Source organism: Ammospiza caudacuta, chromosome 13 (assembly GCF_027887145.1).
Source record: "Ammospiza caudacuta isolate bAmmCau1 chromosome 13, bAmmCau1.pri, whole genome shotgun sequence".
NCBI lineage: Eukaryota > Metazoa > Chordata > Aves > Passeriformes > Passerellidae > Ammospiza > Ammospiza caudacuta.
Window position 1 is genome coordinate 18,929,287 of NC_080605.1, and position 69,745 is coordinate 18,999,031.

General features: G+C 44.9%; 3 protein-coding genes across 6 annotated transcripts in view; 2 read left to right on the forward strand and 1 right to left on the reverse strand.

The window, feature by feature from the left end:
- Nucleotides 1-12,852, forward strand: part of WFDC1 (WAP four-disulfide core domain 1) — a 15,412-nt gene extending 2,560 nt beyond the window's left edge. The window contains exons 2-7 of the mRNA XM_058813539.1: nt 2,770-2,968; nt 4,432-4,515; nt 6,911-7,051; nt 8,594-8,635; nt 9,410-9,484; nt 10,255-12,852. Coding sequence (XP_058669522.1) covers nt 2,770-2,968; nt 4,432-4,515; nt 6,911-7,051; nt 8,594-8,635; nt 9,410-9,468 — 525 coding nt within the window. The 3' untranslated portion in view covers nt 9,469-9,484; nt 10,255-12,852. The remainder of the gene's footprint in view (nt 1-2,769; nt 2,969-4,431; nt 4,516-6,910; nt 7,052-8,593; nt 8,636-9,409; nt 9,485-10,254) is intronic.
- Nucleotides 12,853-18,064: 5,212 nt separating this feature from the next.
- Nucleotides 18,065-45,543, forward strand: ATP2C2 (ATPase secretory pathway Ca2+ transporting 2). 2 transcript variants are annotated; one of them, XM_058813374.1, is made up of 27 exons: nt 18,065-18,223; nt 23,499-23,609; nt 24,236-24,352; nt 27,465-27,554; nt 27,886-27,921; nt 28,011-28,072; nt 29,197-29,305; nt 29,381-29,530; nt 29,884-29,952; nt 30,259-30,334; nt 30,561-30,627; nt 31,771-31,895; nt 33,645-33,742; nt 35,147-35,248; nt 36,086-36,175; nt 37,525-37,626; nt 38,180-38,336; nt 39,918-40,088; nt 40,416-40,513; nt 40,602-40,652; nt 41,331-41,497; nt 42,574-42,642; nt 42,721-42,837; nt 43,423-43,570; nt 44,146-44,241; nt 44,543-44,684; nt 45,322-45,543. In XM_058813374.1, the coding sequence occupies exons 1-27, from the start codon at nt 18,125-18,127 to the stop codon at nt 45,432-45,434; spliced, it is 2,832 nt and encodes a 943-aa protein (XP_058669357.1). In that variant the 5' UTR covers nt 18,065-18,124; the 3' UTR covers nt 45,435-45,543. The 2 variants fall into 2 exon arrangements, with proteins under 2 accessions (XP_058669357.1, XP_058669358.1); XM_058813375.1 differs by lacking the exons at nt 18,065-18,223; nt 23,499-23,609; nt 24,236-24,352; nt 28,011-28,072 and having other exon boundaries at nt 27,529-27,554.
- Nucleotides 45,544-45,807: 264 nt separating this feature from the next.
- Nucleotides 45,808-58,447, reverse strand: MEAK7 (MTOR associated protein, eak-7 homolog). 3 transcript variants are annotated; one of them, XM_058813486.1, is made up of 9 exons: nt 58,293-58,447; nt 57,997-58,106; nt 56,719-56,895; nt 53,872-54,102; nt 53,263-53,407; nt 52,191-52,631; nt 50,891-51,009; nt 49,877-50,056; nt 45,808-48,894 (listed from the first exon to the last, which is right to left on the reverse strand). In XM_058813486.1, exons 3-9 carry the CDS (start codon nt 56,884-56,886, stop codon nt 48,760-48,762), a joined length of 1,419 nt encoding a protein of 472 aa, XP_058669469.1. In that variant the 5' UTR covers nt 56,887-56,895; nt 57,997-58,106; nt 58,293-58,447; the 3' UTR covers nt 45,808-48,759. The 3 variants fall into 3 exon arrangements, with proteins under 3 accessions (XP_058669469.1, XP_058669470.1, XP_058669468.1); XM_058813487.1 differs by having other exon boundaries at nt 45,808-48,891; nt 57,992-58,106; XM_058813485.1 differs by having other exon boundaries at nt 57,992-58,106.
- Nucleotides 58,448-69,745: the final 11,298 nt, after the last annotated feature.

A 69,745-nucleotide genomic window follows, 5' to 3' on the forward strand; every position in this document is an offset into this window, starting at 1 on the left:
AGTCTGGATTTCATTCCACTGACAACTACAGCAAGTGTTGGAGAAAAATCCCAGCCTTCTTCTAAAGTCTTCCAGAAATGAAGAATTCCTCACAGCTGCTGTAATGCTCTTCCAGCAATTTATTTACCCTGCAGCAGCCAGCTGTCATAAATCAGCCCTGGGGTACCCTCCTTGTGTTCTGGCCCCCAAATCCTCAGAGTAACCTGTGAGCAGGGCAGCCTCAGCTCCCCTTTGGAGCCTGCACACACACACAAACCTTTTCCTGCATTTCCTGCTTTCCAGCCTTTTCCTTATTATTGTGCATCTTTTGGAGCTCACCCCAGTTCTGCAGGGTTCTTCCAGCTGCAAAGAGCAGATCCAAAATGACAAATCCTGAGCTGACAACAGGAGAAAATTATTCCTGTAATATTATATTCCTGTCATATTATATTCCCATATTATTACTTTGGTCTTGTCCTTCAGATTAAGCTGCTTTCAGGCTGGTGTTTGCCACTTTGATCATCACTGATGGGTGATTTTCCAGGTCTTTAATGGAAATATTGGAGGATTCAAAATTCCCTTTGACTGTGGTTTTTTATTTTTTCATTTTCTTTTTGTTTTATGGCCAGCGTTTGGGAACACCTGCCAGGGCCAGAGGTGGTGGTGGGAGGCTGAAATAAACTTCATGTGCCACCTCGAGGGGCTCCATGCAGAATGTGAATTAGCAGAGCTGTGCTTTAACACAAGCTCAGGGACCAGTTCCAGACACAAATAACAGAACAGAGCTGGGATTTTTGGGAGGCAGACTGCATCCCTATTGAAATTATGGCTGAGACTGAGTGATTCCATCCAGGTTCTTCCTCATCTTCGTTGACTTCCAGGGCTCCTCAGCTGAACTCTGCACTTTCCCCCTTTGTTTCTATCTCTAAGGCAGATATTGTCATTAAAATATTTAATAAGTCTCCCTGGGAAACAGAAATTTACCTCCTGCACTGAAAAATGGTTTTAAAGAAATTTTCATTGTCATCACAATATGCAGAATTAATAAATCAGAGCCAAACTGTGAATGCTGGGAGAGCTTTTAAAAACCTTATAACCCAGACCTGGAGATGTCCTTAACCAGGTTACTTTGGGGAATGAGGGAATCCTGTTTACACATAAACAAGGACGTTTATTAAACAAAATAAGTAAAAAATCCTTATTTTGAATGCAATGAGATGTGAGCAATAGGTGACCAGAGAAAAATGGGCAGGGAGGTCATGAGGTACAAAGTTATTTGGCCACAACTGTTATATTGTTCCCCAACGGAAATTTCATTCATAGAGCCAGCTGTTCATTGCAATTTTGGCTTCTTGGGTTCTGAATCATCTGTGAAGCAACTGCAGTAATTGTTTGGTGGTTTTTTTCATGTGTCCATTATTTGCCAGTATTATTTTGGTCCCATTTCCGTCTGCAGATGACCTTTCAAATAGAATGGTAAACTGTGACCTTCCAGGATGAGCACTCCCTCCAGCATGGAGACCTGTTCTGTGTTTGGAACTGCACAGATTTATTGCTCAGTGCTCCCTTATATACCAAAATTATGCTTGGTATGAAAATTTTATCTGTTTAAAATCCACCAACCCAAAAAAAAAAAAATAAACCAAGGAAAGTGTATTTTCACTATCTTCCATTTTAAAACATGTTTCAAATTTGGAGTGTTTGCAGCTTTTGAGGAATGGACTAATATGAGAGCTTGCACCTTCAGCATCATCAAAATTGGGTTTTCCAAATCTTTTTAGTGGTTTAAACAGCCTATCACTTAATGGGAAAACAATGTCACAGAAGGGTTTTAGAGGAAAAAGCAGAAGAAATTTGTTTCTTGATATTGGGAATGGGGCAGGAGACTGTCAATAGTGAAAACATCAGCAGTTCTCTGTCTGTCTGATGCTCCATCTCCTGCAATGGCCTCTCCTTGGCCAGCTTTTGGGATAATCCGCGTGGGAAAAGGCTCTTGTCAAAGGACAGATGCACCAAAGGAGTCATTGGGTTACAGAAATAAGGATGGAGCAGGATGCAGAGAGGGATGCTAATCTCACCTCAAATTCTCCATGGTCTGCTGGTGAAATTTCCTAGAAACCCCTGGGGGATTGTTGCACCATGTTTATTCTTGGAATAACAACCCCAGTTTCTCATCGCTGATTTTGTAACACACCAGTGATTTGGCCGAGTGTATCTTTACATTTTTGTGTATTTTTGACTTTACTGCTCTTCAGGCCATGGCAGTGCTCACTTCAAACCCCTGGCTGATCTCTTTTAAAAATGCAAATCCAGAATTTTGATTTTATGAGAGCTTATGAATGGTTATTAATAAATCTGAGACCTGAGTGCCCTGAGCACTTTCTGCAGCCCAGGGGTGAGGGAGTGGTTGAGCCACAGGTGAGAAAGGAGTGGGCTGGGGTGATTCACCTCTGCTGCAGGGATTTGGCTTCTTGCTACAGCAGCCCCAGTGTGAAAAATATCTGAATGGTGCCTCATAAATGTTCCTGGGCCTGTTAATGCACTTTACACTTCTCTTATCCTGTCAGTGAGCAGTGAGCAGCCCAGCTTCTTTCTGCTGCAAATGGGCTCATTTTCTTCGGGACAAAGCTGGCATTACTCACAGATCTCACCAGAATGTCCCGTGGTTTAGAAATGGTCTCTGATTTCACAGCCCAGAGCTCCACCATGGATAAACTTGAAAGGCTCCGGTAGGATGTTCCGTAACTCACCTTACAGCGAACCTGACTTGCTTTTCTTCTCTTTGCAAAGGATTATGAGTACCCTCTTCATTCTCACAGCTCCCAGCAGCAGCAGAAGAGCGACCGGTGCCCGCCGCCGCCGCAGAGCCTGCCGGAGCGCGCCTGCGAGGTGCCCAGCTGCCGCTCCGACGCCGAGTGCCAGCGCCACAAGCGCTGCTGCTACAACGGCTGCATCTACGCCTGCCTCGAGTCCGTGCAGCCCCCGCCAGGTGCAGGGAGCCCCGGGAGGGCTGGGAGAGAGGGGAGCTTGTGGGGATGGGGGTGGTGGTGGGGATGGTCTTCAGGTGTGCTGGGTGCAGCACGGGAGGTTGAAGCGCGTGTTGTGTTCCGCACTTGGGGTTTCTGCGGGTTTGAGGAGTGAAAAGGTGTCCAAGGGAAGCTGGCGTGGGAAAATTTCCACTTGGGTGAGTTGTAGAAGTCACTCAAGGCCACTTGTTTTCCTGGGATGCCATTTCCCATGCCCCATCCCGGGAAGTGTCCAAGGCAAGCTGGTGTGTCAAAATTTCTGCTTGGGTGAATTGCAGAAGTCACTCAAGGGCAATTCTTTTCCTGGGATGGCATTTTCCATGCTCCCTGCCTGGAAGTGTCCAAGGCAAGCTAGTGTGGGAAAATTTCTACTTGGGTGAATTGTAAAAGTCTCTCAAGGCCACTTGTTTTCCTGGGATGGCATTTTCCATGCTCCATCCCTGAAAGTGTCCAAGGCAAGCTGGTGTGGTAAAATTTCTCCTTGGTCCAATTGTAGAAGTCACTCAGGGGCAATTCTTTCCAAGGATGGCATTTTCCATGCTCCATGCCTGGAAGTGTCCAAGGCAAGCTGGTGTGGCAATATTTCTGCTTGGATGAATTGCAGAAGTCACTCAAGGCCAGTTCTTTTCCCAGGATGGCATTTTCCATGCTCCACTGCCCGGAAGTGTCCAAGGCAAACTGGTGTGGCAAAATTTCCACTTGAGTGAATTGTAGAAGTCACTCAAGGCCTGTTCTTTTCCAAGGACAGGCAAATGGTGTGGCAAAATTTCTACTTGGGTGAATTGTAAAAGTCTCTCAAGGCCACTTGTTTTCCTGGGATGGTATTTTTCATGCCCCATCCCGGGAAGTGTCCAAGGCAAGCTGGTGTGTCAAAATTTCTACTTGGGTGAATTGCAGCAGTCACTCAAGGGCAGTTCTTTTCCCGGGATGGCATTTTCCATGCTCCATCCCTAAAAGTGTCCAAGGCAAGCTGGTGTGGTAAAATTTCTCCTTGGTCCAATTGTAGAAGTCACTCAGGGGCAATTCTTTCCAAGGATGGCATTTTCCATGCTCCATGCCTGGAAGTGTCCAAGGCAAGCTGGTGTGGGAAAATTTCTTCTTGGGTGAATTGTAGAAGTCACTCAAGGCCAGTTCTTTTCCAAGGACAAGCAAATGGTATGGCAAAATTTCTACTTGGGTGAATTGTAAAAGTCTCTCAAGGCCACTTGTTTTCCTGGGATGGCATTTTTCATGCTCCATGCCTGGAAGTGTCCAAGGCAAGCTGGTGTGGCAAAATTTCTACTTGGTCAAATATAAGTCCAAATCAGATTAATCCATCAGGCAGCCTCCACACAGGCCCTTAGAGGAAATCCATGACTTTTCCATAACTCTGTGCCCTGTGGCTTCTACATCTTGACACTGTGGTCTCTTGTTTCTGTCTCTGCAGTCCTGGACTGGCTGGTTCAGCCCAAGCCCCGCTGGCTGGGAGGCAATGGGTGGCTTTTGGATGGCCCAGAGGAAGTCTTACAAGGTACAGGACATTTCTTTGTCTTTGCAATATCCATAATCCCACAAAGGCCCTGGAGAATGAATGAATCCCTCATACACAGAGCTTGCCTGGGATGTTGGGCTGCTGGTATTTGTCTGGAGTTTCCACAGGAATAACTCTGTGTGGTGCTGGGAGCTGCTTTCTGCTGCAGTAAATACTTTTTATGGATATGGATTATGCAGCAGAGCACTAGAAATGCTGCAGGGTGCTGGGCTTGTACCCATTCCTCAAATAATGAGAGATATATCTTCCTTTTAGAAAAAGGCTTTGTCATCATACACATAATTTTCTGCCAGCTTCCTGATAGAGTGTGGGTGGACTTGGAATGGGAGATCCTTTAATCCAGAGTGGCCTCCTCACCCAGATGCCTTGGGCTGGGGCTGTGGCTCTTGGATCTGAAGGTGACTTGGACAGGAGCCCTGGCAAACTGCTGCAGAGCTGTGCCAACTGGGGCATCTAAATTTGGAGACTGACAATGAGATTGAGCTTCTCAGGTTCATTCCATAGGAAAAGGGCTTTAATTAATTTTTTAAATACCTAAAATTGAAATAAGAAGGGAGTGGGGAGGTGGGAAGAGAAGTTTTCTTCTGTGAGGCATTCCTAGATTTATGGACACCTGAAGTTTTTGGGTTTTTCATGGAAAAATTAACCCAGCTTTTGATCAGCTTTAGTCAGATCCAGGTAGTGCCAATAAATTCCCCTCTTTGGTCTTACACAGATGGTTTTAGACTCACTAAGCCTCAACTCTCATCTATTATGGAAACTCCAAGTTCTTGAAGAGAAAATTCTGCCTCCAGCTCATTGGAGCTGCACAGCTAGAAACAAGATAAAATAGGTTCCTCCTCATCCATCCTTGTCATGCTTATATTATTTGTTCTTATCTGAACACCTTCATCTCAGCTTGAGGGAGTAATTAGGGAAGCAAGAACCATCAGTCATGGCTTGAGAATTACAGCAGAGGTACTTGAAATTAAAAGTCAGAGGGAGGAGTGGCCCTGCAGAGTCTGTACATGTAATGGCCACAGACACTGCCCAGGTCCTGCTTTGATTTCCCATTCTGAGCTGCACTTGCTGCCTGTCCCAGGTGAGAGTGGTGAAACCTCTGTTTGGGACAGGGGTGGCACTGCCTGACCCCACAGTGAGTCACTGCTGAGGTTTGGATTCAGCAGCAGGCCTGTGGGTGTGGAGCAGAGAGCACAGCAGCACAATGCCAGCTTCCTGCTCATGTTCCCAGCTCCTCACCCAGCCCAGAGCTGGTGGGACACACTTATCCCTGCCTGGTGGGACACACTTATCCCTGCCTGGGGAGAGCAGACCCATGGGGGGATCATCCTGCATGGTGGGCACTGCTGATGCCTCTCTGGGCTACCTAAAAACAGAGGTCAGACAAAATTAAGAGGATAAAAAGCAGTTTGTTTATATTTGTTGAAGGGCCTTCAGGTACATTTAGGGCAGACAAAGCCCCCCAGGGGCTACACCCAAAAATGGACAGTGGGTCAACTTTTATAAGTTTGGTCCATTTGCATACTGGGGGTTAATTGTCCAATTCCAGCTTCAGGTAATGAAGTAATTTACCCCAGTTTTCTCCCCCCAACTCACTTTTGTTTCCATCTCTGGGGCCTGAGGCAGTGAGGTGTCCTTGACTGCCAGGCCTGGAGAGGAATTGTTGTGTCTGCCCAAAATGGGAAAGCAGCAGCTCACACTGTGTGTGGAGTTCAGAGTTATACATTTGGTGCCTAAAGAGGCTGGCCTGGAACAGAGTTAAAGGAATAAAGTAGGGATTTATTAAAAGGCCTTCAAAGGATAACCTTGGGCAGGCAGCACAAGAGCCTGGCCATGGCTACACCCAAGATGGACATGTCATGAGTTTTCACAATTTTATAAGTTTGGTCCATTAGCACATTGGGGTTAATTGTCCAATTACAGCTTCAGTCCCATCCTCCCAGTTTGCTCTCCTCAATTCTCTGTTGTTTGCACTTTCTGGGCCTGAAGTTGCAATGGTGTCCTTGGGCTGGAGAAGGATTGTTTTGTCTGACTGAGCTGTGAGGAGAACTTGCTAACACTGTATATGAAGCTCAGAGTCACACACCAATGAAGTACAGAATCTGAAAGATACAAAAGCTAAAACTTAAGGCACCACATCAAAGAATTGCAGGATTACAAATACATGAAACACACACAAACTAAAACCCTGCAGCATCACTGGTGGGTGGTGCCCACCCCAGAGCTGGCACACAGGCTGTGGGGAGGGTTTGTGCAGGGAATGGGGCTGAGCTGTGCCAGGAGGGGGCAGCCCCCATGGCAAGGAGCCTGAGGTGGGGTGGTGGCCGTGTTGGGGTCCCTGTGGGTGTCACAGCATGACAGGTTTCTCTCGCAGCTGAGGCCTGCAGCACCACGGAGGACGGGGACGAGCCCCTGCACTGCCCCACGGGCTACGAGTGCCACATCATCAACCCGGGCAACACGGCCGAGGGCATCCCCAACAGGGGCCAGTGCATCAAGCTCCGGGGAAACCCAGGTGGGTCAGGCCAGGAAACCTCCCCCTGTGGGATGAGGCCATTTCTCACTCACGGATGGGGCAGCAGGAAACCTCCCCCTGTGGGATGAGGCCATTTCTCACTCACGGATGGGGCAGCTGAAATGCGTTTTAAAAACCTTTATTCCATTTTCGGTCTAAGGTGAAGGGTGAGACAATACAGATCGTATAATGCATGCCATCACAATGAGAAGCTAACTTCTGATTGTGCTAATTTCTTAATTACAATACATTTTAAGCATTTCTTGGCCTATCAGCTGTAGCCACACTATGCTGCAGATGCCTTAAAGCCAATAATCTAAAATTACCCCTCATGGCTCCCACTACAATGCATCTTTCACAGTTCTGTTTCTGCAAAGTATCCAGTCTGATCTGCAAGGCCACCTTTTGAAACTTGTTTCTAGCTCCATTTCTCTCTCAGCAATGCCTGTTCTATTCCATTTCTAAGTCAGCATTTCTTGTCTCAAGGTTTGCATACAGATGCACAATGTGTGAGCTCTCTGTCAGGCTTTGAGAATTCTCTACAAATCCATTTCCCACATTTTCCCCTCTCTCTTGAATGGAAAAAACTTCTCGTACATGCTGATGTTTGCAGGGCAGAAGCAGAAAGGAAGGGACCAGGACACTCGTGCCAGTGTCCTCTTGGGCTGTGTCTGCCTGTGCTGTTACTACACAGCACAAAAATTAGAAATATTTATTAGTTACTGCATGCTTCAATGAGGAATCTGAGTTTTAAATTCCAGATTTATCTTCTGACTTTGCTTTCTGCATACAAAACTTCGTTGCCTTCATTCTGCTGATGCATTTGCCCAAAAAAGAATTTCACACTTGCCAAAATATTTTCCAGGAAAGCTCATAGCATGTGAATGGTAGGATATGTACATTGGCACTGGGCTAAAATCACCTAAGTGCTGAGACATGAGACATCATGTTTTGTCATGTTTTGAGTTTTGCCATTTGGTCACTGTAAAAAACAGGAGAAGCATCAAACCAGGTCTCTCAGCTGCTTCCAAAACAGATTAAGAGTTTTTCCATCATCTCTTTTATAACCTTTTCTTTAATAACATCCACAGTAACCAGTGTAATGCAGAACTGTGGGGATCTTAGACATGAAGTATTTCTAAGGGCTTAAATAATTATATAAATGGCAAACAGAACAACCTCCTGGAACTTGAATTATGTAAAATGCTAAAAGATGGTCTGAAAAGTTACCCAAATTTTATTTCATTTGGGAAAGCCTCTGAATCCTTGACTTGTAGCTATTGAAAAGGTTATAAAATGCTAGTGGCAATTCCCACTCTTATGGCAAATGAGTTGTGTCCACAGAACTCAGTAATCTCAGCAGTTTATAAGAGGTTTATAGCAACCCAAATTACTTCAGCCACAGAGGACTTTTATGTCCCTCATTGTGAGGCTATTATTTCCCTATCTCTAATTTCTCTGTGCTGTACACAGCAGGTCAGAGTTTAACACAAAAAATGGAGGCTGACTGGGTATGTTCTCACCATGAACCTTCTTTTCCAGATGGACACAACCTGAGGCACAAGTATTACAAGGAATATATTGGTAAGCTGCTGGCATGAAGTGGTTGTTGTTGTTGTTGTTGTTGTTATTTAAAGCTTTATCATTCTTGCAATGCTTACAAGGAATTTGCTCCTTATGAAATGAAGGTTTGTACATAGAAAAAAAAATATATTCTTTATCTTCAACTCTCTATGCCTTGGTCAGATGTTATTTTAAGATCTACGATATCCTGAGTGCGGACTCTTGAGAACCAGAATTTTCAGCTGTTACAGAATGAGTTAAACTACCAGGGGAACCACCCAGTCCAATAATCTTTTTTTTTATTATTTTTAAGCATATTTTTGGAAATTTGCTCTTGGCCAAGGACTCCTCTGTGTCGAAGCTGAACACAGAACTCTGTCAAAAGCAGGGTCTTGGGCTGTGGTAAGAGATAAGGGATGGTGGAGCCCAGTGAATTCCCCCAGAGGTTTCAGGTCCCTCTCACAAATCTGGGGCTCAGAGAAAGCAGGAGCATGTCCCATATCTTTCCTCACAGTTCCAAAGCTCCTGGTTCCTCCCTCTTGGATCTGGATCTGATTGGAAGTGACATTCAGGTATAACTAGACAGCAGCTTTGACATAAGATTTCCAAACAGCCCAATTTGGCCACTTTGGCTGATAAAACCAGGAGAGGATTTCTTTTCCTTTCTTCCAGTGTGGGCTAGCCCAGCTATCTGTTAAATAATGATAAAATAAACCTGCACTGCTGAGGGAACCTCGAGAAACCATTTTCCACTGCCCAACCCAAAACCTGACTTTGCTGATGTTTGTTTTACAGGGAGCAATTCCAACAATTTGGTTGGCTATGTGAAAAACCAGCAGAAGCATTTGGGCTAATTGAAGGTGTGCCTGGGTAAGTGCCCTGTGAATAAAAGGAAAGCTGGGTGGAAATAGCTGGTGCTTGGAATGCAATCATTCACAGAAACATTGTCTGAGGGTGGTATTTCCTCTGAGCAAAATGCTGGAGTAAGGACAGCACCTTAAACCCTGTGCAAGTGCATGAAACACTCTCATTCCATCAGACACACCTGATTTCTTTGCAGAACTTTTGCCTTGTAGGCATCTAGAGGATGAAAAATAATTGGTGTTCCTTAAGACTTTAAACTTTGTGTTTAGGGGCTTCTTCTAGCACAGGTGTAACTGGGCCTGCCAGACAAATTTAAAAGCTGTTTATTCTGTTTATTCTGACTGCAGAAAGGGTCAGTCTTGCAAATCATTCAGCACATGGGGGGGTTTTGTGGGATAATTTTCTGTGTGTGAACACTTGTGCTGAGCAGTGGCACCCACTGATGTGAGCAAAGGCACAGTGATCTGTCAGAGCCAACAGCAAAAGCTCTGTATGTTTTATCAGCCTTGCATCAAGCAAGAATGAAAATATTTATTACACCAAAAGTTATGTCCCAAAATGGTTTTCTCTACACTTTCAGCTTCACTTTAAGATTAACTTGGGTTTAGCTGGGAGTTGTGAAAACAAAGCAGTTCAGTGTTGTACCTACGTCAGGCTGGCTGTTAAGACTGCTCAGCTACTTAAGGACAAGTTCTGTGCAAACATCCTAGGAAGGATAAATATTTTAATTCCTCTTCCTCTTTTTTTTTCTCTTTTGTTGTTTGGTTTTCACCCAGCTGGACCACTCTGTCAAGGAATGCTTTACCCAGCAGCTTTCTGGTCCCAGATCTCCACATCTCCAGCACCCCCTGATCCCTGCCCATCACTGACAGAAAAATTCATTATCCAAGGAAAAGTCCAGGTTTTAACCCCACCAGGAAGGGGAGAAATGTGATCCCCTGAAGGAAACCACACTGCTTATCAGCTGCCCTTCTACAAATGAAATGCAAACAGCTCCAAGGGATCCCTGCAAGCCACAGTGCCATGATCAGGCTGCTGACACAGAGCCAGCCCTTCGTGTGCTTGTTGTGTGACCAATTCAGATTTCAGGCCTGTGAACACAACCATGTGACGTCAGAATTCTACCTAAATATCATCTCTAAGTTGCTTTAAAATAGATGAGACTAAAGAGGTTCTCTGGATCAAATCCAGTGCCTGCCTGTCTGGAACAACCCCTTTAAAGAAGCCTTTTCATCAGCTTAAAATTCAAAGAAATCTGCAAAGAAACCTTCTTCCTTTCCTATTTACATCCAGATAAAAACCAGGTTTGACACCCACTCTAAATGGCTAAACCTGAAGTTTTAAAAATTTGAGGAAGTTTAGGCTAGGAGCAAAAGCAGCTTTATAAATGCTTTTAGGTTACTTTCCTCTTCTCAGTCTGGTGAGCTGCAGATTGAGAGTTAATAATGGAACAGATTCCTTCCTACAATATCCAGGCTGACACACAAATGCATGCCAGGTTTTGTAATGTGCTGCTTTTAGCCAGCACAGTTAATACTCACAAAATCTGGGGGTTTGTACCTGCAAAACCTCAGCTAGAGGCCTGAAGTCTGGATAATTGGTTAAATGTGTTAGCAAATCAAACCCAGGATAAATTTGTGTGCTGAAAAGGATTGTCTGGCAGATGGGCCACTGCTCCTCAGGAGTCCTGTACCTTTTGTGTTGATTTCCCTAAATCCTTAAAGTCTGGATATTTGTATTTGGGCCTCACAGCTTCTTTTAGCTGTTTACCATTATACAATGGAAAACACATTTTCTGTTAAGGTTTTTCCTTTCCTTGGCAGTCCTGAAGGGACAGTTGCATTTATTGTGACAAACCAACCAGAATTGTCTGGCAGAAAAGCCACATTTGCTCCATGGTTTAGTCCATGTCCCCATCTGCCTGAATGAAATTAACATTTTCATTTGCACAGTAGTAGCACTGCATATAAATACCCAATTCACAAATGCAAGCCCCTGCTTCCACTCACAAAATACAGGATTGTTTTTTTCCGCTCACTAAATAGTTTAAGCCAAATCCAAGACACCTATAAAACTCTTGATGCTTTGCACATGACATTTGCAGCTGGAGAGAGGGAAGGTGCCAAAGTGCTCTTCTGTTTCCTATTCTAAACACACTCCTGAGAGCAAAGAGCAGCTGAAGGGCTCCACATTTTCCTAAATATCTCCATTTGTTGTACTCACTCTTTTTCAAAGTGCAAGATATTAAATGCAGCACCATGTTTGGACAGAGCTGTTTCTAGAATTTTATCCTATACAGCTTCCTGCAGTGAGATCTTAATTCCTGCTTGGACACAGGGGCCACAGAACCAGAGAATTTTGGAATGGTTTTGGAAGGGACTTTGAAGCTCATCACCTTCCACTAGACCAGGCTGTCCAGGCTCCAATCCATATTTTATAGTTCCAATCTGTGTTCAGACCAGAAACTTGTCACTTATCCTACTGCAGCCTCGCTCCTCAGTGCTGCTCAGTGAAATGCATTGATTTTGTTCAGCATTACTTCCTGCAGATAAAAAAAAATCAAATTCTGATTAAATGAGCAAAGCCCTCCTGTGATCACTGCTGGCGCCAAAGGGTAAATGCCAAAATGTTCAATTTTAAACTAAAAACTTCCTAAAACCTTGTGAGGAGCTAGTTGAAAAACTGGTGGTGTGCATTCACAAATTTGAAAGATTAAAACTTCAAATCTCAGCCTAATCTCTCAAAGCAGCCCAAAATATGCTTGATTTGAGTGGACACATTCACTTCAGTGTCTGTTTTCTTTGTAGCTGCAGAAGCACATACCTGACCACCTGGGTGGGACAGTACAGGTATGTTCTGCTTGCAAAAGAAATTAAATTAAAAAAAAAAAAGAAGAAAATTAATAATTTGATGACGAATTTCTGTTTACTGGGTGTTTCACAGCCATCACCCTTCTATAGTGGTGCTATAATGCTCAGGGGGATTTTTCCAGGTTAATTCAAATTATTAATTGTCAAACTCAGAAACAAAAGCCACAGAAGGGACTTGACCAGTTTTCAGCAGTGAGACACTGGAATGTGAAACTCAGACACTGAAATGAAAACACAGAGCAGGTGAGCTGTCCTCAGCTGCTCTGCTCTCCAGAAACAGATGCTCCATCAGCAGCCTGGTGCAGCACAGTAGGAAATGCCTGGTGTAGGATGTTTTTAACCTTTTCATGACCACTCTGCAGCGTGTTTGGTGCTATGATAACCTTCCTGTGTGCCACTGAGTGCTGCACTGCCCACAGCTCCCACATCCCCGAGGATCTGGGCAGCCCCAGGAGCCCCTCCCTGGTTTGTGCTGCTCAGGTTCTGCTTTGGTGCTCAATAAAAAGTGACCAGTCTATTTTTCAACCCTGCTGAGTTTCTGTTGTGTCTGCCTGATGTACTTGCAGCTTTGGATTAGGGGGGAAAAAATGGAGAAAACTTCTTAATTTTAGTTGTTGGGAGAACATAACACAAGCTTAGGGAGACAAAAGTCATTTTGTCCACTGGGAGGGAGGTGATAGACCCCAAAACACATCCACCACTTCTGTCAGCTTTCAGAGGGGTCCCTGTTTTGGGTCAGACCTTCAGTTTTGGCATTTTCACTGCTCTCAGAGGAGCAGGTGGACAGTGGCACCCCAGCAGAAGTGACCCTTGCACTGGGGCAGTGCTGGGGCTGCCAGCTCAGGCGCTTTGGGCTGCACCAGCACTGCCCAGGCAGCTTGGCAGGAGCCTCAGAGGGTGGAGGAACCAAGCACGGTGAAGGTCAGAGCTGGGCTGTGCCCACTGCAGGACAGAGCTGGCACAGGACAGGGGTTGGGCTGTTCCCAGCCTCCAACACCCTCCTGCCCCACCCAGGATCCTGCTCTACCTGCTCCTCAGCAGGGACAGGAGTGCTCCTGCTCTGCCCTGGCAGCACAGCAGGGACAGGAGCTGCCTGCAGGGACAGCAGGGACAGGAGCTGCCTGCAGCTGAGCCACGGGGGGACAGCAGCAGGGCTGGCACTTGGGAAAGGCTGGGGGGTTCAGGTGAGCCCAGGCAGCTCCAGGTGGCAGGGGAGCTCCTCACTGTGCCAGGGAAGGTGTCCTTGGGATCTCTTGGACCTCTTTTGGTCTTTGGGATACTTGGACCTCTCATGGTCCTTGGGATCATTGGACCTATCATGGTCCTTGGGATCATTGGGATCATTTGGACCACTCTTGGTCCTTAGAATCACTTGGACCTCTCGTGGTCCTCAGGATCCTTGGGATCTCTTGGACCTCTCATGGTCTTTGGGATCCTTGGGATCACTTGGACCTCTTGTGGTCCTTGAGCTTACTTGGGATCACTTGGACCTCTTGTGGTCTTTGGGATCACTTGGGTCTCTCATGGTCTTTAGGATCTTTGGGATCACTTGGGTCTCTCATGGTCTTTGGGATCACTCAGACCTCTCGTGGTCCTTAGGATCATTGGACCTCTCATGGTCCCTAGGATCCTTGAGATCACTTGGACCTCTCGTGGTCCTTGGGATCACTTGGACCTCCCCGTCTGGATGAGGAAGTCACAAAGGGCGTGTACATAACTCCTGTCTTCTGCTGGGAATTGTGACAGCAACCACGAACCTCAGCTTTCAGGAGAATGATTTGTTTGGTGAACACCACAATATCATGGTTTCATTTCAGCTCGTTTCCACGCCAATGCAAGCAAAAATGGTTTCTGCTGCTGTAGCTTGGCAGTGATCTTTGAGGAAAAAGCACAGCATGACCTGAGGCAGTGTCTGGAGTGACACTGAAGTGCTGCCAGGGCATCCCAGGAACCAACAACGGGATCAACAGAAGGAACAACAAAATAGATCTTCAAAGAGTCTACTACCACCAGAATAATATAAAATAAATTCTGATGTACCACTGTGTGGTATTGGAGTGTCTTGGTCACCCTCAGGAACTTTTCATTAATTTGCTGAGCAGTGAAGAAGCCTCTGAGGTTTGGACAACCCATAAAAGAGTTTTTGGAGGCTGGAGGTTTCTCTTTGCCCATGGCACAGCAAGGGTTGGCTCATACAGGGGTTGTTTTCTTCTCCCACCTCACCCTGGCTGCTCAGGCTGGATTTCCCTCTGGAGGTGGGGTTGGGTGAGCATTCATTGTCTCTCTATGGCAAAAGGATTTACTGCATCATCTAGGATCCTTTAAGAGTAAATTAAAAAAAAAAAAAAAAAAAAAAAAAAAAAACTAAACCAAAACCAAACAAAAACAAAACAAAAATAATCAACCAAAAACACCAAACCCAAAAGAAATGAAGAAAACCACCAACACAAACAAACAAAAAAAATGTCAAAAAACCCCCCCAACTTTTCCTGGTGAGTCTGCAGAGATAAATCCTATTTCTTCCCATACTTTCTCCTTGCTATTTTTCCATGCAGACAAAATAGCAAGAACAACAAGAGAGGCTGTGTAAACCAAAAAGGATTTTTAAAGAGTTTCCCAGACAGAGCTGTGGATGGTGGGGATTGTTCCACTCATCCTGAGTCCCCCACCAGGTGAGACTCCCAGTTTAAGCAATGGAAACTGTGCAAAAAGAAACCAAAAGTTTTATTTAAATTCCCTCTTCCTTGCCCATTACAGACCTGGGGACAGACCTATGGATTTGGGATTATTATGGATTTTGGATTTTACTCAACCTTCATGGGACAAGATGTTTTTTTGCTTTAAAAACCAGGAGCAGCAGAAGTTCTGCCCAGGAAAATCCCAACCCAGAAGTGAAGTGTTTGGATTTTTGATTTTTGGGTGGCAGCAAATTCCATTCTACCCATGCAGAAGAGATTTTTTCCCTCAAGGTGGCACAAGAGGAACAAAAGTGCAACAAGTCCTGGTTCTGGCAGGGGAGCAGGTGAAGGAGCAGTGAGTTTTGAGTTCACAGCATCATAATTTTGGGCTCAGGGAGTCTCAGAGAATGGCTCCTTTGCTCTGTGTGTTTTCATAACAGATATCTTCTACTTAAAAGACAAAAAAAAAAAAAAGGTTTCCAAATAATCTCCTTAGAACTGGAGCTTTATTATCCAATTAAATAGGAAATGCTGTAAGGGCACTGCAGTTGGGCTGTGATATGTTTTTAGAGTGTGCAAATGATAGAGTGAAGAAATACAACTTGTATTAGTTTTGTTTTCTTAACATTATAGTCCTGATTCAGTCTATTCCCAGCATATTCTGAGCCATGGGATAGCAAAATACATTAATTTTGCATTCGATTTCCTAAGATGCAGAAATCAACAGCAGCAAGGAAATGAAACTTGAGTCCATTCAGCAATTTCTCAGAGTGAGTGGCAAACAGCAACATTATTTTCCTGCATTTATCCCATCTCATCAAATACAATTTCCCATAACAGAACTGAGGGAACACAAAGATGAGAGAGAAGGACGTGGGTCCTGAGCCCAAACCAGGCTGTTCCTTCCCAGTTTGCTGGATAATAAAACAGCCTGCTCTGATTGTTGTGGTGCATTATTATTATTATTATTATTATTATTATTATTATTATTATTCTCATCAACATGTTTTTCTCCTTTTCTGTGTCCTTTTGGTCTTGAAATTTCTGCCAGTCCCACTCAGGCCATTGTTGCCCCTCCCTAACCCAGGGTGTGGCCATGGTGCAGATTTTGGATTTTGCTCTTGCAGCTCCATGTGTCCCTACAAGCAGCAGGGTTGTGCCAAGGGGATGATGCTAAATAAGGAAAGGACCAGCCTGTTGTTTAATTAGCCATGGTGGCTAATGAGGCCCACACTGGGCACAGCACAGCCCCAGGATGCTCCTCCTGGGCAGCAGCTTCAGGGATTATGGGTGAGGATTTGGGGTGAGAAAAGCAAAACTAAAAGGAAATTTTCTTCCTACCTGCCTAGAAAGGGGGAAGGTATTTCCCACCACTTTTCTGGCAGGAACACAAGGATTTGGAGTGATGTTAAGATTGCGGAGACCACAAACAGGCTGAGGTGGGCAGGGGGAGGGATTCCCTGGCAGGCAGTGCTGCCGTGCCCTGTCAGGAGCTGCCAGAGCCAGCTGGATGTGCTCCAGCTCCTGGGAAGAGCTGCACAAGGAGGGGAAACCAGTTCAAGAGCACAAACGAGCTCAGAGAGGTTTCACCTCCTGATTCTCGTATGATAACGTCCAAATCTCTCTGTATCTGCTCCAAGCCCTGGATAAGCACCTCACCTAAGCCCTGGGCAGGGCCTGGATGTGAGATTCCCGAAAATCGGAGCCCAGCATCACTGCTGGCTCCTTTCCCACGGGAAGGAGCGCTGTTGGGTGATGCAGGAGCTCCCTCCCTCTGCCTGACGCATCCCGCTCGGATGCTTGCGAAAGAATTGCTCAATTCCCGGCAGCCGGGAAGCCCCAGCTGGGTTTTACAAGGTCCTCGCTCCTTGCAGGGTTTCCCAATCGCTGTGTTTGCCTCCCAGGCTGGGAAGAAGCCCCTCCTTCCCTCCACAGCACCTCGGTGGGTGCTCTCTGTAGCTGTGTGGGGTATTCCAGGGGCTCCCCAGTTTTTCCTGGATCTGGGGGACGCAAACAGGACACAGATGCTCTATGAAAAGCAGCATTTTGGTGAGGGGTTTTGGCACCACAGGCTGTCACAGAGGTCCAGGGGCTTGGCCTCATCGTGGTCCAGAGCAAAATAAATGTGCAGTTTTCTGGACATTGCTCTTGGAGGAAACTCTTCTCCTGCAGAAAAGTGCACATGTGTTTTTCTCTGGATGGGAATGACTTTTATTCCCTCGGTGCAGATTTTACTGTCAAGGAGGATCTGATTCTCTCAGGTTACACCTCAGGGACAGTTTAAGGGTAAGTGGATCCTGCAGTCACGGTGCCTGGGGGAGGATGTCGGTCTCCTGGGGCAAACCAGAGTGTGATGCTCCCTGACAGGCAGCCATAAATCTTTGGGAATGATGCAACCAGTGCACTTTATCAATCCTAGAATCACAGAACCAGAGGATGGGGAGCTGGAAGGGACCCACAGGGATTACTGAAGTCCAGTTCTGGACATCGAAGTCCAACCTCCACAGTCCACTGAAGTGTTTGGCTTCACCACGAAAGCACAAATGAAACACTGTGGGTTTGATAAATGATCGTTACAGATCCCCACATCACACCTCCATGATGTAAACACTTCTAAATCCCAGCGTTGTGCTGACTGGAGCATTTCCTAAGGAGAACCATCCCAGTCTGGAAGTTTACAAACAGGCTCGGCCGCGCATATAACCTATCCCTGGCCAAACACCTTCCCTGTCTCCCCGCCGACGCTCCTCCCGCAGCAATCCTTCTGAGGGCGGAGGAATAACCCCAACCTGCTCTTCAGGTGCCCACGGAGGTGTGCCTGGTGTCGCAGCCCGGTGTCACACACAGCCAGCCTTCCCGGCCGGCTTTTATGGGCGCAGCTCGCAGGGCGCGCACCTCCCTGCGGCTCCGGCGGCCCGGGGAAGGAAGGCGTGACTTGGCCGCAGCTCCAGGTGCCTCTGTCTCCCTGCAGGTAACCCCGAGCTGCCGGGGAGACCGAGCCAGCCCTGCCGCTGCTCCCACCCCGCTGATCCCGGCGGTCCCGTCCCGCTGGTGCCGCTGGTCCCGGTGGTGCCGCCCCGCGGGTCGTCCCGGAGAAGATGGGCCAAGGGAGCATCACCAAATTCTTCCAGAAAAAGTCGCTCCTCCGCTTCGTGCAGAAATATCAGCCCCTGGGAAGCGGCGAGCCGGAGGAGGAGGTGAGGATTGCCTCTCGCCCGGACCTGCTGGGGTAGTTTGTGTGTTTGGGGTTCGCTCTGTGCGCTTTGCCGGGTTTGTCCCGCTGTGGCCGCGCTGTCCCCGCTCCGTGCGAGGCTCCCGCAGCACGGGGATGAGGTGGGCGCTGTTTGCCAGGGTCAGAGCCATGGGGAGCCTTGTTTCTATGCAGGAATCCAAGAGCTGAGGCCCGAATCCTGCCCAGCAGCTTTGTTCCCTGCTCTGAGGAGCTTCCAAACTAAGGAAGAGCGTGGGAGAGCCCTGGAGTTCCATGGGAGGCAGGGGAAATGGAGAGCAGGGCTCCCCTGTCACCAGAGTACCCTGCCACCAGTGCTGGTCACTGGCTGAGGGACTGTGACGCTCAGGATGTGACCCTGGGGCTGTGACCCTGGGGCTGTGACCCTCGGGATGTGACCCTCAGGTGTGACCCTGTGGCTGTGACTCTGTGGCTGTGACCCTGGGGATGTTTCCCTGGGGCTATGACGCTCAGGAGGTGACCCTTGGGATGTGACCCTCAGGCTCTGACCCTTGGGCTGTTCCTGCACCCCTCTGTGCTGTTCCTGCAGTCAGGGCTGGTAGCCAGTGGCCAAGGAGAGTTTTGGCTCAGACCTGCAGAATCCACTGGGAAATATTGCTTTCCTACCCTGAAAAATGCTGCATTACTGTGCCCTCCCTGTCCTCAGCACAGATGGAGTGGCCAGTGGGGGTTTGGGTGACATATTTGATGTTCTTCTTGGTTTTTCACCACAAAATCTTCCAGTCTGGGATGATCTGACTATTTGCTCAGCACAAGGCTCCCATGGCTCAAGCCCCAGTTTTCCTGGCACGTGGCAGATGGGTTGGGTGCTGTGCCACGTGAACCCCATTTGTGTAATCCCTTCAGCTTAGCCCTGACTGCCATCCCAATGAATTCTAACCACACACTTGGAGAGATTCATGAGCTTTTCCTGAGTGACTGAAGCCTTTCCCAGCTAATGCCCTTTCTGAGTCTCACCTGTCCAGTGTGGGGTGAGTCAGTGCCACAGGGAGAAGAAAATGAGACACTGAACTCTCACCCTGTGCAGTGCTTGGGGTGATGCTGGTGTGCACTGCTCAGCCAGAGCTCAAAACCCCAGGAAAAGAAGATCTTGATGAGGTTACAGAAAGTCCTGTGCCCTGGCTTGGTGGGCAGCTGAAATTTCTGATTGCACGTAGGCAGGAGGCCACTGGCAATTAGGCTGCCTTGTTCTTAGGCTGCACCATTTATGCTGTGCCAAAATAAATAGTGCCATGTATTTACTTCCAAAGCTAAACCCCTCTTGAATTTTAGCTCTGGTCCTTGCAGAGAGTGGTGTGTGTGTAACAGAGGAGGGAGGTGAGGAGAGCTTTGGCATGGGGTAGGAGGTAGACAGCAGTGTAAAATGAAAATAAGAACAAACTTATTCCCAGAGTATGATTAAGGCTGGTAAATGACTCCTTTTCCTCCTACTTGATGGCATTTTGCTGCTTCGCTTGAAAATAGTTGCAGAGCACTTTCAATCTTATGTGATAAATATAAATATAAATATAAATATAAATATAAATATAAATATAAATATAAATATAAATATAAATATATAAAGTGTATATAATATATATTAAATATATATACTACATATATAATATATAATATATAATATATAATATATAATATATAATATATAATATATAATATATAATATATAATATATAATATATAATATATAATATATAATATATAATATATAATATATAAATGTAAAATATAAATATAAATATTCTGGTCAAAGCACTGTGCTGGGCCATACAGGTGTGATTGCAGGTGATCTGTTGGGACTCCAGGCAGGAGAAATGCCCAATACTCCAAATGGTGACGAAATGCCTTCCCCAACATTTCCTGTGAAGGAAAGCCCCAGAGCTGTCACTGTGGGGTGATGACCAGCTCACCTGTGGCCATGGTGTCACCTGGAGATGGCAGAGCACACACCCAGCCCTGTCCAGGCTCCGCTGGCCATGGTTTAACCCTTTCCTGCAGTGCCCCATTCAGAACCAGGGAATTCAGTCCCCAATGCAGGAGAATTCTTGTGGGGCTGATTTCCACTTTAGGAGAACTGTTTCCTGCAGAAATCTGAAGAACACGCAAAGATTGTTTTCTTCTGAGCATCCCAGAGTGTGTGAAAGTGGGAGGAAAGCCTGTGCACTGCTTCTTTACATCCCCTTTCCCTCTGCCCACGCACCAGGGGCACCTCAGTGGGCACAGCCCAGGGCAGGACTCTCAAGGGGCTGCAGCTGGGTGCTTCAAATCAGCTTTACTGCAAAACCTTTTGCACAATCAAAGGCACTGTTTTGAGGCTTGGATCTGCAAGCAGGGGACCAGGTCTTTGTTTCGTGTAAAAAATTGGAATTCTGTTGAGAGATGTGCAACAGGGAAGTGGGAAATTGTGTGGGAGGTGCAGAAATGGTGGTGGTGGTGGTGGGAGCTTGGAGAGGGACGCCCAGCAAGGCAGCTCCTCACCTGCAGGGTGGATTCTGCATTCTGTCTGCACCCCTGGAACATGGCTCTTTTTGCCTGCCATGTCCACCCAAAAACAGAAACGTAAAAGGCTTTGGAGAGAATGGTTTGATTAATTTATTGGGTTTTTGGCAGGATAAAGTTTAATATTTGGAAGGGCTTCATGTAATCTAAATAACCCAGCCCTCTCTGGATTGCAGTCCATTAGCTGCTCCAAAGTAACCCAAGACAGGGAAAAGAATATGCAAAGCCTCAGCCTCGGCAGAGGTGGGGGAAAATCCCGAGCACTGATATTTTGGGCTGCTTGCCAGAGTACACAAAAAGGGCTGTGTGCTCTGCAGAAAGCCCCATGCTCTCTTTCTTCCACATGGGCTGCTCAGTGGCACAATTGATGGATTGTTTTGGGATGAGGGATGCTCAGGTACCTCCAAGGTGGCTCCCAGCCACACCAGCTGCTCCTTACAGCCCCCAGTATCTCCTGATCTTGCAAAGCAATGGATAAACTGATAATTCCCCTTTTGTTATATATTATATTTGTTATATTTGTCTTCCTACCCTGCTGAGTGGAGTCTGTGCTCTTGTGCAGAGAGGATAAAGGTTATAAATGTAAATGGATATTGTGGATAAGCCACATCTGCTTTGCAGTGTAAATACAGAGCCAGGAGAGGTTTGTTTGGGAAGGGATTTGCACAGGACACTGCCTGGCACCCCACATCCATGGGCTGGGATGGGATTGGGGCACAGAGGCAGCACATGCAGAGGATGAGGAGGGAGATGGGGCCCCTCTGATGCATTTCAGGGCTGTTCTGGTGGGAAAAGCTGTGCCATGCTCATGAGGGAGAAACCCTTTATTGAGAGAACTCACCCCAGTGAAGCTGTTCCTGTCACAGCAGCCCCCGGAGCAGGGAGCTGAGAAACCACAGAGGGCTCAGACACATCCAGGGCCTTTGGCATTTATTTCCTCCACACCTTTTTGAAGGTAAATATTGCTGATAGAGCCGGGCCCTGCTTCCCTTGGGGAGTGCAGGCATGTTATCTTCATGTCCAGGTCCCTTCCTGCCCTCCAGCTGCTTTTATTAAAATTTAAACTCCTCCAGGGCAGAGCTGTACCTTGATACCTGTGTGTGTCACCTGCAGCACAGAGCAGCCACATTAATCAGGCTGGCAGTGAATTCCAGGATGTGTTTATCCATGGCAGCCTTGTGTTTTCTTCCCACCAAACCCTTCCATCTCCATAAGTGGCTTTTTGGGATTTCAGTGTCAGGATGTCAACAAAGTTACAGGGAACTGATGGATTTGTACAAGCAGCACACCCAAACAGGGATATAAGTCAAATAAATCCCCCAAAGAGGGATATAAATCCAATAATTCACGAGTTTTAAAAATGGAATGGATATTTTTGTCCCTTCTCAAGAGGTCTGTTAAGGAGATGTGGAAATAAGGGTGATGTCCAGTGCTAGGATGGCTCAAAAAGGGGAGCAGTGCTGCAGCTTCTCTGGGCAAAATGGGGTCACCAGCTTGAGGAAAATGTCACAAAATGGCCATAAAAAGGGGCTACAACAGATGGATATGGCTAAAGCCTGGTCCAGGAGCAGGGCTTAGTGACACTCTGAGCCCTCCAGAAACCCCAAAACTGAATCCAACTCCATGAGAAAACAGCCAAGGACATTTTCTGCATTTGTTATTTTCTCCATTTATGATTTTCTGCATTTATGGTTTTCTGCATTTATGTCTTTCTGCATTTATCATTTTCTGCATTTATCTCAGGTTTTAGATTGCAAAGCCCTGCATGTTCCTAGAAAGTTCCTGAATATTCAAGTCCCCAAATGCCCCTGCAGGAGGATGAGCCAGACCTGAGTGCATCCCACAGCAAACATCCCAGGGTGCTGGTTGCTGGTGCCCAGTGCCTGCCACAAGCTCTGGGGGTTCCTTTTTTAATGAACACGTTAAATTCATTAAACACATTTTTAATGAACACATTTCTGTGCTTTGTGGATGAAGGGAAAAGGGAATGGAGATCCTCTCCCTTGGGAAGGGGGAGATTTCTCCCTTTCTGTACTCAGCCCGATCACAATGCCTTCATCATGGGCCTGGCAGAGGTTTTGGGGATGCTGCTGCTGTGGGAAGTGCATTTTAGAGAAGGAAATGGAGAGAATTAAAAGGGAGAGGTTGGGATGCTGAGGGTTTGGGCTGCCTGGATGGGGCAGGAAGGGTTTACCCTGCTCGGAGGAGCTGCAGAGGCAAAACAGCCCTGGACACAGGAGGGGAGGTTTTGCTTCTCCTGGTTCACATTTCTAGCTCACATTTTCAGTTCATTTATTGTGTTTTCACGAGGGGAAAAATGTTTTCCTTGCTCTGAGCACTGAGTCTGGGCTGTGAGACACTGGCAGGGGACAGAGCTGCTCTGGACAGGACACTCAAACAGAACAAACCTCTCCTGATCAGCACAAACCTCTCCTGATCAGCACCATGAGCTTCCCTTTGTGGCTCCCCAGCTCCTCACAGCCTCTCTCCCCCCACAAGAACCTGCCCCTGACTTTAAGCCTCACAGAATTAGATAATTCTAATTCTAATACCAGAATTAGAGCTGGTGTTAAAGCTCTGAGGTTTGGGAAGTGTTGTAGTGACCGAAGGAGCCCAGCTGGCAAGGGGGGGGGGAGGGAATGGGATGAAGGGAAAAGCAAGGAGGTGCTGGAAAGCTTTAATTAACACTGCTCTCACCTGACGAGTGCTTTGCTGTGTTTGCTCAGCCCCAGCAGGAGTGTGAGCTGAAAATCATCCAGCAGGAGCAGGAGGTGGCAGTGCTGCCCCCGAAGGACGCCTGTAAATGCCACAAGGAGGACTTGGCAAGAGCCCTCAATGTAAGGATTTGCCCTTGGGAATGTGGGATCTGCTGTGGGAAGGGCATGAGCTGCAAAATCAGCCTTTAATTGCCTTGCAAACTCCTGGAGTGCCCAATTCCTCTGCCTTTTTGTGGGATGGATCCTGTGAGGGTCCCCACCATCAGGGAAAGCTTTAGTGCTTGGCTATGTTTTGGGTTCTGACCTCAGTATTTTTTAAATCCAGGTAGAATAGATTTTATCCCTGCTCATTTTGTTCCCTAAAAGTTTTGTCAGGATGTATTTATTTTTATTTTCTCTTTAAATACACAGTGCAGTCAGAAAACCCTTCTTTCTTTTACTATTTTACATTTCTACTTCATAGTCTATGGTACAATTTCTGGTACAATTTCTCCCTTTTGGGAATATACTTTTTTTTTAATTAACTTGTGCTTACTTCATGGGTTTCTGTGATGGTTGATGGTAAAATTTTATAGTTTAACAAAAATATATATTTAAACAGAAAAACAACAGAAGGATTTATTTTCTTCATGTGGGACTGAGCCATGAAGATCTTGCCTAGTCTGCTAATAGGGGTTTAATACAAATTTGACATAATAAGTTTTCTATAATATGAAATGTTTGGGTTGTGTTTTTTTCCCCTCTAGGTTGATTTACAGACTGGACTCTCTGAGTTTTCCGTGCTCCAGCGCCGGTCAAAACACGGCTGGAATGAATTTTCAGTAGAGAACACAGAGCCAATATGGAAGAAATATCTGGACCAGGTGAGGATTTTCTGCACAGATCCTCATTTCTTGGCAGAAACAAAACCTGGCTGGGTTTTGCTGAGCGTGTGCCTGCATTGAAATATTCAGGGTTTCTACTTCCAGAGGCTGAGCCTTGGAACAGGCTGTGCCCTGGGCACAGGAACTGCTCCTTCCCCTGGGAAAAGCCACTGTGAGGCTCCTCTGCAGCTCCCTGAGGGTGCAGATAACATCTGCAGACAGAAATGGTCCTTTTTATCCCCACACAGCCCACAAATCAAGCTGTAGATCAGATTGCTGGAGCATATTTATTCTCTTTAAGGCAAGTGAGAAATTCGTGAAAGGTTTGAGGAAAACCAGTAGCTGGAAGATGCTCTGGTTTTGGAAGATGCTCTGATTTTGGCTGTCCTTCTAGGAAAGGGGCAGCTGTGGAGCTCAGGGGAGTTTTAGGATTGATGCCTTGTGAAGGCTGACCCAGAACAGAGACTAGATGGAGATAAAGAATAAAGTAGAGATTTATTCAGAAACCTCAATTGATCCACCTTGGGCAGCACAAGAGCCCAGCCAGGGCTGCATCCAAGGTGAACCAAAATGGCCCCAAAATGAACCCAGGATGAACCAAAATGGCCCCAAAATGAACCCAAGATGAACCAAAATGGTCCCAAAATGAACCCAAGATGAACCAAAATGGCCCCAAAATGAACCCAAGATGAACCAAAATGGTCCCAAAATGAGCCCAAGATGAACCAAAATGGTCCCAAAATGAGCCCAAGATGAACCAAAATGGTCCCAAAATGAACCCAAGATGAACCCAAAATGGCCCCAAAATGCTCGAGCGCTCCCGGGGTCTCTCCCTGGGATCAGCTCTGCTCCATTTGCACCTTGCAGTTCATTGTCCCATTGCAGCTTTAGCCCCTGCAGTCCCACCCTGCTTGTTTTTCTCTCTCCAGCCCACGGTGTTTGTGCTCCTGGGGCTGAGATTTGGATCATTTGTCCTTGGTGTCCAGCTGGAGCAGGAATTGTTTTGTGTCCCTGCTCTGTGCACAGAGCTCAGCATCCCCTGATGTGAGCCCAGACCCACACACTAAAGCAGCACAGAATGGGAAAAATAGAAAAGCCAAACCTGAGGCGTCAGGGCCTCTGCCAGTGACACACCAGTGACAGGGACATTCAGAAATGGTGCCATGGGCTGTGACACCCACAAATTCACACCAACTGCCCCAAAAGCCAGGCAGAAAGTGATATTTGTCATCTTGTCTTTCCCCAGCTGAGTTATCCTTGAATTTTGCTTTTATTATCTATTTCTCATCAGTATTTAATACATCTTTCACCTCTCTTTGAGATCTTTTAACCAGACAAGGGCCTTTTGTTTGTTTTTATTTTTCATTTCTAACCAGTGATTTGACTGATCTTGCTTAGCTGAATCACAAGGATTTGAGTTGCTTTGAAATACTTCATTTTTATTTCATAGTTCATCCCTTTTTTTCTATATGATTGATATTCTTAAGCTTTTGGTAAGGATCACTAAATCTCTCCAAGGATTCTTTTATTCCTGATAAAAAGTGAGATGGGGGTTTTTTTTCTGCTCAGCCTTAAGAACCAGTTTCTCCTACAGGGACACCAAAGGGATTTGTTAGTACATCTCTGATCCTCCTGCAACCTTTTGGTGCCTCTGCTCCTGCACCATTCACACCCAGCAGCCCCTTGCTGTTGCTTCTTCCAGTTGCTATTTTTGTAAACATCCCCTTTGCCTCGTTTTTCTAAAGAGAAATGGAGGGACTTTCACCTTTGGATCCATCCAAGAATAAATTTAAACCCTGGCTTTCCTGCTCAGCATCACCACACATCTGTTGCACGAAGCAAGCAGATTTATCTTCATCCATTTAATTCCTTTCCATCAATTCCCACATCAGTTAAGCAGAGCTGTAATTTTCTCAGGTAGCAAAAGGGGTCTCAAAATCTCTGCTTAGAAGTGAAACAAGTGAGCACCTGACTCCGACAGCCCTCGGTCCAGTGAGGATTTGAGCAGATTAATTAAAGAAAAAATGAAAAAGAAGAAGAAAGAGGATTTCTGGTTTCAGATTCTAAAAGGACAGTAAAGGTTTTGTTTGTTCTTATTGTGCATCTAAGAAGCTTTTGGAATCAGCTCTGTGTCTGCAAAGGGGAGCAGTGCCTGTGCAAAAAGAGGAGAAGTGGGGGGATTCAGGTGTTTTGGTGTGAACTTCACAGAATTCACAGAATTATCAGGTTGGAAGAGACCTTCAAGACCAACCCAGCCCCAACCCTTCAATTCAACCCTGGCACCCAGTGCCACATCCAGACTTTGTTAAACACACCCAGGGATGGGGACTCCACCACCTCCCCGGGCAGCCATTCCAGAACTTTATCACTCTTTCTGTGAGAAACTTTTCCCTAATATCTACCCTATATTTCCCTTGGTGCAGTTTGAGACTGCAGCAGAGTTTTTCCTGCTGGTCCCCGAGGCCACCAAATCCCTGTGGGGCAGGAACTGCAGAACCTGACCATGATGTAAGGAGGGTCCTGCAGCAGAACCACGCAGGGACCCTTCCTGAAGGACACTTCCTGAGGAACCCTTCCTGAGGGACCCTTCCTGAGGGACCCTTCCTGAAGGACACTTCCTGAGGAACCCTTCCTGAGGGACCCTTCCTGAGGGACCCTTCCTGAAGGACACTTCCTGAAGGACACTTTCTGAGGAACCCTTCCTGTGGGACCCTTCCTGAGGGACCCTTCCTGAAGGACACTTCCTGAGGAACCCTTCCTGCTGGGACCCTTCCTGAGGGACCCTTCCTGAGGGATCCTTCCTGAGGGACTGAGGAACCCTTCCTGCTGCGCCCTCCTTGCTGGGCCTTTCCTGAGGAACCCTTCTCATGGGACCCTTCCTGAGGGATCCTTCCTGCTGGAACCTTTCCTGCTGGGCCCTTCCTGTGGGATCCTTCCTTTGGGATCCTTCCTGTGGGGCCCATCCTGAGGGATCCTTCCTTTGGGATCTTTCCTTTGGGGCCCTTCCTGAGGGATCTTTCCTGAGGAACCCTTCCTGAGGAAACCTTCCTGCTGGGTCTGCAGCCATCCCACTTTCAGCACCTCTCCTTCCATATTTCCCTTGTGTTCTCAGTTCAAAAACCCCCTCATCCTCCTGCTGCTGGCCTCAGCTCTGGTGAGCGTCATCACAAAGGAGTATGAGGACGCCGCGAGCATCACCATGGTGAGTGTCACCTGTCCCCCATCACCACAGTGGGTGTCACCTGTCCCCCATCATCACAGTGGGTGTCACCTGTCCTTTATCCCCGTAGTGGTGGCCCCATCACCCATATGACACCTGTCCTTTGTCCCTGTGATGGTGGTCCCTGTCCTTGTCCCCACAGTGGGTGGCCCCTGTCCTTGTCCCCATGGCGGGTGTCACCTGTCCCCCATCCCCACACTGGATGTCACCTGTCCCCATGGTGGCAGCCCCTGTTCTTTGTCCCCACGGTGGTGGTCCCTGTCCTTTGTCCCCATGGTCCCTGTGCCCACACCTGTCACCTCTCTGTTCGCAGGCCGTGCTCATCGTGGTCACCGTGGCCTTCATCCAGGTGGGTTGTGCAGAGCTCTGCAGTGGCCATGGCCAGCAGCACAGGGCCCTCTGCTGTAACTTGGCTCTCCTCTCCCTCTCCTTCACAAGGAATATCGCTCAGAAAAGTCCCTGGAGGAGCTCAACAAGCTGGTGCCCCCTGAGTGCAACTGGTGAGCCAGGGAGGGGGCTGAGAGGGCAGCACCAAAGGGAGAAGAGAATTATTCCAGGCTGTGGAATAATAGTGAGGAGCTGGTCTCTGGAGGGGTGGCACTGTGAATGGGTGCAGCTCTAGGTTGGGGATGAAATAATCAGTATTGATCAGAAATTATTAGAATTTTTGTTTTACTATTAGGAAAAAATTAGAAATAAGGAGTAGGCACCCTGTGGAATTAATAAATGCTAAGACAGGACAGTCCCAGAAAAATCTGCTCCACATCCCTGCAGCATCCTCTCTCCCCAGACAGGAAAAACCTCACCTGTGTGTGTATTATTTTCTTTAGGGTAGTTTTTCCTTAGAAGATCTGGGCACAAAGCAACACCTGAGTGCAGTGCAGGTGGGATGGGGTTCCTGTCCTGCCTGGTGCTGCACACACGTGTCAGGCACAGGCACAGCCAGGTCACAGCCCATGGAGCAGCTGCAGGGTGCATCAGACACCGCTTTCCCCACTTTGATGTTTGTTATCAGTGCTGGAAATCACAAGAAACGTTTTCCTTATTTATGTCTTTACAAATCAGTTTTGTCACAGCTAACAGGAATAAGTTGTGAGGCTCAGGGAAGCCTTGCCCTGCCAGAGAGGTGTGGGGTTTTCCTCTGGTCCAAAGTTCACCCTGGAGCTTACAAACCCCACTGTTGGTTCTTTATTTATTTATGATATGACACCAGAAGCATCCAGCTGCCTGGAAGGCTCCACTTTGAATGCAGCAGTGGAATGCCAGGGGTAATTCTAGCTTTAAAACGCTTCTTTTTTAGGTTCAAGAGTCTGAAATTCATTATTTAAAGCATGTAAGCACAACTTCTCATTGCTCCTCTAGTGCATAAATAATGTTTATAGTTTATAAAGTCACTCCTGAAATGTAAATCATCCATAACCTGCCCATCTATTTACGAATTAAAACCAAGCCCAAGCTGAACATAATCCTCTGCTCATTGCTATGAAGGTTTTCTGTTCTTATTTACATTGGAAGCTCTTTGGGGCAAGGCTTTCTTGCCAGCCACATTCCCAAGCTTGCAGAAGGAATAAAACCCTCACAGCCTGCTTCCCTTTCTTCTTTTTGTTCCTTTTGCCTCATGTAGCCTAAGGGAAGGAAAACTGCAGCACCTTCTAGCACGAGAGCTGGTGCCTGGAGATATCATCTACCTGTCTGTGGGTGACAGGGTTCCTGCAGACCTCAGGCTCATCGAGGTAAATTCAGCTGGAAACCAGCCTGGCTGGCAAAGCCTTGTCTTAACAGTGCCAGAAATTCATCTTTTGAATTAGGTTACAGATCTGCTGGTGGATGAATCCAGTTTTACTGGGGAAGCTGAGCCTTGCAACAAGACTGAGGGTGTGCTGCTGGAGGCTGGGGACATCACCACGCTGAGCAATGTGGTTTTCATGGGGACCCTGGTGCGATACGGGAAGGGGAAAGTGAGTCCTGACATCACTGATTTTTTCCTTTCCTGGGCATTAATTAGAGATTATTTTAGTGTGGGCATGGAGAAACAGGAAAAGGTGAATGGCAGAGATGAGGGTGGATGTTGGGAAGGAATTCTTCCCTGTGAGGGTGGGGATGCCCTGGCACAGAGAAGCTGTGGCTGCCCCTGGATCCCTGGCAGTGTCCAAAGCCAGGCTGGATGGGCCTTGGAGCAGCCTGGGACAGTGGAAGGTGTCCCTGCCCATGGCAGGGGCTGGAACAAGAAGCTTAAGGTCCCTTCCATCCCAAACCCATCTGGGATTCTCTAGGTTTTTCCACCTCCATCTCTCTTCTTCCCTTTTTTCAGGGCGTGGTTATTGGCACGGGTGAGAATTCGCAGTTTGGCGAGGTGTTCAAGATGATGCAGGCTGAGGAGGTAACACAGTCCTTGGCTGGGGAAATTCTGGATGTCCTGGGTGAAAGTTTGTGAGCAGGAGCAGTCCCAGGAGCCAGTGCACTGGGTTCAGTTCTGCTCCTGCCACACAATGCCCGTGTGAGTGAGGGACACCAAAGTGACAGAGAAGGACAGGACAGGCTCTGCCCTTGGAGGGTTGAGGGTAGGAAAAGCACAAGGGACCATGGATTGAAACCAGCACTGTTGGGTCACTTGTTCTGAGCTAACCATCTTCTCCCCATCCCACAAAACACCCAAAGAAGAACCAGTCATCTCTAATTTTTCCAGACTCCCAAGACACCTCTGCAGAAGAGCATGGACAGGCTGGGGAAGCAGCTGACCCTGTTCTCCTTTGGGATAATTGGTGAGTGGGATGCAGGGCTCACACTTGCATGGCTGGCTGTGGGATCCCTCTGTGCTCTCCCAAAAGCCCTGGTGGGTCTGGCTTACCTGGACTTTGGGGCTTCCAGCAGGGACAGCACTGAAGGAGAGATTTGGGTGCCTCATTGGGTTTTAGTTCCACAACATCAGCTAAAACAGGTTAGGGAATTTTTAAATTCTTTTTTTAATCAAATCCTTTATACCTCCAGGTTTGATAATGCTCATTGGCTGGCTGCAAGGGAAGCATCTCCTCAGCATGTTCACCATTGGAGTCAGGTGAGGACTGGAGAGCCCTTCTCTCTTTCATTTCTAATGAAACATCCCAAAAAATTCCCTGTTCAAAACAATTAACTTTTCACATAAGAGAACTTGAGTAAAACCTTTCATAAATACGTATTTCTCATGCACTGGCAAAATTATTGTGAGGTTTAAACAGAGTGGAGAAAAACAGAACCAAGCTTGAGGGTTTATTTAATTTTGTAAACTGTTATCTCAAAAATCTTCACTGGCATCTCTGCCTCATCCTGCTGTGGGTGCCCTTTCCTATCTGTGCTGTGAATTTAGTGGGAGTGTACCAACAGCAAATATTACTCTTTGCTGTTCCCACTGGATTTACATCTAAAGAAAGGAATGCACACCTCATACAAAACACATGCATAAAGAGGCATGCACAGCTTCTTAATCAAACACAATAAAAATGTGTTTTCAGCAGTGCCCATAAAACCTGTTAACTTGGCGTTGTCATGGTTCTAAAATCATTTCTTAAATAAAAAATGTTCTATGGAAAGAAAAAAAAAAAATCCTGGGTGAGGGAACGACAGAGAAGCCAAACTGATTCAGTGCAAGGAAAGTGGTAAATTCTGAGTTTTGGAGGGCAGATAATGGTTTTATAAGCTCTCCTGGATTGCATTTGCACATGCCTAGAAGCATTCAGAGCTTCCCAAGGAATATCTAATGTCCAGTATACAGACTGGGCTGGATTTTTCCAGCATATCAGGTGTTGCAGGTTTTGATGATGGGGACATTTGGGGAGCTGGTTTTGTCCCCCACATTGTGGGTAAGAGAGGAGGTGAGGGGCTGTGGTCAGAAGCCAGTGGTTAATATGTGAGCCCTGATGCCAAGGAATATTCAATTGCCATCCACAGAAAGTTAAATAAATGAAATTAAATCCAGTCTCTACATCCCTGCTTAGCCAGAAATTACTTCTCTTTGTCAATGTAAAGAAGAAAAATAACTGCTCTGTCAAAATCATCCAGGAAAAGCTCAAAGGGCTGGATAAACATCCTGCTTTTGTATTTACAGTGTGCCAGGGTTATCCCCTTAGGAAAACTCAGCCCTGGGGATGTCCCTTTGGCACCTTTGGGTCAGTACTGTGGTTTGGGCCCTGTGTTGAGGCTGTTGTGTCTCTGCTGTCCCCAGCCTGGCCGTGGCTGCCATCCCTGAGGGGCTGCCCATCGTGGTCACTGTCACCCTGGTGCTGGGAGTGCTGCGCATGGCCAAGAAAAAGGTGATTGTGAAGAAGCTGCCCATAGTAGAGACCTTAGGTAAGGCTGCAGAGGGGCCACACGGCCTGGTCACCTGCCAGGCTCCCAAATCTGAGCTGGGCAGCCACAGGCTGATCCAGAAAAATAAATTTGGAATAGGGTTACTGGGACAGAGCAACCCACTCAGAATTAAATGCATTTTCTGCCCTGTGTTTCCCTTAGTTTGGTGGTGTGAGCATGGTTGGAATGGTGCAATCCAGCCCATGGGGAGCAGGCACACATTGGGTTATAAAATCTTTGTTTCTCCTTCCTCTCCATGAGTGGGATCCTCCTGCAGATCCATCCTGCCCACTTCTTCAGTGTCTAGCTAAAGAAACCTCCCCAGCCCTTCCTGACAGCAGAAATAAAGCCATTTTTCCTTCTGCAGGCTGGGTGGAAATCTCCTTGATATCCAAAAAGTCACGGAGAGGGGGACAGAGGGGACTTGAGGAGGTCCCAGCACATCCTCGCAGCTGCAGGGCACAACACACCAGGATGGAATTGTTCTTCCAGCTCCCCTTATCTTTAATTTGTCCCTCACTCCCAGGTGACTGTACCCCAGGCTTTGCTGCTCTGCCCTGCTCAGGGTGGCAGGGATATGGAGGAGGAGACACAGAGTCTCTTTAGCACCACTCATTAAAGGCACAATAAACATCAAGGCTGGGCCGTGCAGTTCCCAAAATCTGCTGCACAGCCACGTCCTGCAGCTAAAACCTGTCCTCTTAGGAAACACTGCAATTGTTTGAACTGCCCTTGTTTGTTCTGCAGTTAAGGAATCTTATCACCCTGATTTTATTGTCTCTGCCCTGACCCAGGACATCTGAAAGGGCTTTTCCCTCCTGAGGGAATTTGTTCTGCTAGGGCTGCGCCCACAGAGGCAGAACTGCAGGTGCAGAGAAAGCACAGCCAAAACTGTCTGGGAAACTTCTGAAAAGGAGAAAAACAATCCTTTTTTAATTATCACTCACTGAAAATGAGGTATTGGAGGTCACAGCTTTGCTTTCTGCTAATCCTTCCAAAGTGTGATTCATTTAATTTCAGCCCAATCTGCTTTATTTTCTCTCCAGGTTTTTACCTGGAGGTCACTGTGCTCATGGGGTTTGTGCCTGAGCACTGTGATCACCTCCAGAGCCAGGGATGATATTCACACTCAGGAGGGAGCTGGAGCCTGATGCTTATTTTGTATTAATTTCCTCCCTTCTTGGGAGTAGAAACTATCTGGACAGTGGTGCCTCTGCTAATTCACCCTCTTGTGGTATTTTGTAAATGGGCTCTAGAAAAATGTGCTTTGCTGGATCAGGATTGGCACAAAGCAGAGTAAAGGGGCAGATTCTGTTCTTGGCTGTGGATCTTTGAGTATTTTTTGTGACAGTCTTTAACCGATCACCTCTCACAGTCCCTTGGTGAGGCAGGGAAAGGCTGCAATTCCTGATTTAGAGAAGCAAGGCTTAATTGGGTGGGAATTGAGTCTATCTTTTTGGAATAGAGCAGCTCTTCTGTTCTGTGATATTGCAACTCAGAAACATTGACCAAGACAATGTGACCCTCTTCAGGTGTCCCCTACCACATCTCACACCCCAGTGATGCTCACAATGCCCCAGTGTGCACTCAGATCCTTCCTTTCCCTGTTAGGGTAAAGGATCTTTCAATCTTTTCTCCCTTTCACCGGTGCACTTCAAACACCACGAGTGAAAGTTGTTCTCCCCCCTCTCCATCTCCCTGCTGGGCTGCATTACTGCCCAGTTGTGACTGGATCCATCCCTGCCCCAGGTTGCTGCAATGTCATCTGCTCGGACAAGACGGGCACTCTGACCGCCAACGAGATGACGGTGACGCGGCTCGTGACCTCGGACGGCTGCCAGGCCGAGGTAGGGATGGGGCTGAGGGGCTGACCCAGCCTCTCCTGCTGGAATCCAGCAGCACCCAACCTGCCTTTGGTTCACTCAGACACAAAGCAGGGAGGCTGGCCAGCCCCAAACCCAGCAGTTCCTGTCATATTCTGTACAGAGAAGGGATTTGTCCAGCCCTGGGGACAAGCAGAGGTGGGGCTGAGGGGACAGAACTGCTCAGGTCCCACTGAGATGTTCATTGGAGAAAAGGAGACTCAGAGGTGACCTTATCACTCTCTACAACTCCTGAATGGTGACTGTGGTCAGGTGGGGTTGGTCTCTTTCTCCAGGCAGCAAATGTCAGAACAAGAGGACACAGCCTCAAGCTGCAACAGGGGAAATGCAGGTTGGATATTAGGGAAAAGTTTTTCACAGAAAAGAGTGATAAAATATTAGAATGGCTGGCCTGAGGAGGTGGTGGAATTGGAGTTTTTGTGAACACATCCCTGGGTGTGTTTAACAAAGCCTGGATGTGGCACTGGGTGCCAGGGTTCAGTTGAGCTGTTGGGGCTGGGCTGGACTCGATGATCTTGAAGGTCTCTTCCAACCTGGTCATTCTGTGAATTCTGTGATTGGCATAACTGTTCCCTGCAGTTACTGTAAATTCTGAAACCTGCCACTGACCTGTGGATGTGACAGTCTGATCAGAGAGAGAAAGCCAGATAAACCTTCCCAGGAACTGTTCTGGTTTTGAGAAGGTTGAGAAAAGAATTAAGACAATCTTGCAGCTGGTGTGCTGAGCAGTTGTTTTCTCATAAGATGTTTACCAAAAGGTGTCTTCTTAATTAGCCAGTGGTGTGATTGGGTGTTGATTAAATGACCAACCAGGTCGACCTCTATTGTGTATAAAATAATAAGTTTTCAATAAAACTCAATTTAACTTCCTGAAGATACCTGGACTCTCTGTGTCACCTCACTCCTGTTCCTGACCTGTGACACTGACCCTTGCTGCTCCATCTCCTGCAGGAATATTTATTATAACAGCAGCTTCTTTCTCTGCTTGGATCATTCCTCTCTGTGCAAAATGAGGGAAAATGCAAAATGTGAGGCAGAGGAGAGACAGTCAAGAGAGCAGGGCTTGAACAACCCAGTGATGCCAAAGGTCTGCATCTCTCCCTTGAGCTGCAGGAAACTTCTGGAATCTATAGCAAGCAAGTTCCCTATAGGACAAATTCACTCCTTTTGTCCCTAAAAAGCCATTTTAATGTGATATTGTCACTGTCTGCAGCCTTTCCTTTAAGCCTTGCTTTGAGAGAGAAAGAAGAACCCCTGCTCTCCTTCAAAATGAGAATTTTCTTGAGTGCAGCGCCCTGCACACATCTGCAGCCCAGTCCTGCCTGGCAAAGGGGAGATTTCCCACCTCTCTCTCCCTCCCTCCCTCAGGTCAGCGGGGCGGGCTACAATGGAGATGGAAATGTTTATCTTCTGCCATCCAAGGAGATCCTTAAAGAATTTTCCAACATCTCCATCGGGAAGCTCGTGGAGGTAAGTATAAATTATGAACCAGCTTATCCTAGTTACATTCAGTTTTCAGTTGCACAAATAACTTTGGATGATTACTGGGGGAAAAAAAAAACAAACCTACTTTTGTAATTCTAAAATGGACTGGCTTGCTAAAACATTCTCATGGAAAGACTGAGTGTGATGTAATTCCTGAAGTTAGGAGTGAAAGGCAATGATCATAAGGCATGCAGGGAGAGACCAGAGCCATCAGCTTCAGGAGTCAATGATATTCTGAATAAAAATACAATTCTGGCAAAGGAGAAACCAATAGATTTTACCCTGTTCAGGTTTTTAATGTGCACAGTTTCTAGACATTAGCCAGCTACACAGTCAGTTTATAAATTTATTGTGATGTTCTCTGGGTTTTGTGTCAGCTTTACATAAAATTTTGAACATTCAGCTGCGGGCTAAAGTGGAATGTTTGGGTGGTGAAATGATTCAAGCTGGAATCTCAAATGGAGACTAGGTCCTGTTTTATTCATACTGCACATTAGAAACAATAGAAGGAGAGACTGAGCCTTCATTTTCATGATCTGTGAGCTCATTAGATGTATCTTATGTTTTCTTGATGTTAATTTATCCAAAGTATAATATTTTACCAAAATACTGGTGTATTATATGCATTAAGTGGCTTTAGAAAACACAAGAACTGATCTCAAGTGATGCTGCTGAGTTTTTCCCAAAACTTTTGGGATGTGGCTCCTTTCATTCCCCAACCTTCCATCTTCCAACCTTCATTCCTCTTCTTCCATTTCATTTAAAGACATTAAAAAGCTGTAATGACAAAAATATCCCATGCAAACCTGTCCCTTTCTCCAGGCTGGCTGTGTAGTCAATAATGCTGTTATCAGGAAAAACACTGTGATAGGACAGCCCACAGAAGGAGCTCTCATTGCCCTGGCAATGAAGGTAAGACCCTTAGAGTTTAAAATTTTCCAGCAATTCAAATAAATAAATAATAAAAGCTGGATTTGTGAGGTCTGGCAGCAGAGTGAGACTGCTGTTAATTCCCCAGGCTGGTTTTGGTCCTCTCTTGTCCCCTCTGCCACAGATGTTTCCTCTCCCAGCCATCCTTTAGTCATGGACAAACACTTTGCTTGAGCTCCTGTGCTGACAGCAATCATTGCCTGGCTTGGTTAATCCTGCACTTAGGCTGGGTAATGCATTTCTTTTGGGCTTAGATGGGAAAACCTTTTTAATATTTCCTGCACGTGCCAATGAAGAGTCCAGGAGGAAGAGAAGAGTTAAAATGGGCAGGAACAGGCCAGGCCAGATTGCATGGCAGAGGGTCACCCTCATTTTGGGGCATCTGCTGGTTTGTACTTTTTCCTTGTCACGATTATGTAAAACAAGATGTTTTTATGCATATTGCACTCACACTCCTGGGCAGAGCTGTGAAACACCCCAAGGTGTCACCTCATTGGTGTCACCTCATCAGTGTCACCCAGGCTGTGGCTTCAGCCCCCAGGTCCCTGATGAAAGGATGCCCCTGCAAACATCTGATCTTACCTCCTGCTTTTAAAGTTCATAACTCTAGCAGTGAAATCATGATTTTTCAATTTTTTTTCTTTTTAAACAACGGCATTTCCCTTCCCCAGATGCTGAGTTAAAACCTTCCTCCTGCTCTGGAATTCAAGCCAAGCAATAACAGAATATGAGGGAGGGTGTCTCTCCTATTTTTCTTTTTAATGTTTTGGTTGGGTGGGAGCTGGGGACAGAGGTGATCAAAAGCAGCTTCCAGCGTCTCCCACTTCACCTGGCACAGGAATGTATTGATTTGGACTGAAAGGTTTTGTTGTGAATTGCATTTTGAGTGTAATTCATCAGGAAATAATTCAAAACCACATCCATGACTGACCATTCTGTTATTTGCTATTTCCTTCTTTCAAGTAGAGGTGCTGGGAAATAACCCAGAAAATAAACCCAGAAATCTGCTCAGCCATAGATTTAGGGAATGGATTTGAAACTCCTTTGACCCAAAGCCTCACAAAAAGGCAGGGCAGCTCCCTAATTCTTAAAAAAATTATCAGGAATCAAGCTTCAAACTCCAGTTTAATTTATCCCGTATCAGCCACACCTAAAGGGAAAAAATAGTTTGAAATATGAATTTTGCTCTCCTTGTGTTTTCTCTTGAGCTCTGTGGTATCTGACAGCCTGGAAGGACACAGTCAACAGTCAATCCTTGTGATATGGAAAATATATCCAGGTTTTGGCAATGCCCAGCCTCACAGAGCTCTTTTTGTTTTACCTTGCTTCAGATGGAATTAGCTGACATAAAGGACATTTATGTAAGAAAGAAGGAAATTCCATTCAGCTCCGAGCAGAAATGGATGGCTGTGAAATGCACACTGAAAAATCAGGTAAAGCAAACAGAGGCAGGGGCTGGTTTTGTGTTTCTAATTGTACACCTCAACAATGGGCATGAAATGGTATCTCCTCAGCAAATAATGTTTTCAGGAGTTAACTATGTCTGGAGAAAACAGAACAAACCTCAAAATTCCCAGCTTGGGGGGATTTTTAGCCTGTAAAACTGAGTTTGAATGGGAGGGGGGAATACTTTTCATACAGTGGTTCAAGCAGGAAAACAAAAGCTTTTCAGAGATAAGTGACAGGGAGAGAAAGGTCTGGTGTGTGGGAGGAAAGGTTGGCCCTTTGTCCCTTACTGGGTTAAGGAGCTCATTTTGGCTGATATGCTCTGGTTTGAAAACTCACCAACCTTTTCATCTCCATGCTGTCTGTGAGGGCTGAACATGAAAAATGGCCAGAGCAAAAATATCCCATCCTATCCATAATATATGCTCCTGGGCATCTCTTGGAACAGGTAAAATAGGAAACAGGATCTTTTCTACCTAAAGACTTATTCAAAATGTGCTCCTTTTTTTGGATAAAGTGTATTTTCTCCTTGCTTTCAAGGATCAGGAAGATATTTACTTTATGAAAGGAGCATTTGAGGAAGTTATCCAGCACTGTACTCTGTACAACAGTGGTGGCATCTCTCTGTCACTCACACCCCAGCAAAAAGCCCTGTACCAGCAGGAGGAGAAGAGAATGGGCTCCTCAGGACTTAGAGGTCAGTCCTTACTGCTCCTATCTGGCTTTAAACTTTTCTGCTCTGTTGTGGTTAGGATGGGCAGAGGCTCAGTCCACACAAAATCACAGAAGGGTTTGGGTTGAAGGGACTTTAAAGTTCATCTCATCCCACCCCTGCCGTGGCAGGGACACCTTCCACTGTCCCAGGTGCTCCCAGCCCTGTTCAGCCTGGCCTGAGACATTCTGGATCCAGGGGCAGCCACAGCTGCTCTGGGAACCCTGTGCCAGGGTCCCCTCACCCTCCCAGGGAAGAATTTATTCCTAATCTCCAATCTAAATCTCATATTTCACCTTAAAGCCCTCAGTTCTTAGCATCGCTTTCATGGTCTCTTCCCAACTCTTGTCAGAGTGCCAAGGGCCATGCCTTAGGTCTGCTAGCTGATCTGGTTTTTTGTGCTGGGTTTAAATTAGTGAGTTTGAAAGGAGCTGAAAACAAGCACTGGAAATTGAGTGTTTCTCTTCCATGGAGAGCTGTGATTGTCTGGGACACGCTCTGGGTGCTGCATTGCAGAGCTTTGTGCTGGGCTCAATGTAAGCACTGCTCTGCCAATTTTGATTTTGAAGGAGACAGCAACAAAAATCCACTTTGGAAGGAGTTCCAAACATGGATTTGGGAGCTGAGATTTCTGTTTGAAGCTTGGTTCAATCCTTTGCTGGGCCCAAATCTCTGGATCTCCTGATCCCAGGTGCCTGTCAGGGCACAGCCCACAGGAACTTTATCCATGTGTCACCTCCTTCATCACCAGAACATCCCCTCAGAAACACCTCAGACTTCCACACAGTGACACAGACACCATTCCCAGCTCGTAAGGAGATGAGGACAAGCCTTGACAGCTGGATTTGGAGGATGGTGGAGTTAATGCACAGATTCTCCCACCCTGTGTCCTGTGGTTAGGAGCTCCTGTGCAGCGCTTGATTTACAATATCCAAATTATCTGCCCTCGTGGCAATGGCAAATTACTGCTCTGAGGGGAAGTGATTAACTCAGGCAGCTGCTGCAGCTTTTGATTCCATCATCAAAGCAAGGCTGACATGGACCCCTGGCAAAGTATCCTTGAGTGATTTAAGAATGATTGAGTGATAACGGGTGTGCACCAGGAACAGAGACAAAATGTTCAGAGCCTGGATGTTTACATGGTGGGAGTTTCACTGGTTTAACTGAATTTACATTTCACATTTTTAGGTTTTAAAAAAAGTGTAAGTTTTTGCAGGAATGCTATTGTCTAACTTAGGAGTTTAACAGTGTCTGGTTTAACATAACACTGCCCAGATTTAATCCATCTGCATTTAGGCAAGACGTGGTAGACAGCTTAAAATTAGTAAGAAAGAAATCCTAAGAGAAACATGTCAAACAGAAATGCTCTCATTCAGAGAAACTATTATTTAATGGACTGAATTTTTGTGTCTATACAAGATCTGATTGTAATGACTAAAGATTTTTAATGACTTTTGCTGCTGGGAAACAGGCAATTTAATATCTTCTCTAAATATTCCTTTTAAAGCACAGAAATGCATCATTAACAATTTACTCTTGTCCTCTTTTTCCCCCTTCTGTTCCTAGTACTTGCTTTGGCTTCAGGTCCAGAACTTGGCAAACTAACATTTCTAGGTCTGGTGGGAATAATAGATCCCCCAAGGGCTGGGGTGAGAGAAGCTGTGCAAATCCTGTTTGAGTCTGGTGTGTCAGTGAAGATGATCACTGGAGATGCCCTGGAAACAGCTGTGGCTATAGGTACCAAACTTTGCTGCTCTCCTGGGGATCTGTGGTATGTCTGTCACATCAGTCAAGTGTTTTATCCCTTAATAATCACCTTTATCATTGTGTCTGTGTGCTCAGTAGAGGCTTTAAAGGTCACTGAATTTTTGCTTTTCCATTGAAACAAATTTTAAATGGAGTATAGAGCAGCTACAAACTCTGGTCCAAATTCCAGTAAATTAATTCCACTATTTTAGCACCAGAAATGGCAAAATGTCAGTGTAAGCCTCTTAAAAGACACATATAGCATTGCTAGGATTATAGAATCCACTAATATTTAGAGTGTATCTTTTTTCTTTGCAGGACAGAACATTGGTCTCTGCAATGGGAAGCTGAAAGCCATGTCTGGGGAAGAGCTGGACCAGCTGGCAGAGGCAGAGCTCTCCTCCACTGTCCAAAATGTAATGGCTTTGATTACATTAAAAAAAAGCTTATTTCCAATAGCTTCCATCTAATACGAGATTATATTTTGCCTTTGTTGTTTTTCAGGTTTCCATTTTCTTCAGAACAAGCCCAAAGCACAAACTAAAAATAATAAAGGTACTAAGAGCCTGTGAAATTCATTGTACACCTCACAAAAACAAGGGGGAGGGAGCCTCAGTTCTCTGGATGATCTGATCTTCCCCAGCAGCCTCAGCTCAAACTGAAGGACTGTAAAACCCCAGCTAGAGCACTGGCACTATTTCTCTGAAGGTGTTAGCTGTGGAATTGGACTTGATGATCCTCGCGGGTCCTTTCCACCTCAGGATATTCAGCGATTTTATGATTTTTCTTGCGAGTCTTGGGGCCTGGGCATACAAAAAAAAACATAGTGAGGTTTTTTACAACATCAGAATAATGATTTCTGAGGGTTTTACTGCCCCCTTCTAACTTCTGATATTCTGATATGATTTTATAATTTTCCTTGCAAGTCTGGGCCCTGGGCATACAAAAAAAACTAGTGAGGTATTAGCAACTACAACATCAGGAGAATGATTTCTGAGGGTTTTACTCCCATCCTCTAACTTCTGCTGGAGTCGTGAGATTCCCTGTACTCCTGAAAAACCTAATTCTTGCTCTGAGCTTTGTGCTCTGTGTGCTGCCGAGTCCGTTTTACCCTCAGAGTCCAACAGATCTTTCAATACAAAAGGAGCAATGCAAACAGTCCAGGCTCTGAAATTGCCAGCATGGCTTGTTCCTGTCCTGGTTGGAGAGCCTGTGAGCTGTCCCTTCCCACAGGCCTTGCAGAGGGCTGGTGCTGTGGTGTCCATGACAGGGGACGGGGTCAACGACGCCGTGGCCCTGAAATCGGCCGATATCGGGATCGCCATGGGACGGGCGGGCACAGACGTCAGCAAAGAGGCTGCCAACATGATCCTCGTGGATGATGACTTCTCAAAAGTCATGTAGGTTTGGAGATCTTCTTACTCTGCAGCTCTTTTCTGGCTGGCTGCTGCAGCAGGCCTGCTTGTTGTGTAAGGAGGGCTGGGGATAGAAGTGGAGAGCGCCAGGGTGGATCTGACTCGCCTTTATTGCACACATGGCAATGACTTTCCTTCCAAGTGGTGCTGACCAAGCCATCTTGCACCTGAAAGCCCTGGCTCCTCTAACTGGGGATCTGAGAGCCACTAAAAGTCTGGGTAGATCAGAGCTTTTTTGCTCATAATTTGGGCTCAGTGATCCTGGAAGTGTTTTCCAACCTTTATGATTCTGTAGCTAACTGGGGATCTGAGAGCACTCAAAAGTCTGGGTAGATCAGAGCTCTTTTTGCTCATAATTTGAACTCAGTGATCCTGGAGGTGTTTTCCAGCCTTTATGATTCTGTAGCTAACTGGGGATCTGAAAGCACTCAAAAGCCTGGGTAGATCAGAGCTTTTTTGCCCATAATTTGAACTCAGTGATTCTGGAGGTGTTTTCCAACCTTTATGATTCTGTAGCTAACTGGGGATCTGAGAGCACTCAAAAGTCTGGGTAGATCAGGGCTTTTTTGCCCATAATTTGAACTCAGTGATTTTGGAGGTGTTTTCCAACCTTTATGATTCTGTAGCTAACTGGGGATCTGAAAGCACTCAAAAGCCTGGGTAGATCAGAGCTTTTTTGGTCATAATTTGGGCTCAGTGATCCTAGAGGTGTTTTCCAACCTCTACCTCACACTCTGCCTCATCCAGGAAGCTCAGAGGAAAAACGTAATTTGCAATGCTCTGTTGGTTCATAAGAACAGAGTAGGCAGGGTGAGTATATAAATAGGTCCCAGGCCTGCTTTATGAACCATAACCTGGCCATGTGACCCAGGCTTTCAGATCTATGTGTTGATAAAGGAATTGTAAGTGAGAAGCTGCATTGACAGCCTCCTGCTGAGCTGGGCTCTGAACTTCCTCTGCAATAAGGGCTACAAAAGACAGTTGTGTTTTGAGTGTCACAGGGAACTCAGTGCAAACAGTGTGAGTGCTCTTGACTTAATAAAATCCCCTCTCCCTTCCAGGAATGCAATAGAAGAGGGAAAGGGAATATTTTACAACATAAAGAATTTTGTCCGGTTCCAGTTGAGCACGTAAGTTCCTGTTCGCTTCAGCTCCTGTGAAAGCACCTTCAGGGTGAGGCCCTGCACAATAATGTTCTGTGCTTGCAGGAGTATTTCAGCTTTGAGCCTAATTACCCTGTCAACAGTGCTCAACCTACCCAACCCACTCAATGCCATGCAGATCTTATGGATCAACATCATCATGGACGGGCCGCCAGCACAGAGGTATGGAAGAGTCCAATGAGCAAAATAATCATGGGTTTAATATGTCAGAATTTGGCCTAAGAGCACAAACTGTTGTGATTCCTCATCAATCACCATCAGTGGTTCAATAAGCTGCACTTTTGCTCCCTCCTGGTCTTTCAAAAAGCACTTCACATTTACTTGAGGTTTTCTGCATTTTCCAGGTTTATGGTGGAATCACTTAACTATTCCCTTTATTGACTAGCAATGGCCTGTTATCCTGAAAATACCACCAGGGAATAGTGGGGATATGCCCCAAAATCACAAGACTTAGGAACCTCATCCAACTGCTAATTACAACTACAGCTAAATACAATTACAGCTTCCACATTATGCTCAGTCTCACTCTGGGGTGGTCTGATGATTTAATGTTATTTTAGCAGCTCAATATGCAGAAAAGACCTTTGGTATCAGTGACATGGACAAATTTGGGCCTTATGTCACCTTGCTTGAATATTCACACTGTGTCTCAAGAATTGCACCCACCAGCTCCATCCTGGTTTCTCAGGATGAACATTTTGGGACCCTGCATTAATTAACACATCCCTCTGCTTCTCTTGGAGGCAGCTTGGGGGTTGAACCTGTTGACAGGGACACCATCAAGCAGCCCCCCAGGTGCATCACAGACACCATCCTCAGCAAGTCCCTGATCCTGAAAATCTTCATGTCAGCAATCATCATCATCAGCGGAACCCTCTTTGTCTTCTGGAAGGAGGTGAGGGAAATCTGCACTCGGATCTTGTTTCCATCAGGGTGGGTGGAGCACAAAGTGAGGGCAGTTTCTGAAGGACATGAGAAGGACTTTCTGGAATCCATCCCGTGGAGAACCATCACTGTGGGCAGAGGGCTGAGAGAGCAGGGTCAGCTCCCAGTTCTGCTCCTGCCTCCCTCTGTTACCTCTAATTTGGTCCTTCCAATCCAGAACGGGAAAATTATTACTTAATCAATACTTTAAGGGACTTTTCACCTCCAGCTTTCCATTTTCCCAGCAGAAAATGCCGAGTACAATACATTGCTGTTGGTACTTTAAGTTTCAGTAATTGAATTTAGGATGTTCTTTACTCAAAGTCACATCAGTTTAAGAATTTAAAGTATGGTTGATAAGATCATAAACTTTAAAATTAGCAGAGAGAACTGAATGCTACCTCCAATAGCTAGAACTACATTTACTCTTTTGTTTTACTACCCTTTGATTTGACTGGGCTTATTAGAGGGAACATTTAATTCTTCTATTGAATTGGAATATTTTTGTAAGGTTAAACTAACCCCTGATTTTTTTTGTGCTTCCAGAATCCAAAGGGGGGGATAACTCCTCGAACCACAACAATGACTTTCACCTGTTTTGTGTTTTTTGACCTCTTCAACGCCCTGACATGTCGCTCTCAGGTGAGATGGCTCTGTCAGCAGTAATTTCTTGTCTCAAATCACAAACATAAACATTAGAATACCAGCATTTTGCATAGTAAGGGATTTTTTAATGTTATTTAAAGCAGTATGATTTTTATCAACTTTTTATACAGATAAATTATCCATCACAAGTGCAACTACACTTTCAATTACATAGCTCTAAGTTAATATTTATGTAACTTAAAAAGAAATGGAAATGAAATGTAAAGAAACAGGGTGTCATTTAGCTCCAACAGAGATTGGGAAAAGCTACTTTTAAAATATTTTTTTCCTTTTTTAGACAAAGTTGATATTTGAAATCGGCTTTTTCCGAAACCGCATGTTCTTGTATTCCGTGCTTGGCTCATTTTTGGGACAGCTGGCAGTTATCTACATCCCTCCACTGCAAAAGATCTTCCAGACAGAGAATTTAGGAGTGGTAGGTAAGTTGCAGAATAAATAATGGTTTGGTTTTTGGGTTTTTTTTTGCCTTAAAGTGACTTTAGAAAGCAGATGCCATTCCCGGTTAGCTGCTAGCTCCCAACACATCACTGGTAGGGGAGATCAACCAACAGCTCCAATCTCTGTGTATTTACAAAGAGCTGTACCCAAATAGCAGTAGTAGTTCATATTATCCCAGCTTAGATTCTGAATATTGATTTACTGCACATAAATGCACGTAAATTGAGACATGCCAAGATTTTCCAGCTCTGTATGATGATATTTCTCAGATCATTATGCAGACACTCCCTTTGTAAAGAGCTGGGTTCAGTTTCCCAGCTGAAATGCAACACGGATTTTCATTTCAATCAGCAAATTGCACCCTACCTCACCGTGTTCCATCTACACTGTGCTGTGTCATAAGCAGGGGGCAGGGATCCCAAATGATTCCTGTTTCCACCCTCCAAGGGGACCGTCCCAGCTGTGGGTGGCCCTTGTGTGCTGCAGTGCTGTCCCTAACTCAGCTGGCAAGGGCACAGGAGGGCACACAGGGGCTCACCAGCCCAATTCCAGCTGCAGGGAAGCCCTGGGCTGGGATTCCTGCCCAGCTGAGCTCACCTCCACTCCCTCCTCTCCCAGACCTGCTGTTCCTCACCGGCCTGGCTTCCTCAGTGTTCGTGGTGTCCGAGCTCATCAAACTCTGTGAAAAGCGCTGCTGCCCCCCAAAGCACACCAGGGGATGTCACAACTGACTGAGACTGCTCTGAAATGCATCTGGAACACGGCTGTGACAATCCCAATCCACCACTGCTGCCCCCCAAAGCACACCAGGGGATGTCACAACTGAGACTGCTCTGAAATGCACCTGGAACACGGCTGTGACAATCCCAATCCATGGCTTTGTGACCCACACATCCTTCCTGAAGGTACTCAAGTGCAGCTGTACCAACAGTCCTTACACCAGAGACTCTTCCACCCCCTGCACGTGAGCTGTCTGCAGAAACCTCCAGAGTGGCTCCTTTTTTAAACCAAGAGCAGGTATATTTTTATAACACTGATGTCTACTCCAGAAGGCTGAGCTAGTCCCAGACAAAAGAAGAGTTTCACACTTGTACAGAAAATCTATTGTGCATAAACTGAAATTTTATTTATTTAAATCAAAATCATTTTTATTAATAAAATCTACATTTTAAAATGTTACTGACAAGTGTCTGAGTGAGACTCGTGATTTAGACACATCCTTTAATGTTTCACTAGAAGAGTGGAAAAGACCTGCCTTGAAGCATTTCTTTTCCTTCAATCTGTAGTGTCTGTGGGTTCCCAGATTTCCAGCCTTGACTCAGCAAGGAAACTGTGGAGCAGGGAGCTGAAGTGCCAACCCCCAGCTGTCAGGTTTTGTACCTGTGTGCCTGACAGGAGAAGAAGGGAAGGCTGATCAGAGCCAGTGCTCAGCAGAGGATGGATTTAATGGGAAAGGGACTCACTTCCAAAGAGCCTGAGAATAAAGATGAGTCAGGAACAGAGCAGGGATGTTGGGCTGTGCAGCTGGGCCAAAACTGCACAGAAGGGACTGAGCTGTTCAGATCACAGCTAAGCCCACTGCTGACAAAAGCTTTCTAGACATTTTTAGGTGCATGAACATGAAGCCCAGATTTCTTAATGATTAAGTTCAGGTTAAAATAAATATTGAGTCTTTCCCAAGCTCGTCTTTTACATTTAAAGAACAATTTGGAATAATCCCATCAGCTGGTTGGATCAGTGGTGTCCTAGTAAACAATGTTTCACTGAGACATTTGCTAAAGTGCCAGTGTCAGTTTTCTTGCCCCAGTTTAACACCCTCAAAGTGAAGAGGAAGAGTCTCAGACACAAACTTGTCAAAAAACTACAATTTCAGAGGTCACAATGCTATGCTGTCACAAGAGTTCAAACAGGATTATATTTTGGGTTCATAATCTAGAAAGAAACAGCTTTACTGATATTAAAAATCAAAGAAAACCCGCCCACTGAAATATTTTTTGTGGAGAGCAGCTTTGTACAATTCAGGTTTTTTATACCCTTGCAGATGGTTTTAGTTCTCAAAAACAAGCTTCTGCCTTGTAATGGAAGGAGAATAAAGTCTAGCTGATTATTTTATGTTTAACTGCAGAAATTCAACTGTCTCATCCTGTGTGCCATCTACATGGGAGTGTTTAATGGGCTTAGTCACTGTTAAGTGAAAAAAACCTCTGAGACTCATGGTGGGAGTTTGAGAATGTTCAAACAAAAGCTGCTACTACCACACTTACAGCATCATGTACTTGCTACTCCTTACATTGTAAAATTTAATATTATTTATATATATAGAGAAGAAAACTATACAAAAGTATCAGTGCAGTTGTTCTGATGCTTATTTTTTTCTGTGTGTTACAAACTTGGGAGATTATCTGGTTTCCCTAAGCAAGTACAGCATAAAAGGACATTCTCCCAGGCCTTTCACAGCACTCTCTGTACTGCAACAAACAGCATGGAAATGCCCCAAGCATTAGTTCAGGTACTCCACAAAACACACAGCTGAGCCCTAGGGTACCTGGCTGGAGTGATTTGTTCATACTCTCCTTTCAAAACTAAATTCAAAACTAAATTGTAATTTTTACAAATGAGATCTATGTTAAGGCACAAGTGCAGATTTCAGAATATTCAAATCTGGCTCCCTATGAAAAACAAGAGGTGGGGGAAAATCTCATACAAGAAAACACCAAGGGAAAGAATTTTAAGGAAGGCCACATGAGCAGAAATTATAGAATAATGTTTTTCTCTAAGCTGCAAAGAAGACAAATTCATGCCAGCACAAAGGGGATTGGACACAGTCCTTTTCCTCAGGAGGAGAAAAACTGACAGTCAGAGACACTGATAACCAAACACTTGTTGCTGAATTAGACATTGCAGCCCCTGCTAAAAATCAGGGTTAGTTTTGACAAGTCAATTACACATAAAATTAGCAAGGTCAAACTAATAATTACTGAGAGATGGGAACTAATTCAAGTAGAAAAAGTCCTGAGTATAAGAGATCTGACAAAACCGGTGGTGAGTGGTGAAGAGTCACAAAACAGAGCACAAACCCCAACAACTGCATTTCACATTGTGGGGATCCTTTTCTATAATAATGATTCATTATGTGAAAATAAAGTGTACAGCAATCTTCTTTAAACATTTTACAGACATAACCCTGATTTTTATTTCTTTCACAAGATATCTGCAGATTCCATTCTCAATTAACTGTGGCTCCTTCTTACTCAACCTTTTTTACAGCCTTTTACTCCAGTCTCATGAGGCTACTGAAGAATTTACCTTCTCTAGGGAATTCTGCTGGAGGTATTTTTAGGATAAATATGATGATTCTGGTCTAAGTTTACAAAGCAACAGACAAGTTTCTGCAGAAACAGATGAAGAGAGCTGCACTAGGGCTAGTGTAGTACTATAAAACTTGTGTGACATCCTACAGCTCACATGGAATCAGCTGCTGAAAATCTGACTTAGAAAGCTTGAAATTTAATGCTTTAACTGAAGCAATGCAGATTTATAGCACCCTTCATATGGCATCATGTGGGCTATTCTATGTTCAACAGTGTAAGACATTGTTCCAGTCTGTAAGCTTTGCTGACTAATTTCATTGCATGCGAATAAATATGTGCAGTTGAGGTATAAGAGCTTTAATCAGTGCCTGGAACAGGTTTTATAAATATACAGCTATGTACATGTCAATTCTCCAGGACAGAAAGCCACACTGTCAATAACTTCTGCTGCTTTTAATTCAGTGTGCAGACATGATCTATGGGGAATGAAAGCAGATTCATATTCAGCTGGAGCTCAGCTATGCCTAATGATTTTGTCCCCAGGTGATTTTTCTGTCCTCCCCACACAAAACCCTGCAGGCAGATTAGTGCTTTACACCTAAATATTACACAAGTACAAGGCTTAAGCTTTGTCCCAGACAGTTAGGTACATTCAAGGAGAAAAAAAAGGAATATCTTGTCCAAGGAACATCACCAGCACTTGAAGAAAACAAAAGTGAAGTTTTTACATGTTACTGTGGCTTCTTCAGTTCTCATCATCATCACCTTCTTCCTCTTCCATGGGCTCCCGCAGCCCCTCGCTCTGACGGCTTTTCCCAGCCATTTCCAGCAAGGCCTGAGCCTGAGGATCCACATCCAGGATACTCTTCTTACCTTTCTTCTTCAAAACAAGATAAAATACAGTCAATTTAAAGGCTCAGTATCAGGCTACAGGGAAGGGATGTGGTCTGCAAGCTTGGCACAATGGAGAAAATGTGTTTCCAATTTCAAATTTCACAAATACATCAAATGATTTTTACTGCTTCAGCTACATAAAGCAGCCATAAACTTTTCCCAAGATGACAGTGAGATATTTCAAGTTTATTCAGGTTACAAGCCATCCAGGACATCCTGGTTAACCCCACCTCAGTCTGAAATGCTGATGTGAGGTTTTTAAAGAGATCCAGTTACAATTCAACATTTTCTGTAAACAGTTTGCTCTGCTTCTACTTAGCGGTACATGTCCGGTGAAGTCAAGTAGATTAATTTAGTTTGAAAAGAAGTAAAAATTAAAAAGAAATAAATTTTAAAACCCCACCAAACTGTACAGACCAGACAGTTTATTAAGAGAATAAATTGCAGGGATCGAGCAGACTGGAGAGAGGGCTCCTACTCATTCCCAAAAACAAACCATGTGCAGAAAGACTGGCATAAATCTATTCACAGAAGTTCTTGGTAAAGCAACAGTAAAGTTACTGATAAAGAAAGCTTTTGAGTTTCTTCTTGAACTACAGATTAGACTTTACTTGAGAGTTTCCAGTGCTTTTAGAAACTCTAGGTTTTAATGAGCCCCTCCAAGGAGGTTCCTCCCACAGACCATTCCTCAATATCAAAAAGGCCCTTTGAAATTCAAAGCACTGCTATTCTGACTCTATCACCTCATGACTCCTGATATTCTTTCTTGTGGCAACCTCAGTAATTCCCCTACAGTTCTGCTATTTGGTGCTACAAAACACATGGCACCACAGGGCCAGGTAAAGAAAATATTCACTACAATGGAGAGACAGTGTTTAAACAGAAAACTGAACCCATGAGCTTTGCATTCACACCCTCTGTTCCAACCAGGACACAATTTCACAGGTTCAATTCAAAATTTCACCTACCCCTGCACTCTCAGGGGCATCTCCCACTGCCCAAACTTCCATGGCATCCAGTGTAAAATCCTCTTTGGCTGACAGCTGGGGGCTGTTGTAGGTGGTGCAGCGAGGTTTGGCTTTGCTGTGCCCCTTCCCATAGTCACTGTCTATCCAGAGCCCAAAGTAGCCATGCTGCCCACCCATACCCTGTGGAGAAATCAGCACATTAAACACATCCTGCACAGGGAAAACAGATGGGAAAGTCAGGAAACCTGAGAGTAAGCTGCTGTGGTCACTATTTATGCCACATTTCTGTGGGAAGGTCAAAAAAGGGGATACCTACAACAATTATTCTTGAATGCAACTAAAAATTTACCTGAGTGATACTGCCCTACCTCTGTGCTTCACAGAATACAAATATCTGTCACTTGTGCCAGAAATTAAACTCCTGGCTTTTGTTTATTGACTATTACCAGTTCCATTTCAAACAGAGTAGCAGTGCTTGGGTTTGCTGCCTCCTTTCCATTTAGGAAAGTATCTAGAGAAACCAAATAATCAAATAATAGAATAATATAATTTGATGTTGTTCACTTCTTCTAAAGCAAATTAATTCCAGCCTGCTGCAATTCCCAAAGTTATAGGCACATAATGCTCCAGAACTGTAAAGTATTTCCAGGACAGGTGGTGTGTTGTAGCTCTGCAGAAACTCCTCTGCATCTGGAGAGCTCATTTGTGAATCTGAGCAGGAGCAGCTCCTGCCACTGTCATCACACAGCAGCAGCAGCTACTTGCAATGTCTGCACTCTCATCCTGCTGGGATTTCTCCTCCATAATTCCAAAAGCAGTTGCTGTGGCGGGGAGAGCAGCCAGTGGAAGAATCCTCAGTTACACAGATTACTGTTTTGTGCTGCTTCAGGCAAGCAAACTTCCTCAGAGAATAACAAGTGAAATAAATCTGCTCTCAGAAAGGAAAAAAACCACAAAACACTTCCAAACACCACCACAAATCCAATTTCCAAATCATCATTTCTGAATACTTACAAGTCCATTTGGCATAGTCTGTTGGCCATGGTTTAAATACATGTAGTGGTCATTGTAGCCTGTGTATGTGTACACAGCCAGAGTGGGGAAAACAGAAAACAGAAAGCATCTGTTGTCACCTGCAAACAGAGAAGCACCTCAGGTCAGACAAGAGGTCAAGAAATAACAAATAAATTAGAAAAAATCATTTAAGCTGAATAATTCAAAGACAGCAGCTGCCATCTCAGAAAGCCAGTAGATTCCCCATCAAGATTTATATATTTTTTATTCTCAGTGAACTCTGTGCAGTCACAAAAATCAATGCAATTGCAGGCTGTGATCAAGGCCAGTCAGAGGCACCACTAGGACATTATGTCACTGTGTCACCTACCCCAGACTGCATTATATCACCTAACACTGGCCAGCTGGCAGATCTGTACAAACTGAATGCAGACATCCCCAGTTCTGACTACACTGATAGATAAATCAGTTCAGTCAATGATTTAAACCAATTTTCACCATGCCCAGCTCAGGATTCAGAGCCACCTGTGGTGTGTTTGCCCCGTAGGCTTTTTATGTTTCCTTATCAGGAAAAAATACAAGGAAGTGGATGTGTAATCAGTGTAAAATAATATTATACCAACTGTCTGAAGTGGTAATTTTCAAATACTCATTTAAGACATGAATTAAGTTTCTAATGTAGCCAGAATGAGGATTCCCAGCAACACCAAATACCCATAGCCCATGATTTTTTCTTCACAAATCCATCACAAACATTCTTTCCAAAGAGTTCTTCAAAAACCCCCTCTTCTCCCTCAAAGTTTTAAGGGAACAAGAAGTTTAGCTTGCCCAAAGAATCCTCTGGCTGCTGGATTTTACAAGAGGAACAAAGTGCACAAATGACAAGAGGAGGCTCAGGTGTTCCTGATGGAGGACTGCCATCCTGTGGTCAAATTATTTAGACACTAATTCATCATCTGTGCTCTACTTCATTCATTTTCATTTAATTTTCAACCTAAGCAGCTACAGGGCTTGATAGATTTCCCTGAAAACTTGTTCTGTGGTCAGTAAGTCCTACAATTTCAAAAGCCTTATCAAATAAAAGAACTATAAATATTAATCAGCAACATGCTTGACTGCCATGCTAAGAATAACTCTGCATGTATTTTATATTCCTTGAAAATTAGTGTTCTTTTGGAAGTGTAAGGAACACTCTGTGTCATTAAAGAGACAGTATCCATCAAGGGAACAGGATTCTTGTGCCTGTACAAAAACCAGGGAATTCACCAGAGATACTAAAGAAAGAAAAGTTGAGTTTTACCTTGAAACTGTGGCTTCACCTCCCAGGAGTGAGATGCAAACCCACCAAAGATGAAACCATCCAAGTCCCTTACGATCACTATGCAAGGACCTTTGTTCACTATGTGGGCACAGAGCTGGGAGAAGCTTTCCCCGTGGAGCCTGGAGGAAAATAAAAGCTGCCACTTGTGCTGCATCTCTGCAGGCAGGTGGGAGTTGATGTAGATGATGGCTGGGATGTCAAAGAGACTGACAACTCCTCTTCCTTTGATGCCTTTGCAGTGAGGAACCAGGTTGAGGATGTCGTTGGTTTGGTCTGGGAGGGAATGCAGGACGTGGAGGCCTTGCCTGATGACAACACTGAGGAAAACTGAGATCTGGGGGACTCTGTACACCCAGTCCTCAATGACACTCTGGTCAAAACTTGTCTCCAGCAGCTGAGAACCCACGGGTTTTGTCCCATCTGAAGAGTAAGACACACAGGGAGAGGAGTAAGTCTCCCTGTCTGGAAAATAATCAGGTGATTTTTAAGTGTAAACAGAATAGTCCATTACTGTAATGGACAGAAAACCATATATGAAAGGAGCCACGAACAGTAAAGTGTCAACTACAATTAACAAATGCAACCATAAAACTGAGAAACCTCTGCCTGTGACATTCTTTGGTTGGGCTGTCATGATTTAGAAACACAAACTTCAAGCTACAACTCAGGAAGTGTTCTTTACAAGACAGCAAGATCTGTTATTACAACAGTGCAAAGACAGACATGCTTTATAAAAGGACATAGCCAAAAATACATGATAAATTTTATTTAAATAAATATTATTTAGATACCCACTCCTATCACCTACAAGTCAGCTATTTGTGAAATACACATGTTCCATGACAAACTAGGACTTCAATCAAATCTCACCTGAATTTAGAGGAGAAAGATGGTAAGGTTAAATAAATAAAATTGCAATGTCATTTTCTAAGCACTAGGTTTGAAATTTTGGTCTGACCCTTAAAATTCAAAGATGTGACATGAAGAGAGAAATTCTCATGAGATCACTGATTAAACAAGCTCTGAGATAAGCCAAATCAGGGCTGCTTACCCGGAAGTTTCAATTCTGAGAGCAGCTCAGAAGCCAAAGCTTTGACTCCACTTGAAGAATCCCTTGTATTCTCCAAACTCCAACCCTTCAGCTCCTTCCTGTAGCTCAGTACATGGACTACAGATGTGATCAGATCCTCTGTGAACTTAAAAAGATTAAAACATCACCATTTTGGTATTTAAGTGAAATTTCCAAGAGCTTCAAAGGACTGTCTGAAGATAAAGTCAAGCAGTAGTGATGCTGTAATCCCAAAGGCAGAAACATCTCTTGCCATGACAAGTCAGGAACTACAGAAATGCTATTTCAGTGCCATAGGCCTCGAAAAGGATCCTTTCTCAAGTTGTTTCATACATGTTACTTCACAAAGCACCTCCATAAAATAGAGAATGAAAGAGGGAGGGGAAGGTCAAGTTTAGCAGTGTAGGAGCTGCTAGTGAATTACTGTTCTGTGATATCTCCAAAGTTACATAGTTGATCCTGCAACTAAAGCTCTAGAAAGCGTTTTACAAAGGTCCCAGAAGCACCAGCCACACCACAGCCCTTGCTGGCTCTTAACCACAGCCCTGCTCTCTCACTGTCCCCCCAACACCCATTTAACTGCTTGTTTACCTCTTGGATTTGTTTGCCCTTCAGAGGCCCTCCCGTCTTGGCGATCATTCTCATTATGATGCTAATCTTCTCATCTGCATTCCCTTTTAGGAGGTTGGACATAAAAATTACAAACTGCTCCTTGGCAATCTGTTCACCGAGCCCGGCTGATTTGCCAGGCAGGTCAATGCTTTTCATCCCATTGTACAACCGAGCAGTCATTGCCTCTGGCAGGGGCTCCCGGGTGTGTGCCTGCAGTGACAGAAACAGCAAAGAGCACGTTTCACAAATGAGGAATACCTGGTGTGTTCCAGTTAATCTGTGCTGACATACAGTACGTAGCATCAGTAATAAAATTTTGTCAAAGCAGTGCTTTGTCAAGAGAAAAACTAAAAATCTCTATTTTTATAGTGATTTTTTTAGTGATTTAGGTTGATACTGTTTTCTAGAAACACCATGGGCCTCAGAAAAGTCAACACTGTCAAGTCTTAATAGGATATCAACAAAGAGTTTCTAGGTGATAACTCTGGTGCAAAGGTTTACAGCTCTGCCAGTAAAACATTCAAAATTGTGTTTTAATTCTGCTTTTGATAGTGCAGCTCACTTAAAAGCAAAGTGGAGTGTTTTCCATATCTCAGTTTTGGCCTCAGCGGTGTTTAACCCCACATACACGTGTAAAAACATTCCTGGAAAATTTCTCCCTGCCTAGCAACTAATTGAAGCACAGATCACCTGATTTTTAAAAAGCATCCCTGGTGTTAAAGAGAGTCAAAATCAGCACTTATTCATTTGCATTGCATGTTTGGCCCTTTGAATTGAAATCTAGCTGGAATATATCATCACTCATCACAGCTCTGTGGGAAAGATCTGACTCTGGATTCAAAGTGTTCAAGATAATTACAGAGTTTAAAAATAAATCACCTCGAGTACATGCACAGAGGAGGGGGTGATTACCCAGTGTCCTCACTGTGCACAGAGGTGTGCTGAGGACCTGGCTTGACTCTTCCACACTGGGTGCAGCTCAGTGGGGACTGTGCTGAAATCAGTGGAGTCCCATCATGCCTGAAAGCCCAACTGCAGCTCCACTCAGGGGAGCTGCTATTGCTGATTCTGGCTCAATACCACTCCTGGGCAGCCACCTGGGCTGCTGCTGTTTGCTGTTAATGGCTGCTGCTGGGCATGAGAGCTCCAACACCCTGAGCTGTGTGCTGCTGGCACTGACGTCAGTGCCACAGCTCCCATTGATTCCAGCAGCAGCAGCAGAAACAGCAGCCACAGCATCACATCAGAGTGCTCCACAGCAAGGGAGGGATGCTCACAGGGGGTACAGCTGCCTCTGAGAGGCTTTCTGAAAATCCTCTATGAGCCTCGAGTGGGAAGGCAGCAGGGAACACAACTAAAGCATTACACTCACGGTTTTTTACTTCACACTGCTGATTTACCTGCCTACTCCCTACCCAATCCCACCACTTCACTAAGCTGTTTCATTTTGCTTCTAGCTATTCCAAAGAGTGGGCCTGGGGTGTGAAAAAGGGAGGTGTGTAAAAAAGGAATCCTTAATAACCATCTAACTCACACCTCTGACAGCTTAGAACCCTTGTTTTAAGAAGGATTCGTGAAATTATCAAGAGGTTCCTGCTCCACCTGCTTCCCAAGCTATGCAGTGCAGCCTGTCCTGGTGCAGATGCTTGGCACCAGTGGTACCAGTTGTTGTTGGATCAAATCTGTCACATCTTAGTCCAGGCATGAGCACTGTCACCTACAAGGCACAAATGCCATTGTCATTCTCCCTGCACCTACAGGAAACCTTCCAAAAGACTTTAATTTAAGATGGCAAACAAAAGGCAGGAAGGAAAAAGGCAAATGTTCATCAAATATCACGCTGATCTGGGGCAAAGCTAGAAAGAGAACTTCTGCCAGGTCCCAAACAAGGACGTTCAGATATCTCAAAAAATGACCTGAAAGACTTATTAATCTGAGTAAAAGCGAATACTCAAAATATAGACCCGCAGTCTGCTTTTACCTTTGATTTTTGGCACCAAGGACAGTGGATAAACTAGTGCTGAAAAACCAGGCAGCAGGAACATCATTTCCAAACTTGGTGCTCCAAAAATTGATGGCAGCTCAGAGCCAGCCAGGCTGCAGGAAGGCTGAGGCTGGTCTGTATGCACAGGCTTTGCTGAACACCTTAAAATAACCTGCTGCTTTCAGTGAGCTTTAATTGGGCTCCATTATCTGTGTAATATACATCAAACTGCACTTTACCACCACATTCATTTGGCCACTTAGTTCCTGACTAGCTGAAGTTATTAAGGCTCCCAATGACTCATTTTTCTCTTTTCTTGATTAGAAAATGAATGCAAAGTTAATCAGAAGCATAATGCGTGTTAATTAGCTAAAACAGGGAGCCACAGCTTAATCAAGTCAAATTGAATTCTCTCCTTTTAGTACAAGTGAAGAGATTAGAGACAGTGATATGTCAAGGGAGACAGGCATAACCAAATAAAAATTGACTTTGTGACAGCTCCTCAAGACAATCTGTAAATGATCCCACACTACAGACTCCAGGGGTAAAAATATTCTTCCCATTTTTCAGGTCTCTGTGAAAATATTTCCATGCACCCTAACTTACTTCTGAATTAGGAAACCTGCAAATGGACCTAAAAGTGCAATTTAAGAGATAAATGCAAACCTGAAAGTCACTACTCTGGTTAAACTGCAAGAAAAAGTTAAATATCCATCCTGCCCCAAAATATGAAAAATTGAGATGAACAATCCTTAAAAAATACCACATCTTTATAGTTTATTTCTGGAATTCTGTTCAATGCACTACATCCCAGATATATGATGAATAACAGACTGTCTTACCTGTAGTGCTGCCAGAGTCACAGTTTTCTTTGCAGCTTTGGCATTTTTTGCTCCAGATGAGCCACTGGATCCTGATAAGGTATCAAAGAGTCCATCAATGTCAGACTGCTCCTCTGGAAGAAATCTGGAAAGGTGATTCTGATAGGCATTGCTTTCAGCATTCCCCATCTTTTCAACCTGAAGCAAAGAGAAAAAAAATCAAAAGAAACATTAAACACAGAAAGGTATCACAAGGGCCATGAAAGACACATCAAACAGACTGACATACCAGTGCAAGCTTTAACAAGAAGAGCAAATTGGCAGCCTTACAGGAAATTATTAAAACTACTGTTTAGTCTCTGTGTTCACCAAGGCTTATGAACCTGGAGAAGACCTGTGAACAGTAACTGTGCTTTAAAGGCTGACAGTCTGACAGCTCTTGGCTAAAACCACCCTGGCCAACCTCAGTCAAGTCTCTCTCAAATGGAAAAACCAATATGATCTAATGGTAAAATTAGTTTACACAAAAGTGACCGTGAGTTTGACAGCTGGATTACATCCCTAACATGAAGGGAAAAGCCTGATAATGGATTTGTTATGACAGATTATGCTGCACCTTTCTGGTGCATTAATGGACTGAACCTAAGTTTGCCAATATAATGTGGTACTAAAACACCATCACTGCAAAGTCTCTGAAAATCACTTAAAGAGTGGGTTTTTTCATGGACACACTATAAAAAGAACGTGAAACAAAGGAACAAAAACATTTAGGAACACAATTCAAGACCCATTAAAAACACACAGATTTTTATGAAACCAATAAATCAATCATTGGGAGTTGGTACCCACAGAATTAAAGCTGGCGCTGGGGGGTTTGTTTGGGGTTTCTTCGTTTGTTTTATACTTTTAGTGGTACAACTATTTCTCTCAATGTCCCAGGAATCACCTGCACTACAGATTGATTTTTAGTGTTGTCTGGCCACGTGCTTTGCCCTTCTCCTTGGAGCAGCACAGCACAGACCTAACAGTGCCCGAAACCCCAAACTCCACCATGACCACAGTGACGGCCACCACTGCCAACAGCCTTCCCGCCTAGCTGGGGAAGTCACAAGACTGGGGTGGCAATATGAAAAATACCAGATATGGAACAAAAACATCATTTTGCAGGGTTTTTTTCTGTAAATTCCATATCCTTCCTGACATTTCTCTTTTGTAGACAAGCCCATCACACAGTCCTTTCTGAAGGACACACTGCTGAGCCCAATGCAATATTTCTGTTGTTAATTTTGTTTACCGTACACAAGAGACCGGGCTGTGGCTGCTTCACCTTCAGGCCTACAGCCTTGTTTGCCTGAGGAAGACGCCGATCGTGGGGTAAACACCGAGGGCTGAATGGAAACAACTATAACCTAAAAAACAGACCGTGGACATGTTGTTAATTTAAGCAGCGAAAAGGGGGCTTTGAAGGGTTTATTCCCGGTGTGCCCACCTTGGCTCAGCACTGCCCACCCTCCGCAGCCGGTGGCAGCAGCTCCCGCCCCATCCCGGTGACGAGGCTGGGGCTGGGTCGAGTCCACCACCCGCCCCTCGCTTACCGGCAGGGCCCCGGGCTGTGACACCGGTCCGGCCCTCGATAGCCCCCGATGGGCCCCGGGCTGTGACACCGGCCCGGCCCTCGATAGCCCCCGATGGGCCCCGCGCCGTGACACCGGCCCGGGCCCGGCCGGCGCCATCCGGCACCTCCGCCCGCACGGCCGGGGCGGAGCGCGGGGCCGGCCCTCGGCCACGGGGAGGGACGGGCGGAGCGAGGTAGGCCGGGAAGGGATGGAGGAAGGCAGAGAAGGGGTGGAGGAAGTGAAGGAAGGCAGGGAAAGGATGGAGGAAGGCGGGGAAGGCGAGGAGCAGCGGTGTTGCCCCCGCGATCCGGAGGGGACAGGCGGGCGGTGAGGAGGCAGCCTGAGAGCTCCGTACGCAGCGAGAGCCACCCCGCCTCCATCAGGGCTTCCTCAGCCTTGAGGGGACTTGTCTCTAAGGGAACGCTTTTCCCTGAGGAAACCGTCATTTTTGAGTGGACATTTCCCTCTTTTTTGAGGGAACCCTCCGCCCTGAGAGAAGTCTCCATTTTGAGGGGGCTCCTCCACCCTGAGGGGACCCTTTTCCCTGGAGAGACTCTCCCTTAGGAAACCGCCCTCCCTGAGGTGACCCTGCTTTTCCAGGAACCATTTTCCCTGAGGAGACCCTGCTTTTTCAGGAACCCTTTTCTCTGAGGGGACCCTGCTTTTCCATGAAAACCTCTTCCCTGAGGGGACCCTGCTTTTTAAGGAACCCTTTTCTCTGAGGAGACCTTGCTTTTCCAGGAACCCTCCTCCCTGAGGGGACCCTTCTTCCTGAGGCACCCCTTTTCCCTCAGCCTCCCTGGCCCTAAAAAGTGTTTCAAAAAGAGTAAAAATTCAGAGCTGTAGCTGGCACACAGCAACCATCCTTCACAGCTCCTGTCAGGGCTGAGGTGCCAGGTGCCCTGTGCTGAAGCATTTTAAAAACCATCCCAGCAATTATCCTGGAAAGGTGTGTGGGTGAAGGTGTTGCTGGCCCTGATCTGTGCTGGAAACAGCTCATGGCTTTGGGAAGGGAAAAGCTGGGTGTGCCTGTGTGTAGTAAATACACTGTGTGTAGTAAATACACTGTGTAGTAAATACACACACCGGTCACTTTCAGGGTAAACACTCCAGCTCTGGTCACTTTCAATGGCAGTGGGGAGTGGAGGAAAAACACAACAATTTGTCAATGAATAGGTTCAGTTTCTGTCTCCTGACTGGCAAAATCAGGCTGGTGTGAAGCTGAGAGGTAAAAAGGCTGTACACGGGCTAAGGGACAAATGCAAGGTGACAGGGACTGGCCATGCCTTCAGTCAGACATGTGAAGGCTTGGGAGAAAAAATTATAACCTCAGTGGTTGCAAAACTCTGGTCCCACAACCCACTTTTTTTTCAGGTTGGCAACTTTTCATCCCATTTGCATTATTCTCCTCGTTCTTTCAGCTACAGGGTTTGGTTTCTGCAGCACACCAAGGCCACAGAGCAGTGACACCATTTTGGTCCATGCTTTGTCTGACTCTGGTTGATTTTCTTGCAATCTGAGCTCAGTGTAAAGCCTCCTTCTCCTTCCAGAGATGGGAAGTTCACACAAATCTGCAAATTCACACAAATCTGGTATTGTGAGTGTTCCTGCAATGAAGTACCATGGAACAGGTTAGCAGCTTTGGCATTTAACTTTTAATTATAGTCTGATCAGTGTGTTTTCAACAGAAAGCAGAAATGTACAAAATAAGATAATTTAGGGGGAAAAAATAGTTTCCCAGAGAAGTTATTAATGTCCCATCCCTGGAAGCTTTCAAGACCAGGTTGGATGGGGCTTGGAGCACCCTGAGCTAGTGAAAGGTGTTCCTGCCCGTGGCAGGGGTTGGAATGAAATGAGCTTTAAGGTCCTCTCCAATACAACCCAATCTGTGATTCTATCTGCACTAACCATGGCAGAGCTCCCACTGTTTTGCTCTTTTTCAGGAATGAATAAAAGTCTTGATTAACTTAAATCACACTTTTGAATTGTGGGGTGCTTTTTTTAACCTTCACAGGTGCAAAATTTCATAAAAACCTATTGAATAGTCTTCCTGTTGCCAGCTCAGGAACAGATTGACCAGAATTCCAGGGTGGATGCTGTTTCCGACTCTCTCTGATCGCCACTAGAGGCACAGGAGTTACCCAGCTTCTTCAGCAGGGTCAGCACATAGTAAAATAAAAATGAAATAATTAATGGCATGTTCGTAGGATGTGAATATAACCTGAGCTAGTGGAAGGTGTCCCTGTCCGTAGCAGAGTTGAGATGACCATTTTTACTCCAAACAGCTCGAAGCATTCCAGGATTCAATGACATTGCTCTGGAAACTGCTGGAGATGTCTTTGCCCACACGATGGCATCGCATGTTTAGGAAGTTCCCCACACTGCGAGCTTCAGCTCCGCTCCTCGGGGGTTTGAATTCCCCCTTTACACACTGTGTGTTAGAAGTAAAACCTGTGTAATAAATTAGTGTATCCCTTTCCTGTTAACTCTACGTGAGGACAAAAGTCTGTTCTTGGTGGAAATCCCTCCCTGGGCTACATGAGCAGGCTCTGGAAAAAGTCTGCTGTGTGTTTGGTTTCCATCAGTGTTAATGAACTTCTAGAAAGTGAAACATGCACAATGAGAAAAACGATGTTATTTCATTCAAGTTAACTTTTTCTTCTTTAATTTATTTTTAAAGGTTAGTCTTTCTGTGGATGTATTGCTTCACATGCAATTGGATTTTTTCATTTGTTTGTTTCGCTGGTTGTGTTTCATACTTTATCTCTTCCTGTAGGACTTTTTTTCAGTCTGGAGATACAAGACTTGAGATTCTTGTAAGACCTCGCACTGACAACCATCCAGCTAATTCTGAGTGGCCAGTATCATCTTCACAAAGAAATGATGATTTCAAGACCCTTTTTCTCCAGAATCAGTCAAAAGCTGCTGAAAGGTACTTGGCCTGGTTTAGTTCCGATTTATCCCTTTTTGTTCAAGCCTTGCCCGTTTGTGACTGAGCTGACTGCGAGCTGTGGGTTTGTTTGCTCTGCCCCTCAGCCTAACCCGAGCTTCGTGCTGCTCCTGGATGGAGTTTTGTCACTTCCCTGTGACATTAGGCTGTAAACTCCAGCCCTTAAAGCCACGAGCTACTCACACTAAATCGCACAGATTATGCTCCTGCTGGGGGAATTTCCAGGTCAGAGTCTAACCAGCCTTTCAACGCCTGTTCTTTGCCCTGTAAAAAGTCAAGCTGGAAACCTGGTGCGTGAGGGCAGCAATTCGCAGCTCTCCTTAAATGAGTCGTCACTTCCTCATGTGTATTTTCAGCTACTCAGCAGAGCTGGGGAAGTGTCTCGAGTGCTTTGTTTCTGCCAGTCAGAAAGTGAGAATACACTAAGATGCCTTTTAAGGACATTTTAGAATACACTGGTGTATAAAGAAGAGGAAAAACACACAAGAAGGTTCTATAAACAATTGTGGCCAATTTTGTGAACTGGTGTTAGACGTGTGTTTGATTGCAGAGTGAAAAAAACAAAACCACAAACCCCCAAACTATTTATTTAAAAGATGATATATTTTTGACTTTAATAAAATGGAGTAGGTTTGGTTTTATTAGTTTTCCAAGACCACAGAAAATTTAGATGACCTTAGTTCCAGGTAATCCTCATTTCAGTTCAAGTCTCAGTTCAGGTAAGTCTCTTTCAGTTAAATTATTTCAAGATAAGAAAATAGAATATAAATTATGAGCTAAGCAGCTCTGCATTTATATCAAGCACATGTGGTTTACCTCAGTTATCTTTAAGTTTCTTTAAAATAATTTTTTCTCCTCTCTTGAGTTGGAACAGAGAAATTTTGCAGCTCATTAGTCTTGTATACATATGTTAAGGTTGTTACTCTCTGGTGTCAGTGACTCAGAATCGTTCTGATTCACCTTTGATATGATTCATACCTCGAACTGAGCTCTCACTGAAGGCCAGCTGAGAAAGGGACCCTGCTGTGCCAAAGACTGTGCAGACAGACAGGATTTCTGCTCCAAAGAGCTTATAATGAGCTGTTCTCACACATGCAGTGAGCAGAGCTCCAGCCCTCTCAGCCACAGGCATCTGAGAACTCCAGAAATGGCATTATCACACCGGAGGCACTTTTCAGCAGGGTATTTTGGGGTATGTTCACCTGCTGGGAAAGAGAGATTGGGACTGTAGGTCCAAATAAGCTGTTCAGTTTGAAGCCTCTTGCAGCCTGGAGTGCAGATAAGCCCTGCTGTAAGTCACATGGAGGAAACACAGCTGATGCTTTTCACTTCCAGTTATTACTCAGCATTTCAGTTATATTATATTGCAGAACTTTACCCTTTGCAATAGAGGTCACATTTGAGTTAAAAGAGATAAATTATAAAAGACTCTTTCCATGTTTTAGGGTCTAGTGAACACAAAAATCATTTCACCTCTTTTAATGCCATTAGGCACAGTGTTTCCTGTTTTGATGGCACATGAAGTTTCACAAGGCATCTGCAGTCACAATGAAATCCTGCAATAATATTTGATGAAACTAGTGGTAGACTCGGCCCTCTGATCATCTGTAGGGTGACCTCAGCAGAAAATCCTTTTGACTTTAAAAGGTATCCTCCAAACCTACCCCTCATGGCCTTTTATGTTTGTGTTGTTCAGCTCTGCCTGTAACTGGCTGCCGTAGGAGCTGTAACTTCACAGCTTCTCACCTGATTTGCCTTCGGGTTTTTGTAGGATTGCCATATAAGGGTAAAAGAAAGTCTGATTCTCACCCAAACAGAGTCCTTAGGTAGTCACAAAGGAAGTTCTGGGTTTTGCAAGTCTTTGTACTTCCCTTTACAAACCCCTCTGCCTGCTGGTAAGCAACTCTTCGATAAAAGGAGAAAGGGTGCAGTGAACAGATGAAATCTGATTATTGGGGTTGGAACTAAGTGATCCTTAAGGTCACCTCCAAACCGTTCTCTGATTCTGTGATTAGAACATGCAGTATTTTAGAAAATGTACTTACAGGTGAGATAACATTCATATAAACCACAGCCAATTCAACAAGGCAAACTATCCTTAACAAGAGAACCTTTTCCACCAAATATGCAACCTCTGATGCTGAGAAATCCTACACAGCCCCTTTTGTTTATTTTCTGCTTAGCCCAGGCCCAGTTTGAATTAAATTCCAGATTACTTACTGCATTACCCAACTCTTTTGTTTTGTTTGCAAAGGTTTGTAATCTGTGTTTAGTGAAAAGCATAGATGAATACAACAAGCTTGTAACTCAGTAAAGGAATCAAATGGTAGAATTCTGAATATCAACTGTCTTTGGGTTTGCTTTTTTTTTTGTTTGGTTAGTTTCATTTTGGGTTTTTTTTTTTTAATTTACAGGCTGCTTTCTATGAAGGAATTTTAGAATTTCTTGAGGGTATTTTCTCCAATGAGGAAGTCTTCCATAGCAAATGTATAACTTTAGCTGTTTCCATATATAGCACTGCAGGATGGAAACAGAAGGTCTCATTTCCTCAGAACACAGCTTAATTCCCTCTATTTCAAATGTAATGTGGGCAGCACTACACACAGTAACACTGTGGCCCAGACTTTCTGTTCTGTCTGTGAGCATGGATCACCTCACAGGGTGTTATCACAGTTGTGTCCTTGGGGTCAGACTGTTTGGTCTGCCGGCCCCAAACCCTGGAAGTGCCACCGCCAGCAGAAACAATGAGGTGCAAACACAGTGAAAAACATCAAACAATTTTAGAGCACTCTGTGGCTAACAAAAACATGTTTAAGTAGGAGATGGGAAAGTTCTGGTAACATTGCTGAACTCATTTTCACTCTTGTTCACCTCTTTAATGCATGCAGACTCTTTCTCCAAGCAGTGGGAGAAAACCCCTTAAAACATCCTAGATTTGTGAGGGAAGGCTTTCTCAGCAGGGCAGCTGTGTTTCTTGGCACTGTGCAGTATTGACACCCACCATGTAACAAGAAACCAGTGTTTTGTCCTCTGTTGTATGGAAAACCCTTAAGTTTTGAAAATAAGTGATGGAAACATGATCATGGCTTGTGATGTCAAGAGCCATTGAGGAAACAAATAAATTTCTTGCAGTTTCAGGGGTTTGTACAAGTGGCATTGCCCTGCTTTGTTATGAGCAGCTCCTTTTCCCACACAGCTTCTTCCCTTCCACCTGAGCTGGATTTGATCTATTCATTCTTTGTTCTTGTTCCTGTTGTTTGTGCAGCACAGTTTGTTTTCCACTGTAACTCATCTTTTTGACTGCTTCCCATATTTCTGTCCTGGTGTGGAATGTGGGTCTCAGAGTCCAAAGCCTTTGGTTACCTTTCACAAAGTGACCCAGAGCCCACCATGGGATGGTTATTGCCCAAAACAAAACCAGTGCACGTTGTGGGAGCACCCAGTTGTTGCTGACTGCTCAGTGTGGGGATCTCTGCTCCAAGAGTATCCTGGAAAAGGTGAGACACCAGATCAAAGTGTGGGAGAGGAAGCTGTTCCTGCCTCATGCCTCTCCCAGGGGTGTGTGTGTATATATATATAATATGTAGTGTGCAGTCATGTCCTTGTACATCTCACCTTTGCCAAATTGCTCCAATGAGTTCCAGATTGTTGGTGGTTTTTTTTTGTTTTTTTTTTTTTCTCAAAACTTTGGGCTATAAAAGCCTGGTTCTGGAGCAGCTTCCTGTGTGATCCAGCTGGATGGAGTTTTGTCATTTGCCTGTGACATTAGGCTGTAAACTGCAGGGTAACCAGCTCTTAAAGCCACAAAATACTCACACTAAATTGTACAGATTATGCTCCTGCTGAGGGAATTTCCAGGTCAGAGGCCAACCACCCTTTCAATGCCTGTTCTTTGCACTGAGAGTGTAAAAAGTCAGGCTGGAAACCTGGTGATCCAGCAGCTGGATCCTGTATGATCCAGCAGCTTCCTGTGTGATCCAGCAGTTGAATCCTGTGTGATCCAGCTGTGCTCCCTGCTGGAGCCATGAGCTGTGGGAGGAAGTTGGGACAATAAACTGCTCCATCACAGTGTTTATTCCATGTGTGGGTACTCCAGTACCTTCATTAAACACGTGTGGCACATGTGTCCCCCACAGATGCTCTCCAGAGCAGAACACTCTCTGTGGTTTCTGTTTTCAAGTTGTGCTTTATCACAGGAGATGGAAACCATCATTATCAACAAGCAGTCTGAAACTGCAAATCCAGCTCTTCTGCCCAGTACAAAGAGCTGTTAAAGGTCAGCCTGGCTTTTTACAGCTTGGGCCTAATTAGGCACTGCAAACAAGCAAGAGGATAACCTGTGCTTTTGTACTGAGGAAGGTACCAGTGAGATCAAGATAATAGCAGTGAGCTGGGACAGCTTTGAAGGGCTGCCTGTAAATCAGCTGCTGCTAGAGGTGACTCAGAGCCTGTGTCCCCAGACAGGGCTCAAGTTGCAGTTTAAAGCAGCGATTTCCAGCACTAAACAGAAAATGTGTCACAGGAGATCAGAGTCCAAGCCAAGCTCTGCCTTTAGGTAGGGCTCTGTGCTGGCAGCTGATGTGGGGAAGGGGAGATTCAAGGTGGTGGGAAAAGAAGGTGAAGTGGTGAAATGCTTTGTGTAAATGGTTGGGATTGAAAAATGAAAAAAACTTTATTTTTTTTTCCCAAGGTCTGTCCTTGTCTTGCTCTATGGCCTCAGGCAGGTTTGTTGTTCACTTGTACATCTTCACACAAATACTGAAAGAGTACATGGTGTAATGGCCCTGATTTTATTGCGGTGCTGTAGCAACATGCTTTCTAACAACACAGGGAGGAAAAGTAACAGCACTGTTTCTACAAGCACTCCTGTAGCCACCATTTATTCCCATCCTGCAGAAACAATCTCCCTCCCTTAGGTACCTCCTCTCAGAGGCAATCCCAAGCTGTGAGGCTGCACAGAATAAAACTGGTTCCAGTGGCTTGGAATGCATCAAAAACCCCCTGACACTCAAAAACGGCCACAAATCTGGCAGAGTGTGAGGCCAGCACCAAAAGTGGGTGTCACACGATCCCTTCTGCCACTCAGGGAGAGCAGGCTGTTTCTATGGCTACTACTGCCTTTCTCTCAAATGCATGAACCACTGGTGCTGATGAGATCATATTGTATTATAGAAAAAAAATATTTCCTCACATACTGCTTTACACTGCAGCATTTGTTGAGCTAGTAAATACCTGACTTCCTATGATAAAGACATTTTCCACTTAACGTATTTTTATAAAAGGGTCGGATTTTCCTCGTCTCTGATTTGTAAATGCATCCATTTTGGCCTCGAAAATCCTTGTTCTGGTTTCCATGACAACAGCTCTGATTTTTGAGACTATTTCTTCCCCTTACTTCATCTTGGGTGGGGAAGAGTTGCTGTCCCCTTCCAGTAGCAGTGCAATGGGCAAACAAAATGGTTGTCTTGGAGGAGAATCTGCAAACTTGAAGCCAGAAACTTCAGCCAGTTTTTTGAAACACAAGTGAGAAATGGCACTGCTAACCTAGCACAGGTTTGAGTCAGATTTTTTGTACATAAAAAGTCAAGTGCATATGTAATTCCAGGAAATTTTAGTCATGTACCACCCAGTCATGTACTTAACAAACTGCTCTGGTATCCCTGAATAGCTCTGTGTTGGCACGCAGCAAAATAACCAGACAAAGAGGATCCAGCCAGTCTGTTCATATTGTCACTTTACAGATTAATTAGTACTGAATGCACTTTATTACTTGAAATACACTCTCACCAGCTCTATTTTTTCCCTCAAGACATCCCATTTTCAGTACTGAACTGCTAGGACTGTCTGTTTCACAGATCATTCATGGTAAGGCATATTCCTTCAATGTGGAACAGTGCATTTGAGACCATGGGTAGTAAAGGCACCATAAATAATCCACAGCTGCTCAGTGCATTTTGCACTTTTAACATTTTCAGGAAAAATGAAGATAGACAGCTGCTGGTACTCCATGGCTGAAGTGGTTTAGTAATTGCTCTTCTAAAATGATAAAAAGGCCTTTTTTGCAAACTCCTCAGAAAATCCCAGGAGAGGTCTTGGTTCCTTTTCCCTGCAGAGAAGAAGCACAATGTACCTGCATCCTTTTGGGTAATAAGTACCTTCAAATGTGCTGTCCACTCAAGTTTCAGATGAAACTTCTCTCTTTTACTTACTGCAGAGTCTTCCTAATGTATATGGGTAAAAGGCATCATTACCACAGTGTTTTAGGTATTATTGTATCATGGCATTATAATCTCACAGATGGCATTATAAGCCGCAGTGTTTAAGATAGCATTGTACTGTGGCATTATAATCTCATTTTAGCTAGCAGCAGCTTGATAAATCATCTACCCATTCCTGAAACAAGCATGGGATTGCTCCCAGTGTCTAATTGAAGTGCTGGAGATTCCAGCCCATCTTTTGAAGCAGAAACCCAAGAGCAGGTCAGGTATTCTCCATTAAGACAGAAGGCAGGAGTATTTAATTCAAGATGTTTTATCCACTCCATGTAACCTGTCTGTAATTCACATTAGAGGCTGCTCTGTGACTCTTCTGTCCCCACCTGTGCAGTCCCTGACACATCTCAGGGTAAAGTGAGATTATTGCTGAAAGCCAAGAGCTGTTAGGAGTGAATCAATACCAGGCACAACACAAAAGTGATTCAGTGATTGCCTTAAATAACCACGCACAGGTTTTGCCTTCTGTCATGACTAAAACATGCTGCCCATGCTGAGTCCCTTGGGGACAATGAAGTCACAGCAGCACCATTTCATCTGTGCAGCCAACCAGAGGCAATATGGGCACCCTCCTTTGCTGTGCCCTACCGTGACATGCAAGGGATTAAAATGTGAGTCATCTGCTAAAAAAACACTGATCCTGAGGCACTAGGATGGCTCTTAAGAAAGGTTTTGCATTCTGTAAATATTAATTATGAGTGGTGAAGAAAACAGACACGATTGAAAACAATGAAACCTATGCAATTCCATCTGCATTTTTAACTTTTCAGATATCAATGTTTCCATCTAAATTGCTGTCACACTTAAAACGCTTCAGTGGTTTTATAACCCATTGAAAATTAATTTTTACATTTCTGGATTTTTTAATTTCTTTTGGTACAACTTCATGTGATACTGCCCTCCACAAAAGTGTTGTGTTGAAAGCCTAAATTTTGTTTGTAGTGCTGTCTGAATGGTTCTGCAAATAATTAATTGATTCCTGCTTTTCATATAGCCCAGAGCAAGTTTAGAGGAAATAAATGTAACATGAGTTAGTCATCCTTAAATAATGTCAAAGCAGGGAGCCCTACATTAGCAGCAGGCTGATAATAAGCTGTGCAGTGCTATCTCCAGTGAAGCCTTGCTTGTGACTTCAAATAAATTGATGAGCTGTCATTTATTTGTTTGTTTGCTTTCTCTCAGCGGGTGAATTTACAGTCTTCTTGCTGAAGTATCAATTATTCTTGTAGAATTGAGTAGTACTGTTTTAGGATTATGCATGTAGAGGCTAAGGTGGTTTGAGACATGATGCAAATAAATAAGATACCAACTCTGTTAAGACACCTGTGATAGGCTTTGTTTTTTGGTTTGTTTTTTTTTTTTTTTGTACTAGAGATAAATATTATGTTACAGGAACAGCAAAGAATGGGATTAAAAAGAATCAGCAGACCTGATCTAACCATTTAATTCTTTATTTTTTGCAGGCTTCTGCTGCCGACCATCTGCAGCTGCTGTCGGTCAGGCATTGATCTGACCTCTGAGGGACAGAAATTCATTCTGTTCCCTGCCTGCTCATTCAAGGCTTTTTATCCTGGCATTTAAATTGGATTTTATTCAATTTTATTTAAATCCACTGTATCAACACTTAATGAACAGAAGCCCTCCCACTCTGCTCTGTGGCATCCCATTGTACAGCAGCTTTTTATTCTTGTGTGTGTGCTATGCATATTCATGTCCCTTAATCTTTCATGCTAATGTACATTTCCCTTTCCCTTTCTTTTTCTCTTCTTGATTATCATTAAATACCTGGATGATACTTAAATCAGTCAGAAAAGCCCTGAGAAATGCCACATACTGGAGAACAAATAGTTTATGTTTAAAAAGCCCTGAGCATGGGAATATCTGCTTTCCAGGCTGAGGGACTGTTCTGGCCAGGTCTGAAAAAAAAAAAAAAGATATCTCTTGAGAGAAATAGATTTATGGTGCTGGTGTTGTTTTGATTTTGAACTTTGATATTGAAATTGGAGGTTCAGAAACGAATCCTGTCTTCTCTCTAGTTCATCTCTGCCCTGACATGATAATGGGTCACTTGGAACAATCAGCCAGCTTCATTAATTATTAATCCTAACACATGGCAAAAGCAATCTGGAGATTGGCTGGATGTGTGGGGGTCTGTTGATGGAAATGTAAAGGGGGCAATTATCAGTCTGAAAATAAATGAGGGTGGCAAG

Coding starts and splice junctions, on each gene's coding strand:
- ATP2C2 (XM_058813374.1), top strand. CDS start 18,125: ATGGGCCAAGGGAGCATCACCAAATTCTTCCAGAAAAAGTCGCTCCTC. Junction 31,896..33,644: donor GCCCATAGTAGAGACCTTAG/GTAAGGCTGCAG, acceptor TCCCTGCCCCAG/GTTGCTGCAATGTCATCTGC. Junction 44,242..44,542: donor CCCTGACATGTCGCTCTCAG/GTGAGATGGCTC, acceptor TTCCTTTTTTAG/ACAAAGTTGATATTTGAAAT.
- MEAK7 (XM_058813486.1), bottom strand. CDS start 56,886: ATGGGGAATGCTGAAAGCAATGCCTATCAGAATCACCTTTCCAGATTT. Junction 54,103..56,718: donor TGACTCTGGCAGCACTACAG/GTAAGACAGTCT, acceptor CTGTCACTGCAG/GCACACACCCGGGAGCCCCT. Junction 48,895..49,876: donor ATGCCCCTGAGAGTGCAGGG/GTAGGTGAAATT, acceptor CTTGTTTTGAAG/AAGAAAGGTAAGAAGAGTAT.